Source organism: Poromitra crassiceps, assembly GCF_964638095.1.
Source record: "Poromitra crassiceps genome assembly, chromosome: 5".
In the NCBI taxonomy this organism is placed as follows: Eukaryota; Metazoa; Chordata; class Actinopteri; order Beryciformes; family Melamphaidae; genus Poromitra; species Poromitra crassiceps.
Genome location: NC_139642.1, coordinates 4,007,566 through 4,079,654, shown reverse-complemented (window position 1 = coordinate 4,079,654; position 72,089 = coordinate 4,007,566). Strand labels below are relative to the sequence as shown.

Here is a 72,089-nt window from a genome sequence, read left to right as displayed (position 1 = left end):
GCTGGGCAAGTGTTTGCTGCAGGCGCTGCACCAATAAAAACAAAAACACGTCAAACACGTCATTGGCGGGGAGGGCTATTTCTGATAACACGTCAAAGACGTCATTGGCGGTGAATGAGTTAAGACGAGAGTAGTAAACATTTCCCCGCTGATCATCATAAATACAGTCTGCTATAAATCGTCAGGTGACGGTCATCATCTCAGTTGTCGTTCAGAAATGTTACTTTCAGAGCAGGGGGGATTTTTATTTAGTGATTTGGTGAGAAGTACAGCAGACAGATACTGTCTTGCTTTATTTTTATTATGCTTTCAGTTTCCCTAGCTGAATGTTGCTATTGGCACAGTGTGGTAGAAGGATATTTTAGGATATTTAAATTAATAATAAAAACGCACCCATTAAGATTTTGCTACTTTTTTTTGTTAAAGCTAGTGCTAGTGGGAGAATGACTGAGGAAAGGATAAATGAGTGCCACCTAACTGTGACCAGGTTAATTTGTCTCTTTTTCCCCCCCCTTTCTCCTCTTAAAAATAACAAAAAGAACCGATAAGAGTACCGTTAAAGTACCGGATCGATAAGCAGTATCGATAAGAGTACTAGTATCGTTAATTCCTTAACGATACCCATCCCTATTTATTCGGTTCCTTGTTTCATTCCAAACAAACAGAGTCTGCTGACGAAATGTCTCATCCTAGTTTATTCGGTTCCTTGTTCCAAACAGAGGGAGAGAACAGAAAGAAAAGTCTGCTCTGCTTGCCCAGACATGCCAGTGGAAATGTATTTTTCGGACACGCAGCGCGACTGGATCAATAAAACAGCTTCGCTACTGACAACCATGGCCATTAAAAAAGAGCAACGCTACACCGTGGACACGCTACTATGGAATTAAAAACTAGTGCCCCATACACTGCTTTGTGACGTTACTAGGCTATTGCCCTTTTCAACAGCGGTGGTGATAAGTTTGAGTTGCACAGCACTGCAGGCACCAAAATTACTCAAAGATATATTATGCTATCAGTACACAAATAATCGATGTTATCTTGTTATCGTTATCACTGCAACAAAGTGCATGCGTGCATTTTCAATGAAACTGCTTCATCTCTCTCGCATAGACAGACCTATCTCCACTAGAGGTGTCAAAAAAAATCGATTATAAGATGCATTGCGATGCGGACGTGCACGATTCTGCATCGATTCACAAATGTCAAAAATCGATTATTAAAAAATATATATATAACTAGAACGACCGCAACGCGGACTTGACCACCAAAATCTAATCAGATCATCCTTGAGTCTAAGTCGATGTTTGAGGCAAATTTGATGAAATTCCGTCCAGGCGTTCCTCAGATATCGCGTTAACAAGCTTGAAAATGGCGTTCGAGAGGTCACAGTGACCTTGACCTTTGACCTTTGATCACCAAAATCTAATCAGTTCATCCTTGAGTCCAAGTCGATGTTTGAGACAAGTTTGATTAAATTCCGTCAAGGCATTCCTGAGATATCGCGTTAACAAGCTTGAAAATGGCGTTCGAGAGGTCACAGTGACCTTGACCTTTGACCTTTGACCACCAAAATCTAATCAGATCATCCTTGAGTCTAAGTCGATGTTTGAGGCAAATTTGATGAAATTCCGTCCAGGCGTTCCTCAGATATCGCGTTAACAAGCTTGAAAATGGCGTTCGAGAGGTCACAGTGACCTTGACCTTTGACCTTTGATCACAAAAATCTAGTCAGTTCATCCTTGAGTCCAAGTCGATGTTTGAGACAAGTTTGATTAAATTCCGTCAAGGCATTCCTGAGATATCGCGTTAACAAACTTGAAAATGGCGTTCGAGAGGTCACAGTGATCTTGACCTTTGACCTTTGACCACCAAAATCTAATCAGATCATCCTTGAGTCTAAGTCGATGTTTGAGGCAAATTTGATGAAATTCCGTCCAGGCGTTCCTCAGATATCGCGTTAACAAACATCGGACGGACGGACGGACGTATGGACGTACGGACGGACAACCCGGATCCATAATGCCTCAAATGCACTTTTATTTTAAAAGTAGCCACACAGTGAGAAAAAATAAATCATGTATTGGGGAAAAAAGTGATGCATCGATTGAAGATGCATCGAGATGCATTGATAATCGTAATCGAATCGAATCGTAGCCCTCTGAATCGTAATCGAATCGAATCGTGAGGCCAGTGAAGATTCACAGCCCTAATCTCCACACTCCACACTTTGCACTGTGCGAGGCTGCCAGGCAGCGCTTCATACGAATCGCTCATAAGATCGTGGTGTTTTTGCAATGTCAGCGTAGGTAATTATGATGTATATTCACTTTATTACAACTTCGGCATGGCAATATCTGCTGCTTTACCTTAACACAGTGTGACTGTCACAGTCACAACAGCCAACCAGTCGAGTCCGCTGCACTCGCTTACAGGCAGCAGAGCCTCGCTCTGTGCAGGCTGAACAGAGAGCACTGAGGTGTCAAGATTTAATCTCTGAGCCCTCTGATAGGCTATTGCTCGATGTGTAATCACTCAGATAGCGCTGTGGGCAGGACATTGCTCCAGATCACACAGAGGGAACTACTGTAGGAGACAGAGGCTTCCAGCAGCAGCAGCCCCAAATTAGCGCATTTTTTAATTAAATTATTATATCGGCAAACGGCCAATGAAAATGCCGATACAGATAATCGGCAAAATGATGAATATCGACGTCGATAATCGAAAATGCCGATATTCGGTCGACCCCTAGTGGGTATACTCAAATCCTGGAGCTTTCTTAGAGAGTATTAGGGCTGTCCGGATACCATATTTAGAGCGTTGATATTAAACAAAATATCATAATATAGTAAACTTCCTTCCAGGCTTCTCCTGACAAAACGCTCCTCATCTGCTCCTCAACTGCTCTGAGTCCGACGTGCAGATATTATTATTTGCCAAGAAATGTTGTGAGTTTATTCAAGTGAGCTCAGCGTAACGTTAGCGGATTTGCCTCTGCTCTCTGAGCTGATCGTCTGACACCAGGCCAGACATAAAACCACTCAGAAATCACCTAAAGGTGACTAGTTTACATAAGTGACTAACGTTAGGCGGTGTTCACATACAACGCGCTCATTTGAGGTACCAGCGTCTTTCTGCAATTGATTCTCTATGTAAGGACGCGCTAAGCGCGCTCCTCTTTCAAGGAATGCACCTGGGGCCCTATCTTCCGACATGCGCTATCCTCTAATAGCGCTTGCGCACCTGTTTGCGCATGCCTTAAGGCAGGGAAGATAGCACTCCACCTTGCGCCGTCCGCCAGGTGTTCTGCCGAGTTTTGCTCCCCCGCCCAGCATAAAAGAAAAGCATCCCCACCTCACAGGAGCATACTTGTAATGATTTATACAGAAATGTAACTGTTTAAAAGTGATATAGTTGTCTGGTAGACGTGACCTCCCTGATTTCTAAGTTAAAACAGCCCCGAAATATGTTGGAGATGCAATTCTCGGCCAGGATGCGGAAATGCTCACGGCACGTGTCGCAGACGCAAATTAGAGCCGTGCCAAAATCATCTGCGCCCCAAAATGCCTGCACAAACGGGATTTGGGCGATCTTAACTACCAGTATTATTCACATGCGTGGCCAGGCAATGCTGGGCATTACGTCAATCAAACCAATCAGATTCCCGTCTCGCAATGGCTGTTTGCGTGAGGCATGCAATATGCTGTAATTCTCTGCATGCGTAATAGAGTGTACTCACTCGTGCGAGGACAGAGGGAGCTTATTGACAGATCGTCTGTGGTGCCAACGACCCTTCGGGTTATGGAGGTAAATAGCCTATGTCCATTGTCCAACAAGTTTTCTGAATTAATTTCCCTCTTTGTGATGTGATAAAAGTTTCTCAGTGAGTTATAGTCGATTGCCTCACCACAAATAGTCAAAATCCTGTGCGAAAAAGTGACGTGTGTGTGTTGAATTTAACTAGCTGGCAGAAAACCGACTGAATTACTGGCTGATATAACGTTAGATTCGCGTGGGCTTTTGAACCTAATGTAATGAGAGAGAGTTTAGGAGAAATGGCTAGAGAAACACAGCTGCTGTATCTATGGAGCGACTCCAACTTTCACTTTGGAAACAGGCAAGTTAAATTCACGGTTGAAGACTTGTACTCACTTTGGGTTGAAAACAGGAAAGAACGTGAAGTTTCTTCTTTGTCTTAACACATTGAGTGCCAAGGACGTCTGTGCACGTCCTAAAAAAAAGTAACGAGGAGTGCCAAGGACGTCTGTGGACGTCCTAAAATCATAATTCATATTATTCCATAATTCTGCTGTTTAAGGTCGTACCTAGCCAGTGAGCATGAATCCCTTCAAGGGATCACACGGCGCCAACTTAAACATCGTCACGGAAGCTGCGCCACCCACCTCAGATCCTTTACTTTGTGCAGGAGAAAGCGGAGAAAGCCGTGATCAAAGAGGAAACCGATGCATGCTTCAGCCAGAGCCGTATATATTGCTCTGTCTGCAGCGGAGAGTGGGCTCGGCTGCATCCGCGCTCACAACTGAGCTCTTATGCTTCTATCTATCTCCACACGATTTCCTGCCAGAAAGCCAGCATCCGAAGCCGAACGGCCAAGCCTTTTCGTTCAGTCGCGTTTGCCAGCGCATCATTTCCTTGATGGGCGCTGGGATCCGTCCGGGGCAAAAACGGAGTCGAGAAAACAAACTCTGTGCGTGTGGGAGGAGCCCGCAGCTCAGAGGTGGAGAGGGGGGGGGGGGAGGGGGGGAGGGGGGGGAGGGGGGGGGGGTGCAGGCTGCACAGAAACCACACTACGCCACCACATCAGAAAACACCAGCCAGAGTCAGTGAATGTGCTCGAAATTAGAGTGCAAAAGGTATTCATAAAAGTGACTATATCTTGGAAAGTAAAAAAAAACGACAGAAAACCCTTGAAAGTGCACTTTTTTCAGAGGGTGTCATTTCATAATGGAACTGTCTAGAAACAAAATTTCTTCTTTGGAAGAAGCAGGAGTGTTCAATGTTTAATTAAAGTCCAGCCCCGTCAATATAGCCATAATAGAAAAAATTCTATAGCTGTTTTCAACTGAATGGAAGTGAATCTGGCACAGGCTGCAGACAATTTTACTGAAGCGCTGTGGCACTCAATGTGTTAAAAGGTTTTCACAACACAGCCGACTTCTCACGCGCGGGGGACGCCCCGGCGACATTAAACAAGCGCACCCAGTTCAGAGAAGCAGTGGAGCGGAGGAAGGGGAAGAGGAGGGGGAGGGGAGGCTTCCCTGAACTGAACTGGGTGCGCTTGTTTAATGACGCCGGCGTGTCCCCAGCGCGTCACGGTAAGTGGACTTGGCCTCTTTTATTATTAAAACAGCACAATTTTAATTCGAACAGATAATTAATTACGATGATCCGATGTAGAAGGCTCAGAGGTCGATGGGGGGTCAGCCCATCACGATGGTCGATGCCATCGTCCATCGTGCCAACCCTAGTGTGAACGTTGCCTTATACTAACAAACACATTCCACGTCTTGATAATCCTAATATGACGTGCACTCCGGCTGTATGTACATAGTGTTACGTTTGCGGAGTTTAACGTTACAGGTGGACATTGTTGGGTCTCGATCTAAAATACTCCCATAAAATACTTATAGTGGATGATGTTTTGTAGCTTGTCCTGGCCTTGTCGCTTGGGAGTTGGGAATAAAAAATCCATGTGATAGACGGAAGGAAGCCAACTTCACTTTCACTACCAGTCGGTAATAACAAATCCATGGACAATGGCCACCGACCATAGACTGTGTAATCGCACTTCCGCTTTCAGCGCTCGCTATGTTTCTCCATTCATTCGCCGTGACCCAATGGTGCAGGTTAGACAAAATCGGCGATGTAACATAGGCCACATGCCACATGCCAAAGCAGGCGTTTCAGCGCTAAAATGTGGGGATAGATGGCATTATCCTATCGTCAGCAGCGTGCAATTACTTTGTGCTAAGAGCTTTGAAAAGGACCTCTCATGCGCACCGTAATCTCCGTGCAGCGCAGCGCAGTGCAAAGTAAAATTCCTTTTGGATATAAAGGTAAAGGTAAAGTCCCACTGATTGTCACACAATGTGTGAAATTTGTTCTCCGCATTTGACCCATCCTCTCGGGGAGCGGTGAGCGGCGGCGTGAGCCGCGCTCGGGAATCATATGGTGATCTAACCCCCCAATTCCAACCCTTTGATGCTGAGTGCCAAGCAGAGAGGCAAATGGGTCCCATTTTTATAGTCTTTGGTATGACTCGGCCGGGGATCGAACTCACACAGGCCACAGACCACAAGGCCACTGAGCTGTCATATGTCATTACGCACAGCCTTGCCACGCTAGGACATAAAATTATGCTGCTAAAATTGGGTATTAGCAGATAATTCAGTGAGGCAATCAACTATAACTCACTGAGAAACTTTGATCACATCGCAAAGAGGGAAATTAATTGAGAAAACTTGTTGGACAATGGACATAGGCTATTTAACTTCATAACCCGGAGGGTCGTTGGCACCACAAACAATCTGTCAATAAGCTCTCTCCATCTCTCTCTGTCCTCGCACGAATGAGTACACTCTATAATGCATGGAGAGAATTACAGCATATTGCATGCCTCGCGCAAACAGCCATTGCGAGACGGGAATCTGATTGGTTTTGATTGACGTAATGCCCAGCATTGCCTGGCCACACCCGTGAATAATTCTGGTAGTTAAGACCGCCCAAATGGTAAATGGTAAATGGCCTGCATTTATATAGCGCTTTTATCCAAAGCGCTTTACAATCAGTAGGTAGTCTACATTCACCCATTCATACACCGATGGCGGCAGGCTGCCACGCAGGGTGCCTACACACCATCGGGAGCAAGGAGGGTTAAGTGTCTTGCCCAAGGACACAACGACAGCAGCTGGGAGGGAGCGGGGATCGAACCGCCAACCCTTGCGTCATTGGCCGACCCGCTCTACCTCCTGAGCTAAAGCCGCCCCCCAAATCTCGTTTGCGCAGGCATTTTGGGGCGCAGATTAATTTGGCACGGCTCTAATTTGCGCTTGCAACACCTGCCGTGAACGTTTCCGCATCCCTGCCGAGAATTGCATCCCCAACATATTTCGGGGCTGTTTTAACTTAGAAATCAGGGAGGTCACGTCTACCAGAAAATGATATCACTTTTAAACAGTTACATTTCTGTATAAATTAGGGATGTTCATCAATTATCCATAATCGATAATTGATCGTTGAGGAATGAATTTGATCACGTGGATTTTTTTCGATTATTATTATTATTATTTAGGGATGCACCGATCGATCGGCACGTGACCGGAAATGGCCGATTTTCACGTGATCGGCCTCGATCGGTGATCTGCGCCGGTCACTCTAAATAGCCGATTCTGTGAGCCGATTTTCACATGACGTGCGCGCACCCCAAAGCACCGAGACAGGCACCCAGTCACCACATCACACACGCCAGCATACCTTCCTCGTTGTGGATTTGTTTCACCGTCAGTGAAGTAGACAAATCTCGCAGTTTGTCACACATGCAAGTCGAAAATAAGCCGTGGAGACAGAGATGCGGCCGAGTCCCGCTCGGCTGGAGTCCAGTCTGAGCGCGGCTCGCTTCACCTCACTGGCCCCCCTCTCTCTGCTCTCTCTCCCCGGGAAGCAGTGCTGCTGCACCCGGCCACAGCGCACAGCCGGCTTGGCGAGGTGAACGCGAGCATTGTGTCCAGTATAACCATTCCCCGACCTGCTTTCTCCATTCCACATCAGCGCTGCTGCCTCAGCCTGTCAAGTCATGTTGTAACGTTGATACAGGAGAGACTATTTGTTTCGTATTGCAAATAGAACGACATGAGAACGACGGACATAATAATAAAAATGCATCGGACTCACAAGTGTGCAAGGATTTCTGTGCGTGACGATATTTTTTCGGATGGCAGATAAAAATACGCATACCAAACTTCGGACTGTGTGTAAACTCCGCCTGATATTCAGACTGAAGATCGTTACTGTAACTCATAAACTCATTTCCCCTCTACTCAAGAGGACTGGTCTGGAGCCAGTCTATAAACTCCTTGTCCATGGATCATTTTGATGTTCTGTTGCACCTGTTTTCTTTTGGAAAAGTAAATGCATGATAGCTGTGGGATATAGGCTATTGGATTTAATTAAATTTTTGTATTCATTGTATTTGCACAAAAAAGCTCTGTCCAGTAGCCTAACCTGGAACACTTTTATTTTGAGATGTGTTTGAGTGAGATGGACCTACTTCATGCAAATGATAAGAATTGTTTATTTGTTTATTTGGATCCCCATTAGATGTAAGAATTGTTCTATGAATCTTAATTTTCAAACAAAGTTACAAAAACGTTTGTGTAAGCTGTCAATTGTTGTTTTTAGAAGAAAAAAAATCGGAATCGGCAAAAATCGGTATCGGCAAGTCAGACTATTCGAAAATCGGAAATCGGAATCGGCCAAGAAAATGGCAATCGGTGCATCCCTATTATTATTATTTTTTTTCGGACTAGGTTTGGGGGACTAGGTTTGGGTGGAATTCGTTCCTCCTTGCCCCACTCCATTGCACAGCCGACTAACGTGAGGTGGAGTAGGGCTGCTCGATTAATCAAATTTTAATCTAGATTACGATTTGGGCTGTCCACGATTATGAAAACAAGATAATCGACATCAAACGATTTTGCGGCTCTTGTCTCTCTCGTTCTGTCTTGTGTTATAAATCAAGCGCACCCCTTCCTTTGCTCGGCCCTCCCCCTAAAGCACACCAGCTCGAGTTGTGAATGACTGTCGTGTGAAGAGCCACGGGACGTTTATCCTCCCCGCTTATTTCCGTGGTAGCACAAGAATAAATGACAGAAGTCACAGAAAGAGAGCCGCTGGTCGAGAAGAGAGGTGAAACAACGTATGTGGAGTGGAAACACTATGGTTTCGCCGAGTTTAAAGGTCCTTACACTGCGCATATCTTGCACTGTTTAGTCTGTGGCTGTGACAGGTGGGTCAAAACTCGCATCGCAATTCCGTGCTGTATATTCGCATCGCTCTTGATGTGTAACTGATGTGTGACGCGAATACAGCACGGAATTGCGATGCGAGTTTTGACCCACCTGTCAAGATATGCACGGTCGTGGCAGCACCCCGCAACACGACCTCTCCCTCTGTTGAATCACTTGAAATAGACTCACAAAGTGGTCTATGACCAAGAAATAACGCTAAACGAACAAAAAGACAAAGCCCCATATAGTTACTCCTGCCACCGCAAAGTGTCATCGATTCAGGACACTCTTTACAATGCGACTGCATATTCAACAGCTAACGAGCTCACAGATAAACATTAACAATAGCCTATTATAAACCTAAACGTAAGTCGCTTTGGATAAAACCATCTGCCAAATGAGTAATTTAATGTAATATAAACGAACGTTACTCAATAGTGTTCTCATTTGGTTAGATTTGAGGTTTAAGGACTAGTTCAGATGTTTACCAACATGGGGGGGGGGGGGGGGGGGGGGGGGCGCGGTAGCATCTATCAAAAACAAGAAATGAGATAGGAAACAGCTTTAGCGAATTTGTAACCAAACAAAAACAAATCAAGTCATATCTGACTAGTTTTAAATTTATTTCTCCCCACAAAAGTTTGATAGCCTATCAGTCAGTCAGCTCCTATCCTCTCCACAGTGTGGATGCACAGTCACACAACACTACCTGCCTCTATGGCTGCCTCACACAATAGAATTGGCTGCATCATGTTAGCGACAAATCTGGAGACTTCAAAAAACATGTTTTAACGGAGTCCATTGACAACGAGGGGTACCGTGGCAATGTGCCAAAAATGCCTTTGTTAAGCTACATAAAGCCACGCAGTCAAAATAGTGGTCGGACTGTCGTCAATCACTGTGGGTGATTTATTTTATGACATTCAAGTCATATCTGACTAGTTTTAAATGTATTTCTCCCCACAAAAGTTTGATAGCCTATCAGTCAGAGTCAGTCAGCTCCTATCCACTCCGCAGTGTGGGCGCACAGTAGCGTCAGGGACGATGAAAATTAATTTGGGGATGGAGCCGTACGATAGCCTAAACACGCTCTGCTCGTTATGAACAGCGTTAAAAATGACATGCCACACACACACGCACACTAAACAGACATGCGGGCACTGGCAGAGAGACAAACAGGCAGATAGAGCGGCACGCATTGCGCAAAAAGTGTCAGAATCTCGGCTGCTCTTTGTGATAGTTGTTTCATTTGCTTCAGTCATCCTGCTGCCTCGTATTCTCAGGAGAGCGCGTTTCTGCTCCATTTTTCACTTTCCTTCCCCGCTGCCTCTCTGCAGTCAAGCCAGCCCTCACCTCGGAAAGCACGGCCATTCTAGCCCCCACTTAACAATTCAAGCCGTTTTTGCAACACTTGAGGAAACAGTGAGTTTGCTCGTTGATATAAGCGATTGCCCGAACGATTCATTAATTAATAAACTAGCGAACGTGAAGTGAGTCAAAGAGCCACACCTGCCCACTACGGATATGCGGATAATAACCTGCCAGCTGTTTAACATGAGCCACGATTGCGTGGAAGCGGATCTTATACCGGTGGTCGAGGTAGATAAGATACGGAGTCGCGGGAGTGCGCGTAGGCCGGCTAATTGTTGTTTAACATGCAGGCCAACCGGCTAGGTGCAGGTTATAATACGGATTCCACTGCATGTTAAGAAGTGGCTTGTGTGTCACAGATGGGCACAGAGCAGTCCTGACAGCGGGGCTTTTACACAGTTCTCAGTGTCTGTCAATGCTGGGCGCCCGGCTTTTTGCCTACACGATGCGCGCGCAGCTCCAATGTTGACAGCTGTATAAGGGGTCTATAGGTTGCTAATTGGATGCTGTAGTGTCTTATTTGCTGATATCAATAATTATTCTCATTCTTATTATAGGATTAAATAAAAAGAATGAATTTATGTTAACAAACATTATAATAGACGTAAACACATTCACTGCCAATGACGTGTTGATACGTAAAAAAAAATCCAACGGTTGACTACCAATGACGTGTTGATACGTCAAAAAAAAAAAAAAAAAAATTGACGGTGGGACGTTGATCTAACCCTTTTACATCTCTTAATCTGCATAATAGATTATGGGTGCAACACACTTTGAAACACGCAGCATAAATAAGACCAGAATCGCAATAGAAACCCTGTTTCTTGGGGTTTCTCAACCGAAACCCCAAGAAACGAGCGAGCCCATCCTCGCCAGCAGACAGGAGCAGCAGCAGCAGCAGCAGCAGAAACGAGCTTGTGACACGCCCGCTGCAGCCAAGAAGAACACACACGGAGGGAGGAGTTTGAAGTAGAGGGGGGTTTCCTGCTGTTATGGAGGAAATTACTGTTCAAAACTAGTGTTTAGATGTCTGACGTCTTACTGATGCCAAAAATGAATGGTTAAAGTGACTGTTCTATCGAATTTCACAAAAAGCTATTTATCTCAGCTTAAATTTTCAGACGCGGAAACCATGCTGTATTCAAGTGCTAATGCCTATGTAACGGCTTTGTGTAGGTGGTACTTGCAGCAACCCATGTTAAGGGCTTGTCCAGGGGTGGATTCGAACTGCCGACCCTCGGCTTGGGAGTCCAGCATGTTAACCGCAACACCAAGAGAGCTAGCTCCCTTGGCGGAGCTGGTTAACATGCCTTTATACCTGGGGAGTGAGTTTAACCAATCCACTCGCTACCACTCGGGACTCACGAGGAATCCGCGCTGATTCAACTCGGTTACACTTACATAACTACTAACTCTACAAACTAACTCTTTTAGACAGAGAAAGCACACATTCTATTAGTTCTTTTGAGATATTTTGTGTTCACAAAATCTTAGCAGAAAAGAATCCTCGGGTCTTGAAAGATGAGCCAGAATCCTCAAAAAAAAACTCTGGCAGAAGCTACCTACAGTAAAAAAAAAAATGGCTGGCAGTGAATGTGTTAAGATAAAAACTTCATATGAAATGCCGTGTTCATTGCATGTGATCGTCTGCTGATAAGAACAGCCTCATGGAAATGTTATTTGACAATAAATAAACGGAATTCGTTACAGCACTTAATTTGGGAAGTGATATTGGACAATAAACAAATGAAATTCGTTAAAGCAAGTTATTTTGCGTGTTTCAATTAAGCTGAGATGGATTCCATATTCTGATAGCGTTCAGCAGCCTTTCTATAATAGCCAAACAATTTCATTTACTTTCCAAGTGACATTCATTGTTCAAGTGCAATTGAATCAATAAACTAATGCAAACAATCACGGCCTGCGCCGCTTGTGCAAAATTCACGGCTTTAAGAGTCATATGTTGCCATTTCTGACAGTATTTCGGCCACCGAGGCTTTTGGTGTTAAGTAGCCTATGCTTCACTTGCGGGGTTTCTGGGGTTTTATGGTGCTGCGACTGCAAATGCAACCCGCTTGTTGATCGTCCTCCACATCTTATCACTCGCTCACAGAGGTTACATGTGGCATCCTCGTTGTTTTGGTTGTTTGTAAAGTATCTCCACGCAAAACTACTGGCAGGCGTGGCAGCAGAAGACATCGTGGTGGAATCCATCAGCGTGGTGAGCGTAGTGCATTGTTGAGAGATGCTCTCAGTGTGTGACTCAGGGTGTATTCACACCTATCTCGTTTGGAGCAGTTGTTCCGAAATGGAGAGCATTTTCCCCCTTGGTGCGGTTCGTTTGGGGGAGTGTGAACACAGCAATCGCACTCGGATGCGGGACAAAACAAGCGGACCGAGATCGCCAAGAAAGGGTGGTCTCGGTCCGCTTCCAAACGAACTCTGGTGCGGTTCGTTTGTGGTGAGAACGTGAGCCGACCTCGATCCGCCACAACAGCAGTAAACGGTGCGCATTTTTGGATAAACCAGCTGCCGTAGTCAGCTGCGCTGTGCGTAATGGCCTGAAGAACGAACATTTTTATCGTTTAAAAACAACATCTTTCAGATCCTGTTTTGGCGACTTGTGACTTGCATCGATAAACTTTGGGGGATTTGGATCATCACATCAGCAGTTTGAACTCAATCAACTTACCTCGGACCATGGGAAGCAACGTTAATGTGTTGAATCTCTACGGATTTTGCGTGCGGTGTGCTGCGCAGCACACCGCCCTCTCTCTCCCTCTCTCTCGCTCTCTCTGGTCTCCATTCAATAAATGAAAACAAATCGTGGTAATCAGAGCCAGCCTTCTTTGTGATAAGATTGTCTGGTTCAATCAGACAATCAGACTGATTGCATGTCTTCCTCGAAATGTCCGTTATTATTAAATTATTTATTAATATTTTATTCCTGACAGGAGGACAGGTGTTCATATAGCCTATGTCTCGGCTAATCCTCATCTCCGTGATAGTAGCCTAATAGCAGAATTTGCGAGGGTCTTTGATCTTCTATCTCCAAATTCCCAATAGGCTAAATAAATACATAGGCTTACATAGGCTACATAGCATACATTAATAAATAAATAAAGAACTTTCTCCCTCTCTCTCTCTCTCCCGATCCCTCCCTCTTTCTTTCTTTCTCGCTCGCTCTCTCTCTCTCTCTCTCTCTCTCTCTCTCTCTCTCTCTCTCTCCTCGCACGGCGGACGCCCGACATAGCCTAAAATGTAGGTCTAACAAAACGCATTTTTATAATCATATAGGAAAATCTCTGGGAATTATTTTGTCCATCCCGAGAGGCTATTAGCCTATCAGAGTCTCTGCTGGCCAATCCAGGAAGTTTGACAATACTATTTGGACCGTTTCATTTGTGGCTGTGTGAACACAAACGAACCAAGGCACAAATGCAACAATTGTATCAATTAAGTACCTGAATCGGAACAAAGCAAACGACCTACAGGTGTGAATACACCCTCATTCAACAGGAAAAACAACGAAACTTTAGCGTGTGAAGCCATAATATGGTGGGGGCATGACACTGGCTCGCCGCAAATGTTTTCAGATAGGCTACACATTTCGGGAAAGTGAAAGTTTACAAACAAGTCGCCATGTTGTTCCTGTTTGATAGCCTACGGGAGCAAGCTGCTAATACAGAGTTGTTTTGTAGTAAACCACTGAAACATGCAGCATGTGGTGGGATGATGCTCACCTGTCCTCCAGGCAGACCAGCGGGTCGGTGTGGAGCTCAGCTCCAGCTTCAGGCTGTTGGAGAAGACGTGGGCGAGGCTAAGTGGCTCACTTCACTTAGTATGTTGGTGGGGTGGTGTGGGGTGGTGTGGTCGCTCTGGTAGTTATCCTGGGCGCAACAATTAGCTATCGTACAGAGGTCTGCAGAGTCGGGGGGAGGGGGCGTTGCCTTTTCCCGCGGTGTGCCGCTTTGATGAAAACAATTAGGCTGCAGTAATATTTATTAGACGATAGGTGGCAGCATATCACTTGAATCACCTGAGAAACGTGTGTAGGCTACTCATCCCTTAACAAGTCCAGTCACTATCCATCAACACAACAATGAAGGTATCATTTCTGCTTATGGTAGTAGCCGAACAGAAAGAAGATGATGTATGGGCTTGTTATCATTTTACTGTATAATGTTAAACTCAACTACATGGTTTGTACAGACTTGCATATGCTTCCCAAACAAATGAATCTCACGGCAGTTTAACAAGCGTGTGGCAGGGGCTTCGGTAGACTATAACAACTTTTTATTCAATGGTCAATCATTGTGATCTAAATTAGTGACATTTTCCCCAAAATACTCATGGTTCTGTGCTGTTGGTACTAGGCTATTTGGTAGCCTATCTGATGCCTGCAGTGCGCTGGTCAATTAACGATAATGACGGGAGGCTTGCGCGCAGATTTTCAGTCCTCAAACATGTTTGATATGAAAGCATTCATATTGACTTAAATATTTTGTTCAATATTCTGACTAAATGAATAATCCACTAATATTCAATATTCATAGTGAGTAGCCTACTGATTCTACTCCAAAAACGCACTACAGCCAATTTTAATGCATTTCCCCCCCATTTGTGGGGGGTCTCTTTGAAATGAATATTTTTCACTTGCAATTGTCACTCAAATGTATTTTAAAAGTTTACTATGTCGAGTTTTCATTATTCAAATAACAAAACATTTATAAACAAATACAAAAACACTTGTCGTGTTTCCTCTGCGTTTCGCTTGTTTCTGGTATCTCCTTCCATGTGTGGCGCTGTGTTGCAATTCTGCATGACAGGTGAACCACATGCGCTTGACACTTGACACAACAATGTCTAAGTGTGTTGTGTGTGGCAAAGCATGTATATATAACCTTGTTATTGCTTGTAAGATGAAATCCGATTGTCATAAATATTATTTAAAAAAAAGATAATATAAAAACCTGCGTACCTGTGAGTAGCCTACTGATTCTACTCCAAAAAATGCACTAGGCCTACAGCCCATTTTACTGCATTAACTTTTCATTTTACTTGTACTCACCTTTCTGACTTTTGATGACATAAATGTTATCCTCCCAGTAGGAGCGTATTTTCCCTGGTCCTCCTCTCTCAGCCACATTTCTCACCAGGACACGGCTGCCCACTTGCAGTGTAGGACCATACACTTTCTTGTCATATTGTCTCTTTCCTCTATCAGCTGACTTGGAAGCATTTCTGGAGGCGATGTCGTATGCCTCAACCATCCTCTTTCGCCACCTCTCCACATATTCCTGATAAGACCCGGGACAGTCCTGAGGTTCAATGCCAAACAGCAAGTCCACTGGCAGTCTGGGTGGCCTGCCAAAAAGTAGAAAGAATGGAGAGTAGCCCGTGGACTCGTTAGTTGTGCAGTTATAGGCGTGTATGACCTTGGGGAGGTGGTTTTTCCAGTCACTTTTCTGCTCTTCAGTGAGTGTTCTTAACATTGAGAGAAGAGTCCTGTTAAATCTCTCTGTCTGTCCATTCCCTTGAGGGTGATATGGACTAGTATGAGACCCCTGGACACCAGAGAGTGATTTCAGATGGTGCAGCAGCTTGTTTTGGAATTCTCCCCCCAAGTCATGGTGCAGTTTTTCTGGGAAACCAAACTTGAGACAGAAATCATTGAACAGTTTATCTGCCACAGTTTTTGCTGACTTGTTAGTGGTGGCATACGCTTGGGCAAAGCGAGTGTAGTGGTCCACTATAACCAATATGTATTCATAACCACCTCTACATTCTTCGAGATGCAAGAAGTCGACTGATACCAGCTGAAATGGGTGAGTGGTTTCAATACTCAACATGGGTGCCCGTGCTTCTCTGTTTGGTTTCTTTTTCTTGAGACACTCACATATATTTGTCATGAAGTGTTCTATGTCTCTTTGCATCTTGGGCCAGAAGAAACGGTCCCTTACTAAATTCACTGTCCTTTCAGAGCCCAAATGTCCCATTTTCTTATGCAGCTCATTTAAAATGAGTGGGCGGTACACGTCTGGGAGCACGAGCTGGCTTTTTGTTCGAGTCTTCCGATGCATGGTCCCATCTGTCCTGATTTCTAAGCGACCCCACTCCCTGGCTAGGGCGGTAAACTCAAGACCCTCATCCTTAAGCTCTTGTGCAGTAGGCCTCTTATTTCTCATTTTGTAGTCATACATTTTGCCTATCACAGGATCTTGTTGTTGAGCTGTTTTAATCTTGCCCCTGGATATTGGTTGAACTGTGTTAAGCAGGTTCTCAATTTCTATTGGTTCCTGAAGAGCATTAAAAGAAACAGAACTAAAGAGTGGGCTATGTTCTTGTTGTTGTACTAGAATGCCCTGTTCTGTCGCCCTGACTGCTTCCTGACAGACTGACTGTGTGCACTGGCTTATGTAGTTCTCAAACTCAATTGGCATTCTTGATAAGCAGTCTGCATCTGCATTCGCTTTGCCTGGCCTGTATTTTATTGTGAAATTAAAATCTGCTAATTCAGCTACCCACCTCTGTCCTACAGCATTTAACTTGGCTGTTGTCAATATATACGTGAGCGGGTTATTATCGGTGTATACGACAAAATAAGGGGCATGGAAGAGATAGTCTCTAAAACGCTCGCAGATAGCCCACTTAAGAGCCAGAAACTCTAGCTTACCAGAGTGCAGGTTGTAATTTCTCTCTTGGGGGGTGAGCGTTCTGGACCCATAGGCTATTACCTTCAGCTTGCCCTGGCTGCGCTGGTATAGCACGGCCCCCAGTCCTGCTTGAGAAGCGTCAGTGTGCAGGACAAACGGTTCATTTAGGTCTGGATAGCCTAGGATGGGAGGGTTGGAGGGTTTATCTACTAGATGGCTCAGGACCTGGTGATGACTGTCAGTCCATGTGACTGGTGTGGTTGAGGGCAACTGTCCTTGTTTTCCTTTCTTTGTTTTTCTCTTTTTAGATCCTCTGGGGCTTCGAGACGGACTGGAGTCAGTGGGTGGGGCTGCTATCAGTTCATACAAGGGCTTCGCTATAGAAGAAAAGTCTTTAATATATGCTCTGTAGTAGGACAGGAAACCTAAAATCTGCCTGACTTCCCCCACTGTGCTAGGATGTCTTTCTTTTAGTGCCTGTACGGGGGCTACCTCCGCTGGGTCCATACTGTGACCCTCTTCAGACACTACCCTCCCCAAAAATCTAACTTTTGGCCTTAAACAGTCCACATTTCTTTGGCGTGAGCTATACCCCATGTCGCTGATATCGTTGCAAGACTGTTTTTACGTGGTCTACATGGTCTTTGAAGGATTTACTGTGAACTAAATTATCATCAAGGTAAGGCAGGCAAATGTCATCACGCAAACCCCACAAACACTCCTCCATACTCCTTTGAAATTCAGCCGGTGCTGAACTCAGGCCGAACGGGATCCTCACCCATTGGTATAAACCCCAAGGCGTGATGAAGGCGGTGAGAGGCTGACTTTCCTCATCTACAAAGCCTTGGTGGTACGCCTTGCCTTGATCTAATACAGAAAACCATGAGCTCCCACAGAGACTGTCCAACATGTCTTGTATCCTCGGGATAGGGTGTCTATCAGGCACTGACTTCCGATTTAGCTCACGGTAGTCGACACAGAGTCTCAGATCACCAGATTTTTTTCTTACACACACTATGGGTGACGAGTAAGATGACTTTGATTTTGTAATCCAGCCCCTGTTGATCAAGTCCTGCAAATACTCCTTTACCTCCTGATGTAACGGCTTGGGCACACTGATATACGTTTTTTGGACTGGTGTCTGGTCATTCAGGGTGATGTGCATTCGGAGCGAAGGTATACAACCTACATCATTATCATCTCGACTAAAGGCTTTACATTCCTCCCTAAGCATGTCTCTTACTAGGGCCTGCTGCTCACTAGTTAAGTGATCTAATGCTACAGGGGGATCCCAAGCTTCACTACAGTCTGTGGTGGGACATGTTATGTCTGAACCGTCTGTGTCTATTTGTGTCGTTTTGTCTGGGCTTATTTGTGGTTGTCCTTGTGTCACGGGTTCGACTGCTGCTGGGTACACAGCTTTAACGCTCTCTATGAGGCCATTTACACCTGGCATTAACATGCGTTTTTGGTGATCAGATTGCAATCAGATTGTATTTTATCACTTGAAAGTACAGGTGTAAACACCCCCAAAACGCATTGAAGAAGGATTGCAATCTGATCGGCCAAACCACCTCCGGAGGTGGTGAGGGACGCATTATGACAACATTTAACACGAGTGTAAATGCAATGCGTCCTCTCAAAACGCATTCAGCAACTACCATACGGAAATACATAATCTTCGGAAGTCGGTGACGGCGCGCACACCTGAACGCAATTCCCCGTCAGCACCGCACCGGTGTGTGCCCTCATCTCGCCGCTGTGCCAAATGCGCACACACACACAGGCAGCCTGTCACCATGGACCGGCTAAAAATTCTCTATCTCCCCCCCGCTCCGCTTTTGCACAACACTCGTCTTTCTGCTAGGTACCTTTGCTTCAAAGTTTTCCACTTGCTGCGGAGGTTTTGCCACGGCGTATCGAACCTTACTTACCAAACTTATTTTCCGCTGCTTTTGCAAAGGAGAAGATGGGTCACATGACGTGCAAATGCGGAAAATGTGTTTCCATTACACTTTTGCGATAAACTGCTATATCGACACGTCTGGAAAAACCACCTCATGAGAGCGCAAAAGCTTTTTGCGATATTTGGGAGGTTTTCCGAAATTTACGTGTTTCCATTACCCGATTTTTATTGCGATATTTAGATTTTGCGCATTTCTGAGGGTAATGGAAACACAGCTACCGTCAGCGAAAAATTAAACACCTGAAACTGGCTTACAGACAGGCCAAGGACAAGAACAAGAAAAGTGGCAGGGGCAGGCCAACGTGTCCTTTTTATAAAGAAATAGATGCAGTGCTGCGTGATCGGCCATCGTTTTTTGTCCAGGTGAAGGGGACGTTCACTGTGCATTTGAGCTTAACAATAACCTCTATTTCCCTGTGCATGTATGCAAACATGCATGCACATGTTCAGGGGGCGCGCGCGTGATGACGTTCGAGCTGGAGAGCAATCGGATTGCAATCTGTTCACCCAAAACGCATGTTAGTGCCAGGTGTAAATGGAATCAGGCTGAAGTGATAAAATACAATCTGATTGCAATCTGATGGCAGAAAACGCATGTTAATGCCAGGTGTAAATGGCCTCTATGTGTCCCAGGCTAAGACGTGGGCTCAGTGTGATACTGTGCCCTGTGGCGTTAATTACAGAGATGGGGACAGTGGCGGAGTTTCCCCTTTTCATGGTGAAGAGTACCTCCTGAATGTGTAACCCCTCTGGTAGGCTTGTGTCCATACTGGGGCAGAACAGCATTACCGTATCATTCTCAGTCTGTGTGTGTGCGCCTAACTGTAGTGACTTCACCTGGGTGTAAGACAGCTCTACCCTTCCCTGTTTTCACTATGGTCCCCTCACTAGTGGCTTGGTGAGTGTGCATTAGCTGAATAAAGGTCTTCGTGTCACAAGAGTTAATGTCAAATGCACCCGTTACAATTTCTGTGGTACAGTCACTTGCTGTAATGCCCTGCTGTTGTTTAAGCTGTTCCTTGATCACTTCCTCTATTACATTAAAGCCAATGATAGGATCCTCTGCCACATTGGGATCACTGGAAACCAATACTGGTACTAGCAGGCTAGCACTGGAGGTCTCTGACCCACCAAGTTTAAAGTCTACAGGTACCCACCCCATAAATGGAATCTCAGTCTGGTTTGCGGCAAGTCCATTCAGTGGTTCTGGCCCTAATAGTTCCTCTATGGCTCTGATAGTGCTGTTTGGGAGGTGCTCTGCTCGCCAGTTGTTATTTATTACCGTTGCCTGAGCGACTGTATCCCAAAGTGCTGTCACTGGTACGTTATCAAAGGTACATTTCACCATTTTACGTTTCCCTATTAGTTTAATAACCCGTTTTCCTTGTTTTGCTGAAAGGTAATCAACTTTGCATGACTCTGGTATTTTATTTTGATGTGCCTCTTCCTCCACTAAGTGTTGCTCAACTAGCCTGACTGCTCTACACAGAGGTTTGTGTTCCTGCCATTGAGACTTCTGACACGCTTTGGAGCAATATATAATGGTTGAACAACCTGCACATGTCTGGAACCGTCTGGAACAGTCTGTCTGTGCTTTCCTCTTGTAGACAGTAGTGGCAGCGGCGGGACTCTGGTGGTCGTTGCTGGGTCACTGCTGGTCCCTCGGCAGCAACCCTCCGAAGTTTCCCTGCACCTGACGCAGAGCTCTGCATCCTCTGGAGATGTGACCTGGCTGACCACACTTGAAGCAGTGACTGCAGCTTCCTCCCTCTCCTTTGTCCTGGCAGGCCCTGCAGCCTCTTTTCCAAGTGTCCTTGTTCCCTGTCGTTTGCCTGGAGGTCTGCGGCTTGCCAGTGCTCATGGAAGCAAGCACCGTTTGTCTCATCTCAGCTACCTCCATTTTCAGCTCTCTTACCAGGGTGTGCATCTCGGGCTCAGGTGGGGGATGAGCTGCCTTTGTCTTCTCCTTGGAAAGCTCTTTGATGTCCCTCGTCGGCTGTTTGTTCTGGGTTGAAGAGTCCTGTGGACGGTCCCACGTCTCGCTGGTTGTCTGCAGCTCATTCACTCTGGGTGTCTTGGTGTTGTTCCTCTTGAGCTTATTGAGCCTCTCAGCATCAAGGTTAGCTGCTTCATTTAATTTTTCAATCAGGGTTTCATCTGTCATGTCCGGGTTATCAAGGAAGGGCTTGATCTGATACTTGATATTGTCATGGAGCAGACCTGTACCAACTGACCTCAGGAACTTCTTTTTAACTAGCTCTGCACTAATGTGTTCATCTGCCTCTTCCCCCTTTGATGCAAAAAGAAGTCTGTCTTTTAGTTCAATAGCTCTGAACAGGAAGTCTTGTGCCGACTCTCTTGGCTCCTGGGAAATATTGATCAGTTTTTGGTACAGGTCTGACGTGTCATCTTCTTTGTAATGTCCCTTTAACACTTTGAGTGCCACGGCCCTTGGGCAAAAGGTGCTGTACTGTGCCACATAGGCCGCAATGCATTTTAAAACAGTCATATAATTTCTTTAATAATTACTATGTAAACACTGAACACGCACAAATAACGATGAGACTCTCTTCTATCACCTGCAAAAAAAAGTTTATTGATCCCATTTTCCGTTCTTTAGTTATGAGCCGGAGAAGATAGCTTGATTTGACCAAAAACAGCCACTTTTTTTCTAGAACCTGAGATATTCAGCCTTTTGTGAAAGGAAGCATTTCAAGCACATCATTGACTCATTGCTAATATTTTCTGATGTAATGACACCTCAAAAATAATTTCCTTCAATAAAAGAGTGAAAACAAAGGAATTTTGTTTGGCCAAATAATATTTTTTAGCTGCAACCAGCAGCGCTGGCCCCTGCGTGCGCTGCTGGTTGCAGCTTCTTGCTGGTCTTGATTTACTGCTGGTGGGCATCAGATATTCTAGCTTGCGTTTGCTAATCCTGTCCTGCTGTCTGGGTGTTGTATGCTGCTCTGCGTGCTCTGCGTGCCCCTCCCCCCCCCACCCCCTCAACTGCACACTCCTCCTTCTGGGAGTGTCTCTGGGGCTTTCTGCTGCCTGCGTTTGCTCTGCAATGAAAAGTCCGCTACATCCAGCTTTTTTACAGCCGCGTGTATTTGTCACCAGCTCCCATGCTTCCAGTTGAGAATAATAACAACTCCACGGCTGATCATGCGGATGGGCTGTCAACAGCGGACACGGAGGTGCTCAATTGTGACAGCAGATTGGCTGCTTCAGGCACAACGTTATGCTTCATGCATATCGATGCATACGGACGGATGCGATGCGATTTCCTTTTCCCCAACGACTTCTTCTGTGTGTTTTACTCCACTTTCTCTCATCTGGAGTGCGCTGTCGCCACCTAAGGGTTCTGTAAAATAGGTTAGACACATTCAATAGCTCTCATATTGTAAGAGGCGATGTAAGAGGCTTAGATCGACACCCCCCCCGTCAAAAAAACAATTTCGAGTTATTGACGCCATTTGGCGTCGCTGGCAGCCTACGGTAAATTTCTAATGACGCCATATGGCGTCGCTGGCACTCAATGTGTTAATATGATTTTTAGCTGGGTCAGGGTCAAATCACTTTTTATCTCGAGCATGTCACGCAGTTTTACTTCGTTTCGAACTCAAGCTCTCACTAGTGCCTTAAACGCTGCAACGCAGCCCTATGGAAGACTGTTATTTTGCTCCAAAATTACTTTTCATTAAAACCTGACCACCCACCCGTAGGTGGCGTCGTACCCCCTGGGACTGACACGGATCCACGTGACTACGTCACGTCCTGCCAGCCCAGGGAATAATCACTTCCGCTTTCTTCCAGCCGCTGTGAAGACGTGTTTTGTGAAAGCTCCACGGTTAACTAGGAGTTAGCTCTATTACATAGCTTTAGATACTAGGCTCGTTCCGGCTGACTTGCCCACCTCAAGAGGGTCGCGTGGACGGGATAAAGCAGGCTTCGGGGACCCGACCCTGTACCCTTCACCCTGCGGCGTCGGAACAAGTCATCTAAAAAGCTAAGAGTATCTTCCTTAGTTAACTGTTGTTTAGCTGCCGCCGTGCAGCTGATGTGAACGTTTTCCCCGGCGGGGTAACGTTGTTAGGCTTGAGCGCCGACTCAGTACTCTAGCTAGGTTGCACACGTGCAGAATAGCTTGTACCGTTAGCACTAGAACAACAGGCTAAATAGCACAGTTGTCACAGATAGCTAGCTGGCATCCGTGCGGTTGCTTCTGTTGCTAGGTACTTTAGGAACGCCGGCTTTAGAGCGCGCGCGTTAGATAGTTAGCTAGTTTGCTCAGTGCAGCTAGCTTGGACTACCTTGTAGCACTCCAGCTATTGGCTGCGTCCCCAGACAGGGTAACGCACCCGGTTATTGTGGCAGATAGCTAACGTGCACACGTGCAGTTAGTGTCTGTGTGCTAAGTACTTCGCGCCAGCTACCTCTGTGTAGGGCGCGCCTTAAGCGAGAGTAGTAGCTAGAAGCCATGCTCTTCAGTTAGCTAGATAGCTAGCTTGCTCCCGTGCAGCCAGTATCTAGTGATGTGTAGCACTCCAGCTCTTACCGTTGCAGGCTTAGCTTGCACGTTAACCCCGTTATTCCTGTTAGCAGAGAGAGGGGGGAACAGCTAGGTGCTGTATTAGCTGTGAGGCTACGCTGGCCGGTTACGACCGGCACAATTAATTTGATGTGTGCATGCCTAAGGGCAGGAGCACGCCGCTCAGGCGTTGCTGGGACCTACATAAATGTAGTGTAGCTTTTATTGGCGTCGGCCCCGAACGGGGCACTCTGAGATTTTAGCTGGGCGATTCGCTAGCTAGGTGAGCTCGCCCCGCACGTTGTGTGGGCCGCTTCTCTCAGTACTTACGCCATCTTAGCCAGCTTGCTTGTCTGCTAAGTGTTGCTTGCCTCGTGCAAATAGCATCTACTAGATTGTAACTCTCTTTGAGGAGTTTCTTCTGAGATTGACTAGCTTCGCGCGCCGCTGGCCTTTGCTTGCGGTCACGCTTGCTTCCCCGTGTTACTCAGGGTAGAGACTCGCTGCACCGGCTTGTGCGCAGGCTTGTGTTAGCGCACGCTTGTCTCTCAGTGCTTATGCTAGCTTAGCTAGTGGCTTCCACGTCTGTTCTCTCGGGTTAACAGGTTGTGGGTATTGGTGCCCCCCCTTCGGGATGGGCTATTGCCGCTTACGTTACCATTGCACGCGCACGTTCGCTAGCCTCCGGGTTGCTTACTGTCTAGCCTTTGCTTCTTGCTAGCCTGCTAGCTTGCTTAAGCAGTACTCCCGCTAATAGGGTGCGCCCTGCGGGAGCTTGCTATTAGTGGTTAGCTCCCTGCTTCCTCTTGCTACTGAGCAGGGAAGGTCAGGGAGGGGATGGGCCGTGTGTAAAACTACTTTGGCCGAGTATGAATCGGCACGTTAAGTGCGTGTTCTGCCTTGGGCACGAGCACGCTGCACAAGCGCCTTGAACCCTCGGTCTTGTCCGCAGCTAAGCTCTTGAGAGCGGACCAAGGTCCGCTCTCAAAGAAGTGTGAAAGCTAGCTTGCCTTGCATAGGTGCAGATAGCAATATTTAGTACTGTTTAGCACAGAACGATAGTATTTGCAGATAGCTGGCGTGCACCCGTGCAGCTAGTATCTGTGTGCTAAGTACATTGGGCGCGAGCTACCTCCACTACAATAGACATACTGCTCCTTGCTGGCACCAACGGCTCATCGCTGGTCGGGAGCTCGCCTGGGGGCCGCACTGTCGGACAAGTCCACGTGCGTCTCGAGAAAGAACGTTACCTCCGCAGTCCCCCCAGCCTGCGAAAGGCGCACGGCAGTGGGGGGGGGGGGGGTTACTTCGATACAACAGCGCGTCAGTAGGCGGAGCTTGCGTAAGAAGTTATCCCCCAGCATGCACAGCTTCTACGGAACTGTCCATGCGGCGGGGGGGCGTAGCCTCTCACGTCCCGCTCCCCCATCAGGGCACCTGATCAAAAGGTCCCGGTGCCCAGCAATATGCTCATGACGGGTTCCGCTCCTTTGGCCACAAGAGACCATCTTGTCCAACAGGCTCGATGCCTGGGAGCATCTATGTTCCCCGTCCCCATTACGGCGCACCCTCCAGAGGGGATACGCTCTACAGGGGGAGGCCATGGACATACTCCACAAGGAGGTTATTCGTTCCTCGCCAAAGGGGCGATTCGCTCGGTTCCCAAGGCAGATTGGTTTTTCTACCACAGGTACTTTATCGTGCCCAACAAGGACGGCTCCATGCGTCCAAAATTGGACCTTCGGCGTCTCAACAAGACGCTGAGGAAGTCCCGTTCCGAATGCTCTCTTCCCCGCCTGTTCAACGAGTTGAGACAGGGGGATTTCTTACTTCCGGGGATCTGGAAGGTGCGTTCTTCCATGTCCACATGGTCAGGAGACACAGGAAATACCTGAGGTTCTCCTTCCTGGGGAAGGCTTACGAGTTCTGTGTCTTGCCTTTCGGCATGTCTTTGAGCCCGCGAACCCTCACGGTGTGCGTGGAGACAGCCTTGGCTCCCCTCCGCGCGAGGGGGATCCGCGTCTTCCTATATCTCGACGACGTTCTCTTAGCGGCCGACTCGAGGGTCCGTGCCACGGAACATACCAAGGTGGTGACCGATCACCGGCAAACCTTAGGGTTTTTGGTGAACTGGCAGAAGAGTTGCCTCGTCCCAGCGCAGGCGGCGGCCTTCCTGGGGCTCGAGCTAGACTTCCTGCGAGCCTTTCGCCAGAGCGACAGGCTCGCACGGTTCGGACAGCAAGCCAAGGACGTTAGGTCTGTGCCCTCGGTGTCAGTGCATCAGTGCACAGTGATGTTGGGCCTGATGGCCTCAGCACTGCATGTGCTCCCGCTAGGGAGGCTACACATGCTCTCGTGGTCCAAATATGGTTCTCAGGCTTCGCCTGGACTCGGCCGGGGACCGTCATCGCAGGGTTCCTCTGACAGGTCAGGCCTGGCAGGCGCTGGCTATATGGGCGGACCCCCGTTATGTCAGGATCGGAGTTAGACGTGTGGATCTATTCGCGGGTAGTTGATGAAGCTGGGGTGTTGTGGAACTTGATGGCTGGGACTGCACAGTTCGAGGTTTGGGAACGGTCGCAGAGATTGCCGAAGTTGCTGGTTGCAGGAGTTGCAGGTTGCAGACGTTGCAGAGATTGGTATGATCCTTGATCTTGATGTGAATTTATGAATCACTGGCGAGGACCTGCAGGAACAGGCCCTTATAGATGTGAATATGACATCACCTGTGTTATGACATCACCAGCGAAAGGCATGAAAGACGCTTATGAATCATGACATCATCAGTGATTGATGACATCATAGTAGGAATGACGACGTCAAAGTAGGAATGATGACGTCATCCTAACAGTACCCTCCCCTCAACGGACGTCACCTGGCGTCCAATGAGGCCATCAAGGATGGCATCTGGGAGACAAAAAATCCGTAGGTTCTGGTGGAGGTGCTCTTCCGCAGGTGGTTAGACGCAGGTGGTTAGGCCCCAAAGGGGGTGTAAGAGAGTGAGGTGCTCTTCAGCAGGTGGTTAGATGCAGGTGGTCAGACCACAAAGGGGGTGTAGGACAGTGGAGGTGCTCCTCCCTAATACAGGATATCGAAGCCATAGATGGACCGATACGTAGATAGAACTTCCACCGGGTCCGGTGGATCCTCTGGGGCCGGCCATCCCCCGGGGCACGATCCAAACACGGGAGGCTGGAGACCATCAAAAGGGTCAAATGCCGCCGTCACCGAAGGCAGAGCCGCAGGGGGATCTGACTCAGCGAGGCCTGCCCTCCCGACCTGTAGCTTGGGGGGGTCACCCACCGTCTCCTCCTTTAAACGCCTCTTATTTCTTCTTGCTCTTGACCGAGGGCTGACGACACTACGGGAACCTCCCAGCATGAAGCTGGAACCTACGTGTTGGTCAAGGACAGGAATTGGCTGCTGCTGGGGTATGGGTTCAGACTCGGCGAGGGGGAGGTCCACAGGTTGTGCCTCAGGTACAGGGGTATGGGTTCAGACTCGGCGAGGGGGAGGTCCACAGGTTGTGCCTCAGGTACAGGTTCAGACTCGGCGAGGGGCAGGTCCACAGGTTGTGCCTCAGGTACGGGTTCAGACTCGGCGAGGGGCAGGTCCACAGGTTGTGCCTCAGGTTGTGCCTCAGGGCCAGCAGACTCGGAGGCCCCCTGCGGGGGGACGGAGCCGATCTGCAGGCAGCGATTGAACTTCCCAATGAGACGATCGACAGTCCTCTCCAACTCGTTAGCTGATGAGGACCCACATTCATTCCGTTACTCTCACCCCCCTAAACTCACTCCACAACACCCCAGCTTCATCAACTACCCGCGAATAGATCCACACGTCTAACTCCGATCCTGACAGTATGAATCACTCAGAAATGGATTTAGCGGGCAAATTTCTCCCCCCAATCAAGGAGGAAGACCCTGAGACGCCAGTTTTCCCGCCGGCCGCTTCAGGTGAACCACCAGGCGAATCAATTGTGGGTCCTCTCACCTTGGAGACCTTGCTGGCAGCGATGTCATCGTGGCAGTCCCGACAAACACTGACCGCAGAGCTTGTTTCCGGCCTGGGTGTGGTACTCACGGAGGCCCAACGGGTGCAAATGCAGCAAACGCTCCATCTTCAGGAACTACTCGACAGACAGGAAGAAGCAAACAAGGCCCACCTGGCCCTGGCTTCCAAGGCCGAGGATCGGTACGCCCTCCTGGTAAAACGGCTAGATCATCTCAGCGGGCTAAACCCCCAGGGTGTCACCCCGCAGCCTCTGCAAGACCTCGCACTTGAGTCAAGACGCCTGATTGCCCACCAGGAAAAAGCAATCCAGGCTCTGGCTTCCGCAGCCGCTGATCGGCACGCCCTCTTGATTGGCCGGCTAGATCGTCTCGAAGCCCCAGCTTCCGAGCGCACCGCCGTTCCGGAGGTTTCCAGACCTGCTACTCTCCCGTCCACAGCGGCCGTTGCTTCTAGCTCTGCCTCTCGGCCGCCCCCAGCTGCTAAGGGGATATTCTGGGGGGGAGTTCGCGTCATTCCAGAGCAGGGGCACCCACATTTGAGTCCCAGCAGCCATCTGTACCGTGATCTGACCGGCAGGGTTCGCATCACACCAGAGGAGAGGCAGCGCCGTTTGGACACCCGGAGCTGCCTGTACTGTGGTCGAGCCGGGCATTACCTCTCCTCCTGCTCCCGGCGTCCAGTAAGTGGTCCCACCGCTCGCCGGCCCGTGGTACTCTCAGTGGATCAAGACTCTACGTGTCCAGCCGAAGAACCTGTACGGTTGGGTAGCGTTCCCTGCAGGACCCAGGAGTGGCAGTGTGTCTCCAAGAGGGTTAACGAGTTGGAGAGGACTGTCGATCGTCTCATTGGGAAGTTCAATCGCTGCCTGCAGATCGGCTCCGTCCCCCCGCAGGGGGCCTCCGAGTCTGCTGGCCCTGAGGCACAACCTGAGGCACAACCTGTGGACCTGCCCCTCGCCGAGTCTGAACCCGTACCTGAGGCACAACCTGTGGACCTTCCCCTCGCCGAGTCTGAAGCCGTACCTCAGGAACAGCCAATTTCAGTTGTTGACCCACACGTAGGTTCCAGCTTGATGCTGGGAGGTCCCCGTAGTGTCGCCAGCCCTCGGTCAAGAGCAAGAAGAAATAAGAGGCGGTTAAAGGAGGAGACGGTGGGTGACCCCCCCAAACTACAGGTCGGGAGGGCAGGCCTCGCTGTGTCAGATCCCCCTGCGGCTCTGCCTTCGGTGACGGCGGCATTTGACCCTTTTGATGGTCTCCAGCCTCCCGTGTTTGGATCGTGCCCCGGGGGTTGGCCGGCCCCAGAGGATCCACCGGACCCGGTGGAAGTTCTATCTACGTATCGGTCCATCTATGGCTTCGATATCCTGTATTAGGGAGGAGCACCTCCACTGTCCTACACCCCCTTTGGGGTCTGACCACCTGCATCTAACCACCTGCTGAAGAGCACCTCACTCTCTTACACCCCCTTTGGGGCCCAACCACCTGCGTCTAACCACCTGCGGAAGAGCACCTCCACCAGAACCTACGGATTTTTTGTCTCCCAGATCCCATCCTTGATGGCCTCATTGGACGCCAGGTGACGTCCGTTGAGGGGAGGGTACTTTTAGGATGACGTCATCATTCCTACTTTGACGTCGTCATTCCTACTATGATGTCATCAATCACTGATGATGTCATGATTCATAAGCGTCTTTCATGCCTTTCGCTGGTGATGTCATAACACAGGTGATGTCATATTCACATCTATAAGGGCCTGTTCCTGCAGGTCCTCGCCAGTGATTCATAAATTCACATCAAGATCAAGGATCATACCAATCTCTGCAACGTCTGCAACCTGCAACTCCTGCAACCAGCAACTTCGGCAATCTCTGCGACCGTTCCCAAACCTCGAACTGTGCAGCCCCAGCCATCAAGTTCCACAACACCCCAGCTTCATCAACTACCCGCGAATAGATCCACACGTCTAACTCCGATCCTGACACGTTACCTCTCGAGAGGTACTCGGGGGGGGGGGGGGGGGCCTGTCCCGCTCAGGATGGTGATTCGAGAGGTACTCGGGGGGGGGGGGGGGGGGGGGGGGCTGTCCCGCTCAGGATGGTGATTCGCACAGACGCCTCCCTCTGGAGAGGGGGTGCGATTTGCGGGCATTTTTCGGCGAACGGCCGGTGGGAGGCTCAGGAGCTTCGCCACATAAACGTGCTAGAGCTGAAGGCGTTTCGCCGGGCTCTGCTTCAGGACAAGCCCACCATCAATGGCGCCGTGGGCCCATTGTTGGTTGGGAGCTCTCTTGGGGACCGCACTGCCGGACAAGTCCGCGTGCGACCAGACTCGAAAGAGAACGTTGCCTCCGCAGTCCCCCCGGCCTGCGGAGGTAACACTTCCAGCGGCTCTCATGTGCTGATTCGCTCGGACAATAGGGCAGCGATCGCCCACTTGAACAAACAATGGGAATTGAAGGGAGCCCCGTGGGGGCGTACCCTTTGGTCTTGCGCTTCAGGAAGGGGGCGCGTAAACTGCGCCCGCCGTCGCGGTGCGTTTTTTCCCCAAATCGGACCTGGTTACGGTGCTGGACGGGCTAACGGGTCATCCGTTTGAGCCCTTGGACTCCGCCGGTTTAAGGGTTCTGTCTTTAAAGACCGCGCTGCTGCTGGCCTTGTCGTCAGGAAAGAGAGTTGGTGACCTGATTGCCCTCTCGGTGCAGCAGGCCTGTGTGGTTTTGGGAATGATGGGCGCAGGGTTACGTTGCGACCTAACCCGGCTTACCAACCTAAGATTATTAGTGTCAGCTTTAGGTCTATGGTCATAGACTTATCAGCATTCTGTCCCCCGCCGTTCAGTTAGAGACGGGTGAGGAGAGACGTTTGCTCATGCTGTGCCCCGTAAGGGCGCTCTCGGCCTATGTGGCCAGGACGCGTTCTTTACGCATTACAGATCAGCTGTTGGTTTGCTTTGGGCAAAGGGCCCAGGGCGGACCCCTTTCCAAGGATCGCTTATCACACTGGATAGTGGAGGCGATCGCGTTGGCATACTCTGCCGTGGGCAAGGTTCCCCAGGAGGGTATCAAGGCGCATTCTACGCGAGGTGTTGCGACATCCTCTGCGTTGTTGCGTGGTGTGTCGGTGGAGGACGTGTGCCGCAGCCTCATGGTCCTCTCATCACACTTTTGTCAGGTACTACAGTCTCGACGTGTCCGGTTCGCAGTTCGCGCACGCGGTGCTGTCGGTGGCAAGAAAGTAGTATCGTTGCCACTCTAATATGTCAGACGGTTAGGCATAAACGTTGCCATATGGCCGTGGTTCACCGGTGCCTTTCGGGTCGCCCTGTGGGGTGCTCCCGGCAGCAAGGTCGGTTGAATGGAGGCACTAGTGAGAGCTTGAGTTCGAAACGAAGTAAAACATTAGGGTTGTGCTACAACCCAGGTTTTACGAGTGAGAACGAGAGCTCTCACTACCCAGCCTTGCTGTGTCGATGCGTCACGGGGTGCGTCGGATCTCAGCGGGCTGGAAGAAATTAGAGTGATTATTCCCTGGGCTGGCAGGACGTGACGTAGTCACGTGGATCCGTGTCAGTCCCAGGGGGTACCACGCCACCTACGGGTGGGTGGTCAGGTTTTAATGAAAAGTAATTTTGGAGCAAAATAACAGTCTTCCATAGGGCTGCGTTGCAGCGTTTAAGGCACTAGTGAGAGCTCTCGTTCTCACTCGTAAAACCTGGGTTGTAGCACAACCCTAATGTTTTAGGCCTGGGCTGATGGCTCTTATCACAGCCTCAATTACTTCTGACTCACCATGACCCTTGCGGAGCCCGTTCCATCTGGTGGATGAGGTTGGTGAATGAGAGCTTGTCACGCTGTCCTCCCTCACCGATTTGGCCACAGATGCGGAACTCCCTGCGTATGGTTACTTCTGGCACCTTGGTTGATGACAGGTTCTGGATGGGGTTTACTTTGGCATCAGAAATGTTAAATCTTTCACCAAGCATTTTTATTTCGTCATCTAAATCTTTGCGGGACTGCTGCAGCTCAAAGTATTTTTTCATCTCTGTTTGCTGGCGACGCTCCCGCTCATCTCCTCCCTCTGTCATCATGTCTTCCATGAAACTTATCAGTTCAGTAATGATCCGAATTGCTTCCTTCGGCTCTTCATCTTGTTCAATAACATCCAACTTATTTTCTGCAATTTTAATGAGTGCTCGTCGGCTCTTATTAGCAGCAGCCTCAACATCTTCAATGCATTTGAGATATTTACAGACCTCCACCATCCGGTCCTGGCTTAGTTGGCACAGCGTGGTGGTGGCGTGGTCTAGAACGGTCTCCAACTCCATCTTGAATTGAGTGCAGCTAATCACCGAATCGCGCTTCTTTTCTCTCTTTTTTTTCAGGTTCGTCTCAGGAGAAAAGTCCTCTTTCTCCGTCGGGTGTCGGTAATGGCGGACGCACACACATGTAAAACTCTTTTCCTGGCTGGGCTCGCCAAATATGTTGCAGCCAGAGATTCGAGGCGGACACTGGATTTGAGTTTCGTCCCAAGGGGGGTTTTATTACTTCAGTACTGGCAACAAAATTAACACAAACAGCGTCTATCCTTCCCCGTTACTCCTCTGCTGCTCGACCACTGCTGCTGCCTGTTGCTACAGCCAGCATTCTACTGCTTCACACCGGAAAAACAACTCTTCTTCTCCCGTATCTCGTTTACCAGTTATCACTTGCTCACAGGTGCCGCCTTGTGGCGTAAATCCTGTAGTGCATTATCAACCACAATATATACTGAATGTTTGTTAGTGCCGTAACTAAATAAAATTTGGTACCCCAAGGTAAATATAACATAACAATGAACATAAACATCTAAACATCTTCTTCATATCTGTCATCCTGTCACATCAACACATGATATTCTCATTTTATAATTCATTTTTCATCAGGCTAGTGAAGACATTTGACAAAAGGAAAACCTCTTTACTGAAATAATTTACAACTGAGCATGTAGCTCATTTGTCCTACATTGTAGGATTTGTTAAGCATTGTTAAAATCAGCTTTGTTTTCTTGAACAGATTAGCCAAGATGGCTGCCTGCTTCAAGAACAGCCAACATGGTAGAAGGTGAATATGACATCTGTACCTCCAGCATGATTCCCAGACCATAATGTGAAAATGGTGAGAGAAACTTGGAGTGTGGTTGGTCTGAACAGCTGTTGAGAAAACAGAATATGTGACATCAGTGAAGGTAGTGTCCACCTCGTGTTAACCTTGACTCTAGTCTGTAGCCAGACTGACACTGGTTTGTCTGTTTAAAGGTACCTGGCTGTGATGGGACATGATGGTGACTGCAGGACGCGTGCACGTTCAGCATGGTGCAGCGATCTACAGTATGCTCCAACTAAGGTATCTACCAAGTGATGTTTGACTGCATTTAATACATTTAATTAAGAATAGGGATGTACTGTACGATATCGACCCGATAAATGATCAGCATCCAGTTCTTGTAAACCGTGCAGTCTCAACTATCAGGCAGCGAATAGTTCAATGTTTTCATGAGCAACAAGTTAATGTGACAAGCTTCAGTTCAACTAGTCACGGATGTTGCGTAGTCATTCATTATAAAGTGAGTTGACTTCAGTAAACTGGAATGGACTGGTGGCAAAGAGGGTTAGGTGCATGGGTTACTGCGTTGGAACCTTTTGTATATGCTGATCGAAACCCGCAGGGAATCGATTTTTTTGCATTTATTTTTTTAGCAGTCATCGCTGCTCTGAAAAGCTGTAATAATCGTAACACTCGCCTTGAAAGAGAATTTTTGTATTTTAATTTAATGTCATATTTTAACACCAGGAAGAGGGTAGGCGGGTTTCATTCCAAGCACAGTCACACCCACTGAGAGATTTTTTGGCAGACACGTTTGACTATCCTGTGTTTAGTTAAGTTTATTTATTTGTTGGACAGGCACAGTGGAGATTAAAAGATGGTAAAAAGCAAAGAAGAGTAGTTTTCATCCGCCGGAGACTTCAGCGTTTCATTGTGGAGTTGTGGTGAATCTGCGGACAGAAGTGCACAACAGCTGCTGCAGGAAGTAAACAACAATCACATGCATCCTGGAGACAGGATAGTGGAGCGACCAGTTAGGCTGTCACACCGGAACTGATACTGCCCGCCCCTGTGACATCATCGACAGGTCAAATGTCAAACAATAACATTACACCACAGACATATTACACATTTTGGCATATCTAATATTTCTAACACCATGCAGCACTTGTGTGGAGATGAAGATTATAACTTTTAGGACTGGTTTGTGGTTTGGCTGTTATTCAGACACAGCCGATGATCAGTAAAAATGATGAAATGAGAAAATGTAGCTATAAGAATTGATTAAAGTTGATAAAGAAAAAAACATTTCATGGATGCATAACTCGGACGTATCCTCAGTGATGTACCCTGGGGTCATAGGATGTTTCGGGTCTCGCAACATCATACACCCTCGCCCAGGTGACCCAGCCGGGGCTGGCCAAGCCCCAACTTACATCCCAGTAGCTACCCACGGTCAGCCCTCCAGGAAGGGTCTGGTCACGCGGTCAGGGCCACTCAATCCGCTGCTCCGGAACTACTCTGCCGGGACTGGGAGGGGGGCTGGTACGTAGAGGGACCGGGCTCTGTGGGTTGCCACCCGGCCGGGCTCCTCCCTCGTCTCACCAGGTCTAGGACCTGTGCGCTGCACCAGACTCCCCCGCTCCAAACATCTCATTCCGAGGTGATGGTATCTTGGTGGATACCATGCAGTACCAGTACTTGGTGGCACTGCAGTCTCCACTTGCGGCTTGAATGGCCCTCCTAAAAGGCCTCTCGTGGGTTGTTGGGCTTCTTCCTCACGGAAGACGCAGGCTGGGGAGCTAACCCATACTGCTACCTGGGTGTCAACTGACTCTCCAGTAGTCACTAGTCTTTCCTGGTTGTCACATAGTCTATTCCTATGAGTCACTGGCTAAGCCAGGCTAACTAATAAAGAAAAAACATTGCATGGATGCATAACTGGGACGTATCCTCAGTGATCACTCGTTTGACTTAAGAGGGCATGTATGTTGTATCCTTCACATTCGCTAACCAGTCTTTGAACTGAAATATTTGAAGAAGTTGGGATCCGTGTCTGAGAGAAATAGCCTGGCTGGTTCGATGTTTATCCGTTCACCTGCGTCGCGTTGAAGCACTTTTTACAGACTGGCTTCGTTTCATGTGTCCGGGCTTGCCTTCGCTGTCAGCAACGTAAGTAAGCAAAATACTTCCACATTTCGCTTTGTGCATCTGCTTTCTCAACAAGCGTTGGGCGGCTTCAGACTAGAAGCCGCTGTCATTTTCGCTGTGTCCTGTGTGTCGGGCTGCTGACTGAAGGACTGGCCAGAGAGAGCAGAGAGGGAGGGGGGAAATCTGCACGCCCACACATGAAGCAGACATACCGCTCTTCTGACAACCTCCAAAGTGATGATATGTCCGCGATGACGGGGTCGCGCTTATACCGGAAAACAATTTTCACACATGAAAGGCATAGACCACTTTCTGGTCATTTCCCGGTATAAAGCGCATGTGTGAAAACGGCTTCAGTGTTCTCCTTCACATTAGGTGGTGGACTTGGGGTGCAACGAGTGCACCCTCCTCAGGAGGCTGAAATTCCACCCGGAAATTGAACTGCTGGTCGGAGTGGACATCGACAGAGACGTGATGAGGAAAAACATGTAAGTTTAAATTAGTTCATTGACTTGAGATTTTAGTTTGTGACATGTGACACAATCACAACCTACAGAAATAGGATTGCTTTTATTTTTCCCAGGTATGAATTAGCCCCTATCTCAACTGACTATCTGCTGCCAAGTTTTGATCAACTGAGCATTGAGCTGTACCAGGGCTCAGTCACGCAGAGAGACGGCCGCCTTAGAGGATTCGATCTGGTGACCAGTATAGAACTGTAAGTCGCCACTTCCTCTGGGGTTGATCAGCGTCAGTCTAAATCTTTCACTTTGATTTCTGTCTTCTATTTCTTACTGTCTGTCTATGGCCAAATCCAAATGTCCAGACATCACTTCACTTGTAGACACGCAGACAAATCCACAATCCATCCAGTCCACAAGGGGTCGCTCAAGTGGACTTTCTGCAGACTTCCAAAGAGTCCGCTTCCAGACTTCACTGACTGAATTAGAATAGAATAGAATCAAATCTTGGCTATGGTATGTTGGCTATGGTATGTTTGCACATACAAGGAAATTGACTTGGTGTGGTTGGTGCACAAGTTACATAAATGGGAACAACAAACCGTATTAACAACCAAGTGTGGCAACCGAAAGAAATGTAATTTAAAATGTGTACAAGTTCCATGAGAGGTAGCCCACAATTCATTGTAATACGGACGTGACGTCATTTTTCCGCTTGTAGAAAAAAAAAAAAAAAAAAAATGATTATGAATAATGTAAAACAATTATTTAATTAAAACGTTACTAGAATCATGTAGGCCAGAAATAATATTCAACCACATTGGGCATTTTATTGTAGTCTATAGACGTGTGTCTATCAGTGGGTTATTATTATAGCCTTGCAGTCTCTCGCCCTCGCAGACTTGACGTGATGACATTGAACGTGTCACGGTACGTTGGACTGAAGTCCAGAGGGCAGATATATATTTTGGATTGGGCATGTGTCTTTGTTTCTCACTCTGTTTCCTGCCTGGCTCTCTGCAGCATAGAGCACCTCCATCTTGCTGATGTGGAGCGCTTCTCTGAGGTGCTGTTTGGCTACATGGCCCCAGCAGCGGTTATCGTCAGCACGCCAAACTGTGAGTTCAACCCCCTTCTTCCCGGCCTGACGGGCTTCAGGCACAGCGACCACAAGTTTGAGTGGACCAGAGCGGAGTTCCAATCCTGGTACGTCATTTTTAAGGATCCCAAAAACACCATAACAGAGTTGAAAAAACATAAACTATTGGTATTTGTTTTAGTCCTGTGGATAACTGACTAAATGAAAATGACAGCCATTGAATGCAACAAGATCACATCCTTTCTCTGCGGGTTGTTGAAAGTCATTCTGGGAAATGTAGGAAAATAGTAGACGTAGACATATCAAAAGAACTGTCAAGGACCCGTGGGAAGTTAACCCTGAATAAACTACCTGAGTCTCTTGTCATTTTATCTGCAGTAATGTTTCAGGCCTCTTAAAACATGTCTCCTTTTCCAATAGTAAAGATTTGAATGGATTGTTTTCCTGTGTTCTGTCTGTCCTCAGGGCTGTCCGGGCATGTCTGCAGCATGGTTACGAGGCGCAGTTCACCGGTGTTGGCCTGGTGCCGCCTGGCCAGCAGGAGAGGGTGGGCTTCTGCTCCCAGATCGCCGTGTTCCACAGGCTGAGCAGCAGAGACCATGCCCGCATGCTCCCCGATGATGATCCACATGGCATCTTCTCATATACTCTGGTGAGTGATGATCCACATGGCATCTTCTCATATACTCTGGTGAGTGATGATCCACATGGCATCTTCTCATATACTCTGGTGAGTGATGATCCACATGGCATCTTCTCATATACTCTGGTGAGTGATGATCCACATGGCACATCTTCACAGGGCAGGTTTGCGGCACCGTGTTACCTCAGACTTGGCCGGGCGTCCATACAGGCATGATTGGCTGTGTCTGCGGGTGGGAAGCTGGATTAGGGGTATGTGTCCTGGTCGCTGGACTAGTGCCTCCTCTGGTTGCTCAGGGCGCCTGTTCAGGGTTGAAGGGAACTGGTGGGAATAGCGTGATCCTCCCATGTGCTACGTCCTGCCGGTGAAGCTCCCCGCTCTCATGTGAAACGAAGCGGCTGGCAACTGCGCATGTGTCAGAGGAAGCATGGTGCTAGTCTATGGATCTCCCCAGATCGGCAGAGGGGGGAGCAGCGACGGGGGCAGCAGGGGGAAATTGGCCAAGTACAATTGGGGAGAAAAATTGATAAAAAAAAACGTTAGGGTTGTACTACAACCCAGGTTTTACGAGTGAGAACGAGAGCTCTCACTCTAGTGCTTAGTTCGCTGCTTATGCAGCCAATGGAAGATTGTCATTTTGCTCCGCAAAATTACTTTACATTAAAACCGTCCACCCACCCGTAGGTGGCGTGGTGCCTCCCTGGGGCTGACGTGGATCCACGTGACTACGTCACGTCCCGTCATCCCAGGAAACGTCACTCATTCTTCCAGCCAGCTGAGATCCGACGCAATCAACGACGCATCGACGCAGCAAGGCTGGGTAGTGAGAGCTCTCGTTCTCACTCGTAAAACCTGGGTTGTAGTACAACCCTAACGTTTTACTTCGTTTCGAACTCAAGCTCTCACTCTAGTGCCAAATTCAACCGCCCTTGCTGCCGGGAGCACCCTACAGGGCGACCCGAAAGGCGTCGGTGAACCACGGCCGTATGGCAACGTTCATGCCTGACCGTCTGACATATTAGAGTGGCAACAATACTACTTCCTTGCCACCGACAGTGCCGCGTGCGCGAACCGCGAACCGGACACATCGAGACTGTAGTACCTGACAAACGTGTGATAAGAGGACCATGAGGCCGCGGCACACATGTCCTCCACCGAAACACCACGCAACAACGCAGAGGATGTCGCAACACCTCGCGTAGAATGCGCCTTGATACCCTCCGGGGGTATCTTACCCACGGCAGAGTATGCCAACGCGATCGCCTCCACTATCCAGTGTGATAAGCGATCCTTGGAAAGGGGCCCACCCTGGGCCTTCTGCCCAAAGCAGACCAACAACTGGTCTGTAGTGCGTAATGAACGCGTCCTGGCCACATAGGCCGAGAGCACCCTTACGGGGCACAGCATGTGCAAGCGTCTCTCCTCACCCGAACTGAACGGCGGGGGACAGAATGCTGATAAGTCTATGACCATAGACCTATAGCCGGCATTAATACTCTTGGGTTGGTAAGCCGGGTTAGGTCGCAACCTAACCCTGCGCCCATCATCCCCAAAAACCATACAGGCCTGCTGCACCGAGAGGGCAATCAGGTCACCAACTCTCTTTCCTGACGACAAGGCCAGCAGCAGCGCGGTCTTTAAGGACAGAACCTTTAAACCCGCAAATCGCACCCCACCCCCAGAGGGAGGCGTCGGTGTGAATCACCATCCTGAGCAGGACAGGGCCCAACTGAGTACCTCTCGAGAGGTAACGGGGGTCCGCCCATATGGCCAGCGCCTGCCGGGCCTGACCTGTCAGAGGAACCCTGCGATGATGGTCCCCAGCCGGGTCCAGGCGAAGCCTGAGGAACCAGATTTGGACTACGGGCGCATGTGTAGCCTCCCCAGTGGGAGCACATGCAGTGCTGAGGCCATCAGGCCCAACATCACTGTGCACTGATGCACTGACACCGAGGGCACAGACCTAACGTCCTTGGCTTGCTGTCCGCACTGTGCGAGCCTGTCGCCCTGGCGAAAGGCTCGCAGGGAGTCTAGCTCGAGCCCCGGGAAGGTTGCCGCCTGCGCTGGGACGAGGCAACTCTTCTGCCAGTTCACCAAAAACCCTAAGGTTTGCCGGTGATCGGTCACCACCTTGGTATGTTCCGTGGCACAGACCCTCGAGTCGGCCAACTCTATGAGAGCGTCGTCGCGATATAGGAAGACGCGGATCCCCCTCGCGCGGAGGGGAGCCAAGGCTGTCTCCACGCACACCGCTCTTTCGAAGGTTCGCGGGCTTAAGACATGCCGGATGGCAAGACACAGAATTCGTAAGCCTTCCCCAGGAAGGAGAACCTCAGGTATTTCCTGTGTCTCCTGACCACGTGGACATGGAAGAATGCAACTTTCAGATCCACGGAAGTAAGAAATCCCCCTGTCTCAACGCGTTGAACAGGCGGGGAAAAGAGAGCATTCGGAACGGGACTTCCTCAGCACCTCGTTGAGACGCCGAAGGTCCAATTCTGGACGCATGGAGCCGTCCTTCTTGGGCACGACAAAGTACCTGTGGTAGAACCCAATCGCACCTCTGCCTTGGGAACCGAGCGCATCGCCGCTTTGGCGAGGAACGAATAACCTCCTTGTGGAGTATGTCCATGGACTCCCCCTCCACGGCCGTATCGGGGGTCCCGTCGAATGTGGGTGGGGGCCTGGCAACTGTAGAGCGTATCCCTTCTGGAGGGTGCGCCGTTTAAAGGGGACGGGGAACATAGATGCTCCCAGGCATCGAGCCTGTTGGCTTACAAAGATGGTCTCTTGTGGCCAAGGAGCGGAACCCGTCCTGAGTATATTGTTGGGCACCAGGACTGATCCGGTACCCTGATGGGGGGGCAGGACGTGAGAGGCTACGCCCCCCCCCGCCGCATGGTCAGTTCCGTAGAAGCTGTGCATGCTGGGGGAGAATTTCTTACGCAAGCTCCGCCTACTGCGTTGTATCGACGTAATCCCCCCCCGCCGTGTGACTTTCGCAGGCTGGGGGGGGGACTGCGGAGGTAACGTTCTCTTTCTAGTCCGGCCGCACGCGGACTTGTCCGGCAGTGCGGTCCCCAGGAGAGCTCCCGACCAGCAATGGGCCCACGGCGCCATTGATGGTGGGCTTGTCCTAGGAGCCTCTAGCCGAGGCCAGGCCGTAGCCATGGACCAACGGCGAGCCCTGATGACGGATATGAGACCCTGGGGGAGCTCCCGACCGAACTCGGGCCTTGGGCACCGAGGACGGTGGGCCTAAAGCTACAAGCCGGAGGCTGGGACTGAGCCCAGCCTTGGTGAGCCAACCGGTGAACTTGATCTGAGCGCTGCCAACCAAGGCCAGGCCGTGGCCATGGACCAAGGTGCGCTGTGCCCCCTGTCAGGCTCCCTGCACTTGCAGGGGACGCCCCAACAAGGGAATGCGTGTAGTGGAGGTAGCTCGCGCCCAATGTACTTAGCACGCAGATACTAACTGCACGGGTGCACGCCAGCTATCTGCAACAATACTATCGTTCTGTGCTAACAGTACTAATGCTATCTGCACGTATGCAAGCTAGCTCTCACACTCTCAAGAGCTTTAGCTGCGGCCCTGGGCATCGCCCCACGAACTGCTCCCTTGGAGGGCTCGCTCGTGAAGATAGCCCAGCAGCTGCAAGACCGAGGGTTCAAAGCGCCTGTGCAGCGTGCTCATGCCCAAGGCAGAACACGCACTTATCGTGCCGGTTCATACTCGGCCAATGTAGTTTTACACACAGCCCATCCCCTCGCTGACTTTCCCTGCTCAGTAGCAAGAGAAGCAGGAAGCTAATCACTAAATACCAAGCTCCCGCAGGCCGCACCCTGTTAGCGGGAGTACCGTTTAAGCAAGCTAACAAACTAGCAAGAAGCACAGGCTAGACAGTAAGCAACCCGGAGGCTAGCGAACGTGCGCGTGCAACGGTAACGTAAGCGGCAATAGCCCAGCCCGAAAGGAAGGCAACAATACCCACAACCTGTTAACCCGAGAGAACAGGCGTGAACAAGCCACTAGCTAAGCTAGCGTAAGCACTGAGAGACAAGCGTGCGCTAACACAAGCCTGCGCACAAGCCGGTGCAGCGAGTCTCTACCCTGAGTAACACGGGGAAGCAAGCGTGACCGCAAGCTGAAGCCAGCGGCCCGCGAAGCTAGTCAATCTCAGAAGAAACTCCTCAGAGGGAGTTACAATCTAGTTAGTAGATGCTATTTGCACGAGGCAAGCAACACTTAGCAGACAAGCAAGCTGGCTAAGATGGCGTAAGTACTGAGAGAAGCGGCCAACACAATGTGGAGCGAGCTCACCTAGCTAGCGTATTTCCTCAACTAATATCTCAGAGTGCCCCCTTCGGGGCCGACGCCAGTAATAGCTACACTACAAGCCATAGGTCCCAGCAACGCCTGTGCAGCGTGCTCATGCCCTTAGGCAGTGCACACATTCATTTCATTGTGCCGTAGCCTCACAGCTAACACAGCACCTAGCTGTTCCCCCCTCTCTCTGCTAACAGGAATTAACGGGGTTACCGTGTAAGCTAACTAACAGTAGCCTGCAACGGTAAGATAGCTGGAGTGCTACACAACGCTAGATACTGGCTGCACGGGAGCAAGCCAGCTATCTAGCTAACTGAAGAGCATGGCTTCTAGCTACTACTCGCTTAACGCGCGCCCTACACAGAGGTAGCTGGCGCCTAAAGTACTTAGCACACAGACTAGTGCTGCACGATTTGGGGAAAAGGTGCGATTAGCGATTAGGGTGGACAATATTGCGATTGCGATTGTGATTGCGATATAATAAACAAGAGGTATCTAGGGATGTGCCGGCATGAGTTTTTGACAGTATGATAACCTTGGACAAAAATACCACGGTTTCACATATCACAGACTAAAATACATGAAATATGTTACAATTTAAAATATATTAAAACTAAAAAAAATAAAACAATTTGAAATTAAATTATCTTTACAAAAAAATAAAACATTTTGAGACATTTGCCTGTCCCAAACATGTAAAAAAGAAACACCAGTCAAATAGAAACTGCACTGTGTTACAGTACATAGAAGATGGCTCAGCAAAGTTGCAAAGTTAGTTACATGTCTGTCCAGCAATACTAATGAATGATACACCCCGTTTATTTATTTTGTAGCGACAGATGGCCTTAAACGCCACACTCACGTGACGCTTCTTGAGAGAGAGGTGAGAACGTGCATCTGCAGACTTTTAACGAGGGACCATGAAGGCGTCATGTGACAGGCTAGTTAGCTAGCCTGGAGGTGATGCTGCCAGTGCTGGGAGCTGTGACAGTGTTTTGCTATCAACCTTGTTAATCTCGTTATATTCTTCATCACAGCGGGTCATCCCCACTGTGTACTTAATCGCGCACTAGTTCTGCATAAGCACCTGCAGCTCTCTCCTTATTTTACTGACGTTCTCACTGATCACATGGCTGTTTACATGCGTTTCTGAACGAATGGCTAGCTAGTTATTAGCATAGCTTGCTGTTAGCGATCATGGATGTTCTCTCTCGCCCTCTCGGTAGATAATATGTAACCTTGCTGCACATAACATTACTTATTTGCGGGAGTGCATGGGAGAAGTCTCCCGCTAGTATTGATGCCCAGTGTGATGGCAGAGAAACGTGTGTTTGCTGCGTCGCGTGTAACGTTAAGTTAGAGGAGGCTCTCACACACACACACACACACTCAAAAAGACATGAAAAAAAAAAAAAAATCGCACACTTTTGCGGTTATGTAATCGCACGTGCTGACATCGCGATTGCGATTGCGATTCGATTAATCGTGCAGCACTAACACAGACACTAACTGTACGTGTGCACGTTAGCTATCTGCCACAATACTGGGTGTGTTACCCTGTCTGGGGACGCAACCAGATAGCTGGAGTGCTACAAGCTAGATGCTAGCTGCACTGAGCAAATAGCTATACTATCTATCTAACGTTACTCCAGCCGGAGTAAGGCGCTTAAAGTACCTAGCACACGGACACTAACCGCACGGGTGCACGCTAGCTCATCTGCAACAAACTGGGCTAATTAGCCTATTGTTCTTGTGCTATACAGTACCAAGCTTAAACAGTTTTGAGCGCAGACCTTAGTCAGCCCTCAAGCCGATAAACGCTGCCCCAGCCGGGGAACGTTTCACACAGCTACACGGCGGTAGCACAACAAGTGTTAACTGTAAGAAGACACGCTTAGCTTTGATGACTTGATCCGCCGCCGCTTGGTGAAGAGAACAGGATCGGGTCCCCGAAGCCTGTTTTACCTCATCCACCTAAAACCCCTCAAGGTGGGCAGTTCAGACGGAACGAGCCTATTTTCTAAGCTATGTTTATAGCGCTAACTTCGAGCTAACACCGGAGCTTTAGACAACACAACCTCCCGCTGGCTGGAAGATTTGAAGAGTGACGTTTCCTGGGATGACGGGACGTGACGTAGTCACGTGGATCCACGTCAGCCCCAGGGAGGCACCACGCCACCTACGGGTGGGTGGACGGTTTTAATGTAAAGTAATTTTGCGGAGCAAAATGACAATCTTCCATTGGCTGCGTAAGCAGCGAACTAGGCACTAGAGTGAGAGCTTGAGTTCGAAACGAAGTAAAACTGTCAGCACCTGGCCAAGTCATCACTGAGTCATTCACCAACCCAATCAAACCCCCTTATTCTCAATTTTAATGAGTAAATATGTCTCAGAGATCAGTGACAGGTTTCTGATATATTTTCAATCTGTTTCCACATTAGCTGTACAGTGTAACCTACCCCAGTCTGCATGACAACAACATCCTTCGGAGGGTGCTGGTGAGCGAGGTGCTCTACTGGGCTGAGCAGCTGAAGAGGGGCTGGAGGAGAGGAGCGGTGAGGGGGAGGAGACCTCTGCACTCTGTCACACCCAGAGAGGAGGTGAGGGGGAGGAGACCTCTGCACTCTGTCACACCCAGAGAGGAGGTGAGGGGGAGGAGACCTCTTCACTCTGTCACACCCAGAGAGGAGGTGAGGGGGAGGAGACCTCTGCACTCTGTCACACCCAGAGAGGAGGTGAGGGGGAGGAGACCTCTGCACTCTGTCACACCCAGAGAGGAGGTGAGGGGGAGGAGACCTCTGCACTCTGTCACACCCAGAGAGGAGGTGAGGGGGAGGAGACCTCTGCACTCTGTCACACCCAGAGAGGAGGTGAGGGGGAGGGAGACCTCTGCACTCTGTCACACCCAGAGAGGAGGTTAGGGGGAGGAGACCTCTGCACTCTGTCACACCCAGAGAGGAGGTGAGGGGGAGGAGACCTCTGCACTCTGTCACACCCAGAGAGGAGGTGAGGGGGAGGAGACCTCTGCACTCTGTCACACCCAGAGAGGAGGTGAGGGGGAGGAGACCTCTGCACTCTGTCACACCCAGAGAGGAGGTGAGGGGGAGGAGACCTCTGCACTCTGTCACACCCAGAGAGGAGGTGAGGGGGAGGAGACCTCTTCACTCTGTCACACCCAGAGAGCAGGTGAGGGGGAGGAGACCTCTGCACTCTGTCACACCCAGAGAGGAGGTGAGGGGGAGGGAGACATCTGCACTCTGTCACACCCAGAGAGGAGGTTAGGGGGAGGAGACCTCTGCACTCTGTCACACCCAGAGAGGAGGTGAGGGGGAGGAGACCTCTGCACTCTGTCACACCCAGAGAGGAGGTGAGGGGGAGGAGACCTCTGCACTCTGTCACACCCAGAGAGGAGGTGAGGGGGAGGAGACCTCTGCACTCTGTCACACCCAGAGAGGAGGTGAGGGGGAGGAGACCTCTGCACTCTGTCACACTCACAGAGGAGGTGAGGGGGAGACCTCTGCACTCTGTCACACTCACAGAGGGGGAGGAGACCTCTGCACTCTGTCACACTCACAGAGGGGGAGGAGGGGAACGATCTGGGTGTCTGGGTAGTGTAGAGGTAAAAGCACTCACCTACCACCACCGGAGACCGTGCCAGTTCCTGGCAGTGGTACGCCCGGCTTGGTAAAAAGTTCCTACAGACACATTTGCTCGTGTCTGTGGGTGGGAAGCCAGTGGGGTAGGAGTCCTGGTCTCTGCACTAGCGCCTCCTCTTGTCTGTCAGGGCGCCTGTTCGGAGGGAGGGGAACCGGGGGGTGTTGCGTGATCCCCCATGCGCTATGTCCGGCCGGTGAAGCTCCCGGCTGTCAGGTGAAAAGAAGTGGCCGGTGACTGCACTCGTATCGGAGGAAGCATGTGCTAGTCTATAAAGGGCTCATTATACTCAAGCTAGGCTCCGCGAGGCGGAACTCACGCTGGGGCAGATGCTTTTATACTCGGAAGTGATCAGCCAAGTGATCAGCATGTTACATTGTACAATGGTAATAGTGAGAACAGCCCGTGAAAAGTCGCAATGAAACGCTATTATGTGCAGTACTGAGTGCGCATTCACTCTCAACCGACCGTATATCAGCACATGAATGAATCACCAAACTTGTTTTTACTGAATAGCCGTTTCAGTTCTCAGCCCTGATAGCCTACTCTGTGCTGCTTTTAATCTCTCTCAACCATGCTCTCAACACAACACATTTACTTGTTGAAATGACTAAAAACGAACAGTTGCTAATCAAAGTTTAGCCTATCACATGGGTCAAGAAATGTGGTGAAAACACAGCTCAGGGCTCAGTGGCTCAAGCGTCCATGTTTGGAGAGAAGCCGTGCGGAGGTCTAGAAAAATGCTAGAAAAATCTTCAGGTACGCGATGGGCGGCCTACAGGGGTCGCGCCCAACACATGACGTCATTTGACGCTCGCGTCCTCGCTCGTCCCCCGTGCCCTTTGCGGCATGGCGAGTATAAAACAAGATAGCAGATCTCTAGATCAGCAGAGGGGGTGGAGCTACGACCGGGACAGCAGGGGAAATTGGCCTGGTCTTGTAGTATCGATGTGACCACTGCGCTGCATACTTGCAGTCATTCAAATTCCTCACCTGTAATAATCTAATGACTTGCTGTGGTTATTAAAGTGAATCATGAAAATGTTGAATCTGACCTTCAACAGGTGCTTCAGAGTGTGAGGAGGACGAGGAGCAGGACGAGGCGTTTGGGACAGACTGCGCGGGACAGCAGGACTCCTACAGACGGGGCCGGTGGGTTTCTAGCCTGGGAAAACCATCCTGATCATGTGACCTCACGTTCTGTTACGCTCCATGGATCAGTCTGGGCTTTGACCCGCCCCCCCCCCCCCGTGTTTTCCAGAAATTACAACATGACCGGGCCAATCAGGGACAGCGCTGGAAAAAGAGTGCTGTCTCCGAAGCAACGAGCAGTAACGGTAACGTTAGTCGAGTAAACGCAGCCGTAAGTGCAGTTACTGTAGAAATAGACTCAATAACAACAGTTAAACAAGAAGAGTTATGCACCAGCAGAGTTCCTCGGCAGAAAAGACGTTTTCACCATTCTTCCCACTGGATTTGGATTTGGCTGGATCCGACGCTGATTGGCTGAAGGAGTTGTCCATCATGTCAAGTACTCCCGCCCACTAAAATCAATGTGCGCGGCTGGAAGTCCAGACTGATACGTAGAGCGAAACAGAATGTGAGGTCACATGATCAGGATGGTTTACCAGGCTAGTGTGTGGGATGAAACCATAACTGATAGTTCAGATTGTCATATACAGTATATGACCCCCCCCCCCCCCCCGGGTGTGTGTGTGTGTGTGTGTGTGTGTGTGTGTGTGTGTGCGTGTGCTGGCAGGTGTGTGTGTGACCCCCTGGCCAAGCTGTGGGCCTGCTGTCCCAGGGTCCAGGCCATGAGCGGGAGTGTCAGTGGCCTCAGGTGCTTCCTGCTGGACGAGCCCTCTGTTAAGCTGATCCAGGACGGCTCCGCTGTGCTGTTGGATGACCAGGAACAAGAAGGTATTGTTTCTCGTGTTGTTTTGGTGGAACCAAATGTCTAAATCCCTGCAAGAAAAAACATCACATAAAACAGTAAAAAAAACATGTAAAAACATGTCAAACTTGACATTTTGAGCGTGTACATGTAGGTTGCTAGCTCGCAGGTTGTTGTGCAATACTCGCTGGAAGCAAGAGCGTGTGTCGTCAAGCAATTTGACTGCAGTACGTGTCACAAAATGCTGAGAAAACTGATTATGACATCATAAGTAGCTGTGTTTCCATTACAGTTTTTCGCAAAATAATTGCGATATTTCTACAACTTCGACAATGTACAATTGCGACTTGTAGGCGTTTCCATTGAAGTTGAGTTTGGTCTGACGGCGCGCACACCTGAACGCAATTCCCCATTACCAGCAGCTGCCACAGTGATTACGCACAGGGATCTGCCCATATCCCATCCCCTGCATGCTCAAATCTAACCAATGGTCAATGCAAATCACAACATGAAGTTACAACGCATATAAACGAGCCTGATTATCAATTCAAAAGAAAATGAGTCGCAAAATGTTGCTGGCTGCGGTGAATGCGAGCGCGACAGACAGAGGAAAAAAGGTAGCCTAATACAACTGGTCCGATTTAGAGATGGAGGGGGGAAAAGGCTGATTTGGTTCAATAATCAGAATGTCTATTATAACATTGCACCTGAAACGTGTGTAATGTATTATTCACAGTCACTGTATTCACTTCAGTCAGAAGCATCGCACCGGTGTGTGCTTTTCATCAGCTCATCTCGCCGCTGTGCCAAATGCGCGCTCACAGGCAGCCTGTCACCATGGACCGATTTCTGCCATTAAACATTATATATTTTATATTTATTTTGCATAACACTCGTCTTTCTGCTAGCGTTGCTTCAAAGTTTTCCACTTGCTAGGAGGTTTTGCCACAGCTTATCGAACCGTTTCTCCCTCATGCAGGGCCGTAGCTAGCTATGAGAACGGGGAGGTCCGGACCTCCCCTAATATTTCAGAGATTTTTTTAATATTTCAGAGATTTTTTTTTTTTTTTTAGCCTTTATTTAACCAGGTTTGTCCCATTGAGATCAAAGATCTCTTTTACAAGAGAGACCTGGCCAAGAAACAGCAGCAACACAAAGTTACAACAAACAAACACATAAACACATACAATTGAAAAACATTAAAATGATCAAATAAAACATTTGCATACAGACAGCCTGTTCTCAAGAGATTTTACCATAGCCTTAAAACCATTTAAGGTTACTAAGCTATTAAGTTTAAGATCAGACTGCAGACTGTTCCATGCGGTGGGTGCAGAGAACCTAAAAGCTTTCTTCCCCAATTCAGTTCGGACTTTGGGAACAGAAAATTGTAGAGTGTCCTGAGAACGAAGATTGTAAAAAATTAAAACAATCTGCATGGAAAACAGGAAAAGCATGAAAAACACGGGATCGCTTTTATTTTGAAACGAAAGGCAGGTCAGGCAGGAAGTCATCTGACGCCGCGTCCGCGGTAACTTGATTCTGAGAGAGCAGCAGCATGGTGGTGAGTGATGACTGTCTGTCTGCCTGGCGAGATAATTGAAGGTGAGCGAGCTGTGAGACAGTGAGCGAGTGAACGACAGACAGTGAGTGACACTGACAGATTTTTTAGCAACAACCAAGAAAGTAAGTGTCTAGTCTGTCTAAGTAACTTTGTGTGTTGTGTACGGCTTGGGTTGTGTACCTGTGTTTGTAGGTGTCATTTTGATATGAATTTGGCTAAAACAGTTTGTGTTTGTTAGTTACAATTATGTTGACAGGAGAGCTGAGCAGGTGGTGACATGAAAGAGAATATACTGAATAATGACATCACAACAGTATAATCCTAATGTTCATTTAAAATGATATATTACTCTAAATATGGCTTAAAAAGGGGGGGAAAAAAACTAATTTTTTTTTAATCCGCCTCCCCTTGCTGGACCTCCCCTATTTCGGAACCCTGACTACGGCCCTGCCCTCATGTTCCGCTGCTTTTCCAAAGGAGAATGGGTCACATGACGTGCAAATGCGGAAAATGTGTTTCCATTACACTTTTGCGATAAACTGCTATATCGACACGTCTGAAAAACCACCTCATGAGAGCGCAAAAACTTTTTGCGATATTTGGGAGGTTTTTCGAAATTTACGTGTTTCCATTACCCGATTTCTATTGCGATATTTAGATTTTGTGCATTTCTGAGGGTAATGGAAACACGACTAGTGCCATTAAGGTGTTTACATGTCTACAATGCACTCCCAATAATGCGACTAAGATCGGAATACTCCACGTCTTCATTCGACTATTGCTACGACCTTATTCAGGTTACGGTAATGTAGTGGTAACCCTGCCAATGTCTTATTCAGAGTATTGTATTAATCGAGTTAATATAAGAATATTGTAGTTCATGTAAACAGTCATGTCCTGCTGCTCCAATGAACTCCAGTACATCTGATGGTATCTGCTCTTTGCTTGATGTTCCAGACGAGGAGGAGGAAGACTATGATGACTTGGAAGACACTGGATGGACAGAGGCTCCCCCGTGCTCCCTCAGCGCTGTGCAACACGAGGACTGGGAGGCCCAACTCTGACCCCAGGGACAAAGATGAAGGACTCTGCCGTCATGGACACTTATTGGTGATTTGTTCAAATGTAACAGGGGGCGCTAACGAGCAGACAAGCTCTTCTTCCCTCTCACATGTTCCTTCAAATTGGGAAGAGAATGCATTGTGGAATTTTGTGCTAAAAGGGGATATTCCATCTTCTTCTGTCCCATTGCATCTCAGTGGACTTGAGTCAGCTGGGACAATCTTGAAACCCATCGTATATTATTGGTCTGACGACGATTAGATTCTGGGGGCGACAGCCAATGTTTTGGGGTTCCCGGTGTAGCCGGCGGACATCCGGGGATAAAACCCAATGTGCACCAGATGCGGTGCGGATCCGGTGAAACTGCTGAAAACAGCAACCATAACGCAATTGGTGGAAATAGGCCTTAAGACGCGACATCGACATCTCGCAGATATCTATTTATAGAAATGTATTCTGGACCTAAAACACCTATAAGATGTATTGATGTCTGTGTATTGTGGTCCGGTCGTAGACGTCATCTCTCAACTCGCTAATCGGACCGGGAACAACGACCGGCACACAGAAAGAAATTTTGGCCCGGATGTCCGCTGGCTACACCGGAAAGCCCGAAATATTGTCCGTCACCCCCAGAGTCTAGTCACCATCGGACCGATAGACGACAGGTTCCGAGATCGCAGCTGGAAAGATCCCACATCCTAAGTTTGTTTTATTTCTGTTAGATCAGCATTCCAGGAAATGTGTTTTGACGAGTAAGAAATGTCTTCATAAGACAGTGAAAACAAAATGTCTAAAATGTAAGAACATGTTGACTGATTAAAGCCAATAAAATCCATAACCTGAGTAACTTTGCATTGTGATGCTCTGGTTGACAGAGGTGGCAATGGCGCCCCCCCCCCCCCCCCTTTTTTTAAGCTTTATAGGTTTTTCAGAAATTGTACACCTAACCTGTAACACAACCCTCCCTCCCCCTGGATGTCCAAAAGAAAAGAAGAAGGAAATAATGATTTAATTATATAATTATTCTGATAATAATAATAGTAATAGTAAATAAACAACAGAACAGTAACAACAACAAAGAAAAAAACAATGAATAAATGAATGGGGCTTTGTTTGTTAGAGTTGGGACCACTCAATAGTCAGACGTTTAGTGCAAAATACACAAATAGATATGTACATACACATACTCGTACACATAAAAAGACATACCCAAATATCTCAATACAGATGACTGTGTACTTTAATGTATTAATCACAGACAGGCTCATTTACAAGGACACAGGTGTGGGTTTATTCCAGCCAAATAATCCTTGGTTATTGAAGCATCATCACCCATTCCTAAAAGGATCGTTGAATGAGAGGGAAGAAATCTGTTCTGTCATTTCTGAAAAGATGTATCATGAGTGAAGTCTGGAAAGGGGGGAGAGGTCAGGTGTCCTTGAATTTCTGACGGGACTTACATCTGCTATAAGATTATCTATGGAATTAAGGATAGAACACTTATTTTATTTATTCCAACTTGTGAATGATGGGCTTTAGCTTGGCGTGTGGTGATGTCTACTCTACGCCCTGACCAGGAGATCCAAAAATAGCAGTGATTGGGTTCAATGGTTTTATGACAAATGTATGAGAAGGCCTCAAAGATACAACCCCAAAATGTAATCAAAGAAGGGCCCTCCCAAAACATGTGTCCGACTGTAGCTGGCTCCAAGTGGCACCTGATACAAGTAGGTTCCACACTGGGATAGAATGTGGACAGTCTCATATAGACGGTTTTCACGGAATGGTCAGTCCTGCACTTGAATGTTTTTTTTTCTTTTATGTCCATAGCAAACACTGTAACAGGAAGTGAGCGGGGGTTCAATTTAGAATGTTTTTGTTGTCAAGTTAAAACCGTCTATAATGTAAACGATGTAACACTTAGAATAAGGCTATGCCTATGACAGAGGGAAGTGGTGTGAATGAGATGGAAGCTTCCCACATCTCTTCAGTGAGCTTGATGTTTTAAGTCTTGCTCCCCAGACTCATTTTGTTTTGTCCAAAGAAGACAAACTGATACCTTGGGAAATCTATATTTTAGAAACATGTCCCTTAGTATCTGGGTCCCAGTCCATTATGATGTCCAACACACTCTTTTCCAGCAGGACAGGAAGTGGGCAGTGTTCTCTGGTCAAACCGTTTCAGGACAGGAAGTGAGTCATGTTCTCTGGCCAAACTGTGGGCCTGGAGGTGTCTAAAGAAGGGTGTATTCGGTGTATAGAGAGGTCCAGTAACGAGTCCGGAAATCATCGATGCTAACAGCCCTGGTTCTTCACAGTTTTCGCCTATAGGAGTTTTGAATGGGTTTTTGGCGCGATGCTTCTAATAATCTCTCTGGACAACGCTGGCTTAATCAAACGCGAACCAGTGTTTAGTAACATCATCTTCACACATGAAGACCACTTTTATGAGTTTTGAAGCTTTTACATGCCGTTAAACGGGCGGCTAGCTAGCAAACGGCTAAATGAGACTACACTTTTGAGTCGATGTGGATATATACGTCAATAACGTCACCACTTCAAAGGGCGAACACAGAAATGCTCTTTCCCTCACCTGGTTCAGCCCCGTTCAGCCCGAGGTAATCAGTGCACACATCCAACAACAGTCCAGGTTGAGTGCTGACGTGACGTGGAAGCCTATGCGACAGTGTGTAGTTCTGGATTAGCTTAGCATGAGCTTTTTACTTCTAGGGCTCGCATTTACGCTACAAAACTCATGAAAGTGGTCCTCATGTGTGAAGATTATCCCGCTGAACCTTGGTTCGCGTTTGATTAAACTTGCGTTGTCCACAGACATTATTTGAAGCATCACGCCAAAAACCCATTCAAAAATCCCATAGACAGAAACAGTGAAGAACCAGGAAGTTCGGGACTTCCGCATTCAGCCTACAAAAATACGTCATCCCTGGACCTCTCTATTATGGCCCTGTCGGATAATTTCAAATGAAGCAACGCTGCCATCTAGTGGTCACTAAAGAACATCAAACCATTGTCATGCCATGTTTGAAATGCTGCATCAGTCTGGGAGGGATGTGGTAAGGTGCTCCTGCCTCCACCCCCTGACATCTCTGCACTGCAGTGGTTAGAGACAGAGACCTGTTGATGACCTAGAGACTGTCATTCATTCATCCCGTGCAACCAAGTGTTTGACCTAGCTGGGCATCAGTGACCAGGTACAGAGTGTGGTGTAGTCTAGTCACCAAGGCAACCTGACCATTTCCAAATTTTTGTTCCGCTTGCTTTTTTATTTACAGGGTTTACTTGTACTTTTACTTTCAATACTTTTAAGTACATTCAACAAAAAAACACTTGATATTTAACACATTGATACCTGATGCAGCATTTGTGTGTATATCCCTCATTTGTGTGTGTATCCCTTTAAGACCGCGAACTGCGTTAACACGGTTCGCGGTCTTAAAGGGATACACACTCAAATGCTGCATCAGGTATCAATGGGTTAAGTACAGAAAAAATCAGCTACTTTAAGACTTTTACTCAAGTAATATTTTAATGGGTCACTGAGTCATTTTCTGGTGAAGTATCTGTACTTTTACTCAAGTATGGTTTCTGAGTACTTTATACACCACTGAGTAATACAGGTGTATGCCCAAGCTGTTGTCACAGAGAGAGATGTTTTGGATTGACCAACTGAATAGTATGCAACCTAAGGGACTTAATGACGACTTTACATTTCGACCTTTCTTATAAATTAAGTGGCCGGTTAGTTTTCTCATGTTTATTTTTGCTCTCCTGTTTGTTTGGGTTGTTTTAATGTGACCCATACAGCTTGTTGCTCTTGATGCCTGATCTGTACTGTTGTCTGACCCAAGTGCATCTGAACTCCAGGGTAACGTTACCATGGTAACCATAGCAAACAATCCGCCTCGTGTCTTCCTTCCTAATGGCAAAATTCACCTTGTTTTTAACTTTTCCGCGGTATGAACACCATGCACCGATAAATAATGCTGTTTCTTCTTTAAATATGAACAAAAACGCACATTACATGCCTGACTGCGGTGGTTGAAGGCGACAGACCAGAAGTGGGTCTGTTTACTTCCGCGGTCAACTGGGGCAGCCTGAAAGTAGCCAATGAGTGACATCCTCCCAATTGAAGACCCGCCTTGACGAGCGGCCTGACAGTTTGCCATTTCCAATTGAATTTTGTCACTGATAACGCACGAAGTGAACCTGCAATACACGGGAGGCGCTGTTTTGCTGTTTTTCATTTGAATAGAGTACATTGCAAAGCATGTTCAGTCTTTGATAATGTAATGTCGAATGTCAAACATGTAATGTCAAATACAAATGCATTTTCATTTGAATTGTGACTTAAATAATGCTTGCAGGGATGGAAAATTAGGCTGGATTTTTTGGATTGCATTTACATTTCCACATTTAAATTACAAGTTTGATATAGTCCATTGAAAAGCAGTATGACTAAATTAAAATGAAATGTCAAATACCATTTAAATTATCATTTGACATTTTCTACAAAAATGCATTTTAATTTGAATTGTGACTTAATTAATGCTTGCAGAGATGGAAAATTAGGCTGCATTTTTCGGATTGCATTTTCATTACCAAATTTAAATTACCATTTGAATATAGTCCATTGTAGAGCGGGCTATGGACTTTGAAAATTAAATGTCAAACAGCTTGTCATTTTAATTCTTATATAGTCATAGAAAGCCCTTACAAGTATATGAAAATGAAAATGAAAATTGGATTATTCCATTTTCATTTTCATTTTTACTGAAATAACACACACGTGTTGAAAATGATAATGTTATTGAGGAATTACATTACCATTTTCAAGTTTAAATTATCATTTGAATAGAGTCAGCTATGGGCTTCCATAGTAACTGAGTGTGCTGCATGGTTAATAAATAGCTGAACTTGAAGAACCAACATTTCTTTATTTCTTTTTCTTTGAAGAATTGCAGGACCACAGAGATCCAACTTGGCTTTAAAAGAAAATAGCGGCTGAAACAAACATTTCTGCCAATATGACAGGCCGATAAAATTATACCTTAAATGCAACAGGCCGTTATCAAGAATTCCACTCTGGGAAACTGTTTTCACTTTTTTGCATTTTCAGGCACCAATAACGACATTCCCATGTAAAAGGAAGGAACTAACAAACTAACAAAAAAAAGTTTGCCGTTTTATCCAGGGAGCATTGCTGTGTAAACAGGGCCTTAGTACAAAATACTTATAACTGTATTATTATTGTTAACAATAACATAATAAACTTTGTCTCCAAAGTTAAAGAATTTCCATCCAACGCCATTAAAGGGATAGTTCAGTTTGTTTGAAGTGGAGTCCTATGAGGTACTTGCATACAGTCAGTGTTCTACATGCAGTAGAATGCAGCCGGCGCGGTCCCAGTTTAGAGAAATTGAGACCGGCTGCGTCAGGCAAGTAGAGCTGTGTGCTGAGTGTGAAGGGGCCATGAGCAAAAATGTAAAAAAAAAAAACCCGGAAACAAATACATAAAATCCTTCTATACTGCTCACCTGGCATAATCAAACTCTCCACAAGCCCTGAGATGCCAAGTTGACTTGAAAAGATGTAATTTACTTCTTGTTTTTAGCTGAAATGTTCACTGTAGCCAGGTGCGGCAGGTGCGCAGCTGGTCTCCATTTCTCCAAACTGGGAGCGCGCCAGCTGCATTCTACTGCATGTAGTACACTGACAGTATGCAAGTATCTCATACAACCCCACTTCAAACAAACTGAACTATCATCCCTTTAACACGTTTCTTCACAAAAAGAAGAAAAAGGTCAAAACAATCTGATGCTTTTAAAACATCCTACTAATATAATTGGGCAAAAAGTTGGCACGACCCAGAATTGTTCACTTGCTCAACTGTGCATGCACAAAGAGCATGCCAGTAGAGTGGGCGAGGTCGCGTGGCGACCAAGCTGTGTCTGAGAAGAGGGCGAGACCTTGAGGGCAAGCCAGAGGCACGGTAGAGATGAGTGATGCCAGTTCAGTGTGCTCTGTTTCTACTTATCATAAACAGGTAACCCAAAAAATATATATATAATAAAAATAATACAAAATAAAATAAACAGGTAGTCCGGGGCGTGCAGCAATAGATTCCCTGCCTACCTACCAGAGGCTCGCAGGTTCGAGCCCCCGTGTTACCTCCGGCTTGGTTAATTGTCTGGGAAACGGGCTAAAGGGTATGTGTCCTGGTCACTGCACTGGTTGGTCGGGGGGCCTGTCCCCTGTGATCCTCCCACACGCTACGTCCTGCCGGTGAAACTCTGGGGTGTCAGTGAGAAGTCCTTGTAACTGCACATGTATCAGAGGCAGCATTTGCAACTCTCCCCAGATCGGCAGAGGGGGTGGACCAACGACTGGGAAAACAGGGGGAATTGGCCAAGTACACACCCACACACACACAAAAATATATCTATTTCAAAATGAAACTAGATCGAATAAACTGGATTTTTGTTCTCAGCCAAACTGATACAACTTAAAATCAAAATTAGGTGTGTGAGTTCACTGTGCAGAAGGTTCCTGTCATGGTGGACAATGGCTTGTCCTCACTGAGAGATACACACGCACGCACACGCACACGCACACGCACACGCACACACACACACACACACACACACACACACACAGACTCTCTCTCTCTCTCTCTCTCTCTCTAACTGGGTCTAACAGAGACCTTCACTGGTATTACCTTCAGAGTGTTTCCAGCTTCCACAGTGGAAAAAAAAGGAAACAGCCTGTCAGTGAAGGGATGTCTGAAGGTGTGTATGTGGGTGGTAGTATCAGGATCAAAGAATGACAGCTCTCCTCTGTCCCAGTCAAGAAGCACGCTGACCCTCTGGAGCTTCTTCTTCACTGTGAGATCAGTGACTATACCTGATGGAGAGACTGCACTGTATTTACCATTAGTAAAGAAACGTATTCTCCATAATGCAGACAGTGCGAATCCCTTCCTCTGACCCTCTACGAACACACCCAGTCTCCAGCCTGTACAGTGTCCAACCTCAACATCCCAGCAGTGATATCCAGACTTAAAGCCCTCAGAGCCCAGGACACTCCAACACATGTCAAACCTCTCTGGATTGTCAGGAAGCTGCTGTCTCTCTCCACGGCTCACACTGGTCAGATCTTCAGAGACGATCAGTTTTGGATGGGCGGTGTTTGGGTCCAGAACCACAGGGGTGTAGGAGACCATCTCCCCCATCTTGTGCCAGACTGTGAAGCTCAGGTTGCCCAGGTGTTTGGCCTCGTCTATCAGAGCTCCTGAGACCAGCTGTGGATCCTCCAGCAGGGAGCGCTGGACTCTTTCCACTGTAGCCTTGTAGTTCTGCAGGACAGAGATGTCTTCAGCCCTCAGCTCCTTCTCTATGGCTTTGACTGTGTCAGAAAGAGCTGCTATCTCTCTGTTCAGACCCTCAATCTTCTCCTTCATCGTCTGACTCTTCTGCTCCTCTTCCTCCCTCAGTGCATTGATCCTGGCCTTCTCTTCCTCTTGTAGAAACCCTTGAAGGGACTGCTGAAGCTTCTTAAACTCCTCCTTAATCTGCTTCTCTGTGTGTCGGGCCTGGACCTTAATGTGTGCTGCTGTTTGATCACAGTTTCCTTTAACTTTATTAAAGAGCTGCAGTTTCTCATTTAAGGTCTTCAGAGATTCCTGGAGTTTGTTCTTGTGATGGCGTGCAGATTCATGGATGGTAATGGATCTGATTCTGTGGTGGTTGTGTGTGTCTGAATCCAGACAGCGATGACACACAAGCTGCTGATGGTCCAGACAGAAGAGCTTGAGTTTCTCAGAGTGCAAACTGCAGAGAGGCTCAGACTCTGCTGAAGCTCTCTGATCTCTCTCCAGTAAGAAGGCCTCACACATGTTCTTCAACACCAAGTTACATGGTGGTGGTTTTCTTGAAGATGCAGCCCTACAAACTGGACACTCACGCATTTGGTTCCTTGTCCACCATCTCTGCAGACAGGCTTTACAGAAGCTGTGGCTACATTTCAGGATGACAGGATCTTTAAAGATGTCACAGCAGACAGTACAGGAGAGATGCTCCTCTTGTCTCCAAGACATTTTCTCTCCGAGTGAATCTGAAAACGAACAAAACAGAGATCATATATAATAAATGATGAACAAAAGGCAACGTATTTTATTTTGTAATATAATACACAGCATCATGGAAATGAAACACATATTTGTATTTCTAAATCTATAACACAGTAATGATAACTCGGGGACACTTTCGCTTTAACACTGTTTAGCAAGGTTAATGGTAGAACCATTCTTGTATTTGCATACCGAGTTTTGATTGGCTATACGGCTTTTGTTTATATTCCTGACACAACGTTGAGGACGCGCAGAATTCCCAAGGAATGCCAGCTGTAACGTTAGTGTTTCCCGTGAGATGATCTTGTTGGATTAAGCACGATTCTTTAAACTTTATCTGCGAGTGCGGTCCAGGCGCAGAACACAGACAACATTATGAGAGTTACTGATGACTGCAGCAGTGTGAAGCACTTTCTGGCTTTTCCTCCTTGGTTTGTTTGTATTTAACTCATTGAGTGCCAATGACGACTATCGTCGTCAAATCAAATAGTAACGTAGAGTGCCAATGACGACTAAAGTCGTCAATTGCGTTTTTTGACGGTGGGACATGGATCAAAGCCTGATGCATCTCCTGTAAAAATATGGGGGATGTTGAAGGTATATAAGCTATTTTACGGACCCATTAGGTGGCGACAGTGCTCTCCAGATTAGAGAAAGGTGAGGAAAAAACAGAGAAGAAGTCATGGGGAAACGGAAACCGCATCGGTATGCATCGATATGCATGAAGCATAACGTTAGCTGCTCCCACAATTGAGCCCCTCCGTCTCTGCTGCGATAGCCCCTCCACATGATTAGTTGCCAGAAAAGGTTACATTATTCTCAGCTGGAAGCGCTGGGAGCCGGCGACAAAAACGGCGGAACGCTGTGAAAAAGCTGGGTGTAGCGCACTTTTCAGTGCAGAGCAAACGCAGCAGAGAGCCACCAGAGACACTCCCACGGAGGAGGAGTGTGCAGTTGAGGGGGGTGGGGCACGCAGGGCACCATACAACACCGACCCAGACAGCAGGCTCGATGGACAGACAGATTGGCAAACACAAGCTAGAATATCTGATGCCCACCAGCAGTAAATCAAGACCAGCAAGAAAGTGTAGGGTCTGCGCACGCAGGGGCCAGCGCTGCTGGTTGCAGCTAAAAAATATTATTTTGCCATCAAAATTCCTTTGTTTTCGCTCTTTTATTGAAGGAAATTATTTTTGAGGTGTCACTACATCAGAAAATATTAGCTTCAGAGTCAGTGATGTGCTTGAAATGCTTCATTTCACAAAAGGCTCATTATCTCAGCTTCTAGTTTGAAACGTCTGTTTTTGCTGAAACCAACCTATCTTCTACTGCTCATAACTATAGAACGGAAAATGATATCAATAAACTTTTTTTGCTGATGATACAAGATAGTCTCATCGTTCTTTGGGCGTGTTCGGTGTTTACATAGTAATATCACACAATATTCTGTGGACCTCGAGAAATCACTGAAAACGCTCTGAAAGGGCTGGCACTGGGAGCATCCGTTTTCCAAAAGTGGCTGGCACTCAATGAGTTAATCATGAGCCCTAAAGTTACGTTTTGTTTCTGTTTTAGGGACTGTGCGAGCATCTAGTTATGGATAGATGTGTGTTTTAGCCATAGACTGTATAATATAAATGTTTTAGCACGTTTTGACGTGTGCAGTCGTCGAAGAGTAACAAAGAATATGGAAGGAAAGAAGCGAGTCTTGGATCAGCGCTGCCGCCATTTTGGCCCGAAAATCGCCTCTTTTGCGTGGTGTCATCGTCATGGGTGTCTCCAAAATGGCTCTTGTGTGCGATTGTCCCTCGCCAGCGCTTCTTATCAATAAGTTCTTTGGCGGGACATAAACCATAGCCTATAGATGTTAGGCGAGCTGTGAGAATGGTGGATTTACGTGTGGATACTTGGGGCTCTATCGTTGCAGCGGCGCAGTTTCTAGGCCGAGCGCCAGCCGCAGCGCAAAGCAGTGGGCGTGGAAAGGCGCACTTGATATCTTGGTATCGGCGCTAAACTCAGCCTCAACCATTATAACCACGCCTTTTAAGCGTAAAATTATGCATTGTCCGCTCATTGGAGAATTGCAGGGAAGAGACACACGCTTGCCTTTTAAGCTCCAATTCCTGGACAAATCCGGTAAAACCAGACAAAGCCAAGGGCTCCGCCGCCCCCCCCTCCCTTCATCCGGTCTGTCTATCTCCATATATAGGCTATTATTCCATATTATTGCTTCTCAAACCAATCTAACTGCAGTTAAAATACTGCAAGCATGTAAATACCTTAAAATACCAATTATTAGCCCGGCGTTAATTGACAAAATATGTAGCCAGACCCCGCGTCAATATGGGACCTGCGGCAGTTTGGGACCTGCTTTAATTATTTTTGTACAAAAATATTGCTCAGCAAAGATTGTAAATAGTATGAAATTGTTTATTTAAACCATTTATTTTAATGAGTTGGCTACAGTCAGCACCCCACACGATTGCTTGTCTATGGGGAGAGCCGCGCCTCCCTCTCAGCGCAGCAGAGCACATTGCATGCCAGTTCTGGCCTGTACATGAAATCAAATAAAATTTGAGCTGAACTGTGACCTACCGGTATTTACCACTAAACTTTCTCCGCTGAAGGTGAGAGAACATGATCATCATGTGAGCAGATTATTTGTTGCATGCGCTGCCTCCTCCGCTGGCTGCATGCGCTGCCTCCTCCGCTGTTCATCACTCACGGAGCACCCTCTTCAGTAGCGCACATGTGAAAGAGCGGTGAAATACCAATTAGAAGCGGACTTCTATGCCCGCTGGCAGGGAAATATACCATAGGCACATTTCTCAAAATAATTATTACACCAGAGATGTCGGTTTTAGTGTATAAAAATCTTCAGGAAATGCCTACACAATTTTCAGAATCATCAGATGTTGAGGGAAAACGAATTTTGATCAGCAAGTTTCGTGCATGTGTTTTTTTTCCTCGTTGTTCCCGTTTCCTCGTTGTTCGTATTCTTCATCCGATTTTTCTTCTTCGTTGTGTTTGGGAGATGCATTCAACAGGATGTCGCAAAGGTAAAAAGAAAACATTGAAAAAACTAACCGGGCGTCAAATTGGGACCTGCTTTTATGTACAAAATATGTATCCAGACCCCGCTTATATATGGGACCCGCGGCAATTTGGAAGTCGGCTTCTAATTGGTATTTTACGGTACATGCCTATAATGTCAATTATCTGAATGAAATAATAATACATATTAATTAGGAATATTAGTAATATTAGTAGCCTAGCTAATTTCGGGGGGGGGGGGGGGGGTAATAAAACGTAGAGCTATATTACACATAAATGGGGATTATTATGATAGCCTAAACTAAATTTATGAAACTGCATTACAGCTTCACCCAAAGCCTGAGAAGGGTTGCAATCTTATATTCTATTGTATTCTAAAGTATTTTTTTCTATATATTGTATTCTCCATTCACTTTCCTGTCCCCGGTGCACAGAATCCTGCTTTAGGCCTGCTTTTCAAAAGCGCAAAGCGCTAAAAGTAGGCCAGGTCGGAAGATGGCTGGAAGATAGCAGTACGCCGGTATTTAGCGCTGACACGCCCACTTCGGCGCATTCAGGGACTCCGCCACGCCCATTCGGCCTAAAGCGCATTTGGCAGCCTAAAGCCTATTGCTATTTTCCCGAAACAGGCGCAAGGCACGTTTTTTTGCGGTTAAGGCCCGTAATAGCGCCGATGGCCTGTGGGAGAATAGGGCCCTTGATGTCCAAGGCACACTTGGTAAGCTGAAGTCTCGATAACTAGGAACGCTGTAGCACTTGATAGCTGAGTCTGCAAGGCTCGAAGATGGGAACTGTTGCAGAGGGTTCTCGTGAGATCAATCTATGAACTACAGAGGACTTGCAGAGCACACCCTTATAGGTCCCGAATATGACATCAGTGATGACATGATCATGGATTGTGACCTCCTCACTGTCATTATTATGCACATTATTATTATTATTATATGAATGAATGAATGAAACCTTTATTGCCCCTCAGGGAATTTGCTCTGTACAAGGAGCCAAAAAAGAACATAACAGGCACACATCTATACTATAATTGCGGGAGCGTCTGTCTGTCTGTCTCTCTGTCCTTCGCGTATCTCGAGAACCGTTGGTCGGATCGACTTCAAATTCGGGGGGTGCGCTGATGGCGACCCGACGGAGTGCAGGGCCCTGTTTCCGTGCGATTCGGATGCGAAACACGTTTGATATTTGAATATCTGTCTTCAGTTCTGCGCTCCTTCAAGCTCCAACTGATCTGGCCATAGGGTCGTTAAGGAGGTGAGAACAGTCAACACAGGGTCATTAACTAAATCAACATCGAGTCCTTGAGATTGAATGGGGAGGGGGGAGGGGGTTAAGTAAACATGAGAGAGAGGGCAGCCTGAAAGCAGCAGAGAATAGTAGGAGAACATGTATTTGTAAGCTGAATAAGCAGCATTAATATTTAAGTTTGTCATGAATAAAATCAAGGGTTCTGTTCTAGGTTCTGTTCTAGGGTTCTGTTCTAGGTCCTTTCCTGTTCCTCCTCTACATGGGTTCACTTGGTCACGTCATTTCATCTCATGGTTTTTCCTATCACTCCTAGGCCGACGACACACAGCTTTACCTTTCCTTCCCCCCCTCTGATACTTCAATTGGGTCACGGATCTCTGCCTGCCTGAAAGACGTTGGTGTCTGGATGGCGGATCACCACCTCAAACTCAACCCTGGAAAAACCGAGATCATCTTCCTCCCTGCCAAAGAATCCCCCCTGACTGACCTCTCCATATCTATTGACAACCACACCGTAACTCCATCTCAAACAGCTAAAAACCTGGGAGTGATCCTTGACCACCAACTCACCTTCTCTGCCTACATTGCCGCAACAGCATGCTCCTGCCGGTTCTCCCTCTTCAATATTCGCAAGATCCGCCCATTTCTCACCAGAGAAGCAACACAAACTCTGGTAAAGGCACTGGTACTGTCACGCATTGACTACTGCAACGTCCTTTTGGCAGGCCTCCCTGCCTCTGAAATACTTCCTCTTCAGCTCATTCAGAACACAGCAGCCCGTCTGGTCTACAATTGACCTAGATTTTCCCATGTCACCCCCCTTTTCCGAGAGCTTCATTGGCTTCCCATCCTAGCACGCATCAAATTCAAAACTCTGGCACTAGCTTTCAAGGCCGTTCACCAAACAGCCCCCTCATACTTACAGTCTATGGTCACTTTTCAAACCTCTCACCGCCCACTCCGCCCCTCCACTAGTGCAGGACGTCTCGCCCCTCCCCTGCTACGTGGGCTCAGAAGCCGCTCTCGGTCGAGACTTTTCTCCTACCTGGCCCCAAAATGGTGGAATGAACTTCCCCCGGACATCAGGACTGCTGCATCACTCCCCATTTTCCGCAGGAAACTTAAAACTCACCTCTTCAGACTTTATATTGACTCTTCCTGAATTCCCTCCCTTCCCTCTGCCTGCTTTCCATGTGTTTGTAATTGAATTTTCTGTTTCTTATATGATTGCTCCTTTAACTGTTCTCACCTTTAATCTCCCCTTTTATATTGGCTTCTCATATTTTTACTACTGTTTTTCTATTTGATCTATTCATGTTATTGTGTGCTGTATATGATCATGATGTAAGTCGCTTTGGATAAAGGCGTCTGCTAAATACCAATAAAGTAAAGTAAAGTAAAGTAATCAGTAGAGCTCAGTGATCTTAGTTAACACATTGAATGCCAGCCATGTTTTCATTCCTGTAGGTAAGTTGTGCCAGGGGTGTTTTTGACGATTCTGGCTCATTTTAGCAACAGCCGAGGATTCTTTTCTGTTAAGAATTCATGAACACCAATCATCTAAAAATAACTAATAGAATGTGTGCTTTCTCTGTCTAAAAGAGTTAGTTTGCAGAGTTAGTAGTTATGTAGATATTAGCCGTTGAGTACAGCATGGTTTCAGCGTCTGGAAATTTATTCAGAGATAAATGGCTTTTTGTGAAACAGTCACTTTAACCATTCATTTTTGGCATCAGTAAGACCGTCAGACATTCTAAACAATAGTTTTGAACAGTAATTTCCTCCATAACAACAGGAAACACCCCTCTCATTCAAACTCCTCCCTCCGTGTGTCTTCTCCTCCTTCCTCCTGGCTGTACAGCGGGCGTGTCAGAAGCGCTTTTGCTGCTGCCTGCCTGTGTGCCTGCCTGCCTGCTTGCCTGCGTGCGGACGCTCCTTGTGCGAGTCAAGATGGGCCGGGGAATGCGTGGGCGATGGGCAGATGTTGATTATGGCCTTTCTGAGGTGTTTCAAAGTGTGTTTCACCTATGATCTATTTTGCAAATCGCTCTCCGCTCTCTGTGTGCTGCTGCCGGTGCGCGGCCGCTCTCAGGCAAGACAAGTGGATTACTGTAAAATCGCCACGGCATTTCCTTGAACGGCTTGGTCCCGCGGCAGTTTTTTCTTTGATTTCGGTCGTCTGGGGGAGCACTGTCAACACTTAGTGGGTCGGTAAAATAGATTATACACATTATCTTGCTCCAATAGTGATCTCGAAGATGTAAAAGTTGTTGATTGATGTCCCAGCGTCAAAAAAAAAAAAATGTTTATGTAAGACGAGTAAACTCGGCTCTGGCACTTAAGCGTTGGATTATGTAAGACGAATTATTTCGGCTATGGCACTTAAGGTGTTAAGTGAGATTTTTATGTGGCTATAATGGTAGGCTATAATGAGTCACGCATTCAGAAATAATATCCTCTAGGGCCACGCCACTTCCGGGAACCCCCATCCTGTGTAAGTAGGGTTCCCAGAGTAAAACCTGGCCGTTTCCACCACTGCTTATGGATGAGCATCATCTGCTCCATGCCATCGAGAAGCGTTGGTCGGATCCACTTCAAACTTTGGAAGTGTGCCCTATTGTGCAGTGCAGTGCCATATTTTCGTGCAATTGCGCATAGCGCCACCTACTGGCAACACAAATAGCGATTTATCTTGATAACCATTCATCTGATCGACTTCAAACTTAAAACTCAGGGAGTGCGCTTAGGGGGACTCAACGGAGTGCAGGGAGCTGAATTCCATGCAATCTGGCATAGCGCCACCTACTGGCAACACAAAAAGTGGTTTATGCAATTTGGACTTATTCCAGGACTGTCTGTTTGTCGGATCGACTTCAAACTTGCGCTTAGGGGGACCTGACAGAGTGCAGTGTGTGTGCGGGGGGGGGAAGCGCCCACGGGGTGGTGCATGGGGGAACGGGCACTGCACTAGTGTAATAATAATTACAATAATCCAGATGAGAAGTGATAAAAGTATGGATACCTCAAAATTAGACCACGCGTACCCCATTTGATAAGATTTTTGCTTTCAGATGTTTTATTACAGAAAGTGTATGAAACCCATCACCAAAACAGTACTACATTCTATCATTGTCTTACTTGTGGACTGTCTCCCAGTGTCTCCCAGTGTCTTGAGTTACTGGTTTTATTTAGTTGAGTACCCCACTGCTCTTGAGGAGGGGTCTGTACCTCCTAAAATTGTATTTATTTTATCTTCTTATTCTTTTACATTATCATATGGGAAATTGCAATGAGGGTTGTGCAATAAACCCATGATGACTTGTCCAATATGCTTACGAGCAATTAGGATGAAGTGTTGAACCAATGAACCAACCAGTATTCGCTGTCTTATTTTTATACTACACCACTTGCACAATTTCCCAGTGGAAGTTTAGTGTGCATGTTAGCAAGGGTCTACACTGTATGTTTCGATGTGTTTTTTTCTGTCTGTTGTATGTATAGTGTCAAAACCTCTATGTACTTGTGATATGTGGCTGTGTATGGCACTATGGGCCCTATTCTCCCACAGGCCATCGGCGCTATTACGGGCCTTAACCGCAAAAAAACGTGCCTTGCGCCTGTTTCGGGAAAATAGCAATAGGCTTTAGGCTGCCAAATGCGCTGTAGGCCGAATGGGCGTGGCGGACTCCCTGAATGCGCCAAAGTGGGCGTGTCGGCGCTAAATACCGGCGTACTACTATCTTCCAGCCATCTTCCGACCTGGCCTACTTTTAGCGCTTTGCGCTTTTGAAAAGCAGGCCTAAAGCAGGATTCTGTGCACCGGGGACAGGAAAGTGAATGGAGAATACAATATATAGAAAAAAATACTTTAGAATACAATAGAATATAAGATTGCAACCCTTCTCAGGCTTTGGGTGAAGCTGTAATGCAGTTTCATAAATTTAGTTTAGGCTATCATAATAATCCCCATTTATGTGTAATATAGCTCTACGTTTTATTACCCCCCCCCCCCCCCCGAAATTAGCTAGGCTACTAATATTACTAATATTCCTAATTAATATGTATTATTATTTCATTCAGATAATTGACATTATAGGCATGTATATCGTTTAATGTGAGAGAAAGGGAGAGAGAAAGAAAGAGAGAAAGAGAGAAACTGGATAAACTGTTGTGTAGCGCTTCTTCAAACCCCACTCTTCATTACAGCTATTCATTACAGAATTGTCTTTTGTATTTATTTTTTCTGTGTGCAAAGCATAGTAGTTAGAATTATTTCCAAATGTTTCCCCCGTCTGTGGCAGCGGCGCTGTCCGAGGTGCTGAACAAGCCGCAGCGCATATCGCCCTCCCGGCGCGAGTAATTCCCCTCCCCAAACAGTGCGCGATGGTACATTTGAACCTGGATGGATAGATGAATAAACGACTTAAGTAAAGAGTTGTTTTGTAGCTATTCAAAATGAATGGTGGACAGATATATCACCTGAGTCGCCAGCACCATCTTCTCCTCTGCTGTGAATTTAGTGGAGCGGTTTTGGTCTGCCATATTGACCACACTGCGCCAGCTGCTGCCAATCTGGCTATTAAAGCCACTCTGATTGATTACTGAAGATTTTATTGAGAATTAACATATTTGTCAGTGCCTGTGGGCAGGGGGTGGGGGGGGGAGGCATATATAGGCCAAATAAAATACAATTACTCAATAATAAAATCCTGTAAATAAAATAGAATAAAGTAATCAGATCCAGTAAAAGTGATAGGTGTCATTCAGAGGATGTTGCATCGTGCAGTGGGGGAGAAGAGATAAAACGATATCATTCTGCCCAAACTTTCATCTAATCTCATGACATCCAGCCATAGGCTATATAATTTTCTATCCGATGCATTTAGAACATTATTTTCACTTTGATCTTGCTATAGTGTAGCGTATTTACATGCTTGCAGTATTGAAACTGCAGTTAGATTGGTTTGAGAAGCATAATAATATGGAATAATAGCCTATATATGGAGATAGACAGACCGGATGAAGGGAGGGGGGGGCGGCGGAGCCCTTGGCTTTGTCTGGTTTTACCGGATTTGTCCAGGAATTGGAGCTTAAAAGGCAAGCGTGTGTCTCTTCCCTGCAATTCTCCAATGAGCGGACAATGCATAATTTTACGCTTAAAAGGCGTGGTTATAATGGTTGAGGCTGAGTTTAGCGCCGATACCAAGATATCAAGTGCGCCTTTCCACGCCCACTGCTTTGCGCTGCGGCTGGCGCTCGGCCTAGAAACTGCGCCGCTGCAACGATAGAGCCCTATATGCCCAAGACAATTTTCCCCTCTGGGACAATAAAGTTAATCTAATCTCATCTCATCATCTCATCGTCTCAGTGGAGTGACAGTGATCAGCTGGAGAGGATGGGGAGTGGTTAAAGTCCCTGGAAACCAGAAATATTTTATTATTATTTAGCATTTTGAGTTCATCACATCACAGGAGCCTATGTTAATAAGCCACCAGCCAAATTTGAACGATGATGAACGTCGCAAAGTATATAAATTTAGGTTTGACAGTCTGGCAAAAGTAATGAGAATCGATTATTTTTTAGAGTGTATTTTCTCCCGCGGACTGTGTGGGCGTGTCCCGTCTACAGCAGGGAAATTTCTGTCTCTCGGAGAGCGCGAGAGAGAGGGGGGGAGGGAAACGGAGAAAGAGAGAAAGAGAGATCGACACACACACACACACGCACACACCGTGTGTGTGTGTGTGTGTGTGTGTGTGTGTGTGTGTTCGTTGCTCGTATGTGTGAGTAACCTCGCGTCATCAGGCTGTGTCTCTCTCTGTGCTCTCTCTCACATGAGAGGAGAGAGAGAGAGAGAGAGAGGAGAGGAGAGGAGAGAGAGAGAGAGAGAGAGAGAGAGAGGAGAGGAGAAAAGAGGAGAGGAGAGAGAGAGAGGAGAGAGAAGAGAGAGAGAGAGAGAGAGAGAGAGAGAGAGAGAGAGAGAGAGAGAGAGAGAGAGAGAGAGAAGCATAGCGCTCGGCACAGAGTGGGAGGGAGGCAGACATACTGAGCGAGCGCTGTCACTGGGGGCAAAGAACGGACAAAAGGAGGGTGGGTGCGGATTGCGCACGTGTACAAAGGTTATATAGAGCTTATGACGTCATAAGCTCCTGCATTTTAGCACCTCGCGCACTGCTCTCTTCAATGAGGAAGTATCTTGTAGAATCTTGTAGAAAAGTGTCGATTTTAAGGCTTTGGGTTGAAAGTAATGTATAATAATTTCGGAGGCACAAAATTACTAACATAAGACCCTAAATAACATAGTTAGAACGTTTTTGTGGATTTTGGTTTCCAGGGACTTTAATGTAAATGAGCAGCTATTTGTTCACTCCCCCATTAACTGGCTGCCTCAGGTGTGAAAAACTTCTCCAACTTTGAGGGCCGATTTCTCAGCGTCTTACTTTCCAGAGTGTGAACAATCAAATAAGCATGGGCTCTATCGTCCCACTGGCCTTAAATGAGCGCTTAGCGCCAGGTGCAGCCCATATTAGTGGGCGTGGCCATGTCGGCGCTACATGTGGCCTTAAGCATTATAACCACGCCTTTTAAGCGTAGAATTATTCACAAGGTGCTCATTGGAGAAGTGCAGTAAACAAATCACAATGTCCCTTTCATGTTCCATTCCACGGAGCGATCCAATCCGATCAGAAAAGCCCAAAGCGCTCTGAGCTTCCCCCCTCCCTCTTTCATCCCCGTCTGTCTCCATATATATTATTCCACATTATTATGCTTCTCAAACCAATCTTACTGCAGTTTAAATACAGCAAGCATGTAAATACACTACTACACTATAGCAAGATCAATGTGAAAATAATGTTCTACACGCATCGGCTAGAAAAATATAACCTATTCCTGGATGTCATGATGAGATTAGATTGGTGAAAGTTTGGGCAGAATGAATATCGTTTTCTCTCGTTACCTTTTCTTCTCCCCCACGTCACTGCACAGGTAGGATGATGCAACAGCCTCTGAATGACACGGGCTTAAAACTACGGTATAACAACTTTTTTTTTTCATCGGTCATTGTGCCTGTCTGACGCGCGAGAGGGAGTGAGAGAGAGTGAGATGGCAGAGGAGAGCTGCGCGCAATTACGCACAATAATATGCACACTGAATAAGGCCTGGTTTTGAAAAGCGCTAAACGTTAAATTAACGCCAGTGGGGAAGATAGCGTTAGGCCGGTATTTAAGCCAAAACGCCCATTCTGGCCTATTCCGGCACTGCGCCCCACCTCTTCGGCGTAAAGCGCATTTCGGGGCCTAAAAACATGATACTACCTTCCCGAGGCAGGCACAAAGCGTGTTTTTTTGCGTTTAACGCCAGTTTAGTGCCTAAGGCCAGTGGGAAGATAGGGGCCATTATCTCCTTCAATTCTTTTCAGATTACAATGTGTGACACATCATTTGAAAGCTTACAGTCTGCCATTTCAGAATCTGTAAAAAACTGAAAAATGACCTCGGCCTACTTGTGGGTCAAAACGCCAGCAGCTGTCACATATGTGGTTTGGGACAAGTGACACAAATGAGACTTGGAGCACCCAGACTCATAAAACCAATATGGATAGAATCATTAATAGGTCATTAAAGTTCACAAATCGGATTTGGCCTCCTAGTCTGAACATGGCCTCAGAGATCCATAGTTATATATGTAACTATCATTCTATATTCACGACATTGGTTACTTGGCGAACGTGCACGGCCCTAGTGGCAACAGCACTGTCTTAACTGACAGCCATTTCAGAACCACCTGACCCAGAGCCATGAATGGGGGCTGGCAGAGGCCCATAAGCACCAGCGGCAAGTCCAATGAAGGGAACCTCTATACCTGTGGGGGTCATTCCCGCCGAGCCCCCCCTCAGGAAATGGCCCATGATGAAGAGATCCAGAAGGCAGCAGCCACACTGCAGGAAAAATGCCCCAATGTGACCATCAATGAGGATGCATTGTTTGACGAGGTTACTGCCCTGCAAGAGTTCCTAAAAGGGGGATCGCTTGAAGAATGGAAAAGATCTGAGACACCGCTTAGTGAGAGATGGAGCACAGTGGTTACCCACTTCCAACAGAATGATATCCCACACACTAACCTGGCTAGATTAGCATGTGTTATCATGTGCTTACCTGGAAGCAATGCACCAGTCGAGCGAGTGTTCTCCCAAATGAATGATATATGGACAACAGCAAGAAATAGGTTCACTGTTCCTACCATCAAGGCCATGCTTATTGTGAAGACCAACTTCAACCTCACCTGCCAGGAGTTCATGGAGAAGCTGGCCAAAGACAGAGCAATCCTGAAGAAAATACATTCTTCTGAGAAATATACAGATTAATTAGGTTGGTACTGTATAAGTATATTACAAATCTAATTTATTTAGTATGTTAGCCAAGTATTTCACATACTATTGTCTCCGTTTCATTCATTTCATTTCATCATAAATAGGCAGTGGATTTACATGAATTTACAGTCAGAGTTAGATAAGAGTTGAATTGAATGTACATGAAATTTACAGGCTAAGTTAAATGGGCATCAATGTGCAGGGAATTTACATCAATTTACCAGTCAGTTACCCCCACACACAGAGTTTGTGTGTGGGGGGGGGGTTGTTTGTGAGGCCCTTGGCGGAAGGGGTTTTCGGGCCTTGTTGGTGAGGCTGATGGCGGTCTTGTGGCGGGTGGTTCTGGTCTTGGCAGACCTCAGTCTCTTGCCGTGGGGGAGTGTCTTAAAGAGTTTGTGTGAGTATAATTGTCACGCATTGTTTATAACTTAAGCCGCCGGCATGACTCGCTTCACGTTTCCTCTTGTCAGCTCTCCCTCTCAAGGGAGAGCTCTGTCACACTCAGGAAGGGAGGGGGAATCACATGGATACGTCAAACGCGTCAAACCGCATCAGAGACACCCGTCCCCAGCAACCAACCCGAGCAGCTGGCGAAACATGGCCGCCTCCAGTGTGGCTGTTGACAGTTTCAAATGATGACAAAACCACTATTGCAATTTGCAATACATGTCCCGCAAGGTTTCTGGGATTAGGGGAAAGTCTGAGCTGGCGTTACGCTAAACCAAACGTGGGGAGGAGGCAGCGGATTTGTTTGGCGTTAACGTTAGCTGTTGTGGTGGATAACGTTAGCTAGCTGGTTGTGGCTACCTAGTTCAGCAGGCAGCGCTCCACAAGCTTGTTGTGACCAAAATCCCTGCATTTAAAGCACTTCATACTCCCAGCGCTGGCGTAAACAATAGAGAACCTCATGCATTACTCAAAATGAAACGTCCAGGGTTTGTGTCTCCAAAAGCAACTAACGCTAACGTTACATGCAAGGTAACGTGAAGCTAACGTAGCTAGCTGCGGGGCAGTCATGATCTATAAGGAAAACGAATGCGCACATTTACATAAAAGTCAAGATCACATAGTGTCTTTTCTTTAATCTAGAGGCATCATTTTTCAGTCAAAAGTGAAACGACACAGATATGATGGCGTATAGTGAGGCTTTCCATGCCTCACTATAGAACTGGCCCCAATGCAAAATTCAGACAGCTTATATGTTGCCGGTAACGTCATGCCAATAAGAGTCTAAATTACTACCGTAAAACTTCTAATAGGGGCCCTCCCCCCAATTGCCGCCGAGTCTCAATAACCGCAGGGGGTCCAACTCAATTCTGCACATAAGCGCCGGTCTTCCCATAACAGCCGGGAGCGATTATTAGATTTTTTCTTTTCAGTTATCCCAATACACACACTAAAGGAGAAAAACAGCAAAAAGCCAACGCGTCTCCCACCCTGCCAGACGAACTCAACGCGTTCTACGCCAGGTTCGACCGCTCTGCCAGAGCGCCTCCCCTCCCCCCCCCCCTCCTCTCCTACCCCCCTCCTCCCTCAGCCACCTCTCACCACCACCACCCCCCTCTCTCCTCCCCCCTCCCCCCCCCCCCCCCCTCTCTCCCCCCCCTGCCACCCCGCCTCTCTCCTCCCGCTCCTGGCGCCCAATAGCCCTCGCGCCAATAGCCAGCAAGTGCTTTGAAAAGCTGGTCATATCAAAGATACGCCCCACACTACGGACCACGACCCGCTACAATTCGCATACCGCCCCAACAGGAGCACAGT

General features: G+C 47.5%; 2 protein-coding genes across 2 annotated transcripts; one reads left to right on the top strand and one right to left on the bottom strand.

Annotated features, from left to right (window-relative positions):
* Positions 1-32,629: 32,629 nt before the first annotated feature.
* On the top strand, positions 32,630-49,506 carry LOC310776263 (small RNA 2'-O-methyltransferase-like; the record flags this gene model as incomplete). Its single annotated transcript, XM_083636472.1, has 10 exons — positions 32,630-32,667; positions 33,397-33,403; positions 35,176-35,288; positions 35,384-35,518; positions 36,285-36,467; positions 36,826-37,012; positions 43,772-43,868; positions 46,049-46,136; positions 46,789-46,904; positions 49,400-49,506. 10 exons carry the CDS (start codon positions 32,630-32,632, stop codon positions 49,504-49,506), a joined length of 1,071 nt encoding a protein of 356 aa, XP_083492598.1.
* A 6,697-nt stretch (positions 49,507-56,203) lies between these two features.
* On the bottom strand, positions 56,204-57,616 carry LOC310776262 (E3 ubiquitin-protein ligase TRIM39-like; the record flags this gene model as incomplete). Its single annotated transcript, XM_083636471.1, has 1 exon — positions 56,204-57,616. One exon carries the CDS (start codon positions 57,614-57,616, stop codon positions 56,204-56,206), a length of 1,413 nt encoding a protein of 470 aa, XP_083492597.1.
* Positions 57,617-72,089: the final 14,473 nt, after the last annotated feature.